Raw genomic sequence first — 72,089 nt, 5'->3', positions numbered from 1 at the left:
GGCTACCGATATCTCTATGGAAAAGCCATTCGTAGCAATTTTGCAACAAAATTTTTAACGAAAATCATTTCCGTTGTAATTTTGCTACATAATTAAACATCATGGTTAATCTGCAACAAAATTTTTCAACGGAATAAAATTTCATAGCTGCTTTGCTATGGAAGTAACATTCATAGCTATTTACCTATGAAATTATGCTACGGAATTTTATTTCCGTTGTTTGTTTTGCTATGAAAAAAAAGTCTAACTAAGCTGTTACGAATTTTGTTACCAAATAAAATTCCAAAGAAATTTTGCTAAGGAGTTCAGATTCATAACTATTTAGCTATGAAAATTTGCAACGACAATAAAACTCGTGGAAGTTGACTACGGAGCCAATATCCGTTGCAACTTTTGTTACAGATTTTGTTGGGAATTAATTTTTTGTAGCTATTTAGCAACATATATTAGCTACGAAAACCAATTTCGTAGATGATTTACTATGGAGTAAATATCCATTGTTATTGGGCTTTATTGGCACTTTTCGGTAGTATCACTGCAGTTTTATTGGACTTTAGTGGTACTTTTCTACTATGTCCCTATAACACTTATGGTTTTAGTGGTACTATTTTCATGTGCCTATTTAACTACAAAAATAAATATTATTTTTATGCTTTGATTGACACATTTTTTAACACACAAAAAAATTATATTAACAAATTAAGTCTGATTTTTTTCATTTAAAATGGAATATAAAATAATAATAAGACAATTAAGATAACAAATGGAAAACACAATATCGTAATTTAAATTGAAACTTGTTTAACAACAATACTCTCAATATTTAAAACACAAATGTGATGCAGGCCTGCTCCATGAGCACACACAATAACATACACATCTTGAGTGGCTCTGACTTGCTCTTTCCTAGACATATGTGCAAATAATCCATTAATTGCATTCACTTTACACTCCGTATGACTCAGAGACCAAATCTCTATCGCATTAAACATCTGTTATTCGTTACTAAGTCTAGACTAAACCTTGCCAGCATGTCGAGGATGATCCAAATAATCCTCACAACTTAGAAAAAGAACATTAGGATTTCTTGAGCTATGTTTGTGACTGTGTAAAGGAAGTGCAAAAGCAACTCTTATCAACACACCTACACGCATAAAAAATCTAAAGTTCAAAACTAACCTGGAAAACAGGAAGCCGCTATAGGGAGAAAGTGAACTTGCAGGAAGTGTTTAGGAAGTGTTTTATCTGGTAATAAGGAGTGGTTGGTGGAAAAATCATGAAATCACCAAATCGTGATTGAAGAGAACCGTACCTAGAAGGTTGTGTAAGGAAAAGAGGGAGATGGATGACTAGTTCTACCGTACCTAGAAGATTGCGTGAAGGAAAGAAGGAACAGTGAGTGAACCGTGGGCATTGTACTGGGCTTGGTGCTATAAGCAACAACCTAACATTGTTTTTTCTAATTTGAATTTTTGATTTTAGGGATAAGGCTTGAATACTATTTATTTGCTTTTTCTTCTAATTTATATTTTTAAATTTTGTGTTATCTCATTTAAATTATAAGGTTTATCATATAGTTACTAATTTTTTTTTGTTAAGTCTAAACATATTTAATAATGTTTAAAATAGAAGATAGAAAAATAAATCTAAAAAAAATGTTATTAAGATTTCTTTAAGAAACATCATTTATAGAAGAAACCAAAAATGATTTTTTTTTCCTTTTTTGGTACAATAACTACTACAAAAAGCTACATAGGGTCCGCCACATAGGACCCGGTTTCTCAAAACCGAGAAACCGGGTTATATTATGTAGAAACTGGGTTTTATGAATGGAAGAGTAATATGATACGGTTTAAAGTATGGAACCGGGTTAGATGATTAAAATAAACAAGCCGGTTCTAATGCTACAACAAGGTTTTTTTCTCCACCGAGTTATATGACCTGGTTTTATAGCTACAACTAGGTTCTATTGCTATGGGATGCCAATTGTAGAGGGTCATCTGACCCAACTTTTTTCAACAACATGGTTTTTAACATATGATAGGTATTCAAATACCTTATTTAATATTTTTTTGTCAGATCATGAAATAAAATTAAAACTTTAAGCTCAAAAGATAATTATAAAATTATTTCTGAGGATAACTAGGTAACTACCACTAATTTCTGGGATTATTTAGTTTATTGCTATTTATTCCTCCATTAACATATGATAAAGGAAGTCCGTAACATATATTGGTAGCGTTTGTGATAGAGTTGAACTCTTTATTAAATTTATAATTGGTCATCTCCTCAACAATATTGATGTAAAGAAAAGATGATGTGTATTAGGGCGTGACTTTCTTTGTTCTTGAAATATACCATCTCTTATCTTCTTATTGCTTCCCATTACAAAAAAGACAACCAAGTAATACACCTTTTCCTTCCTTCTACTTTATTATTTCCTGAAGTTGACCTTTAGCTTTTCTTATTTTCCTTTCTAAAATTCTGACAGTCAACTTGCCAAGTAACTTGCTGATTACAATAAAATGTCAACAAATTTTGATTACTTCCAAATCTTCTTTTACTGCATCCTTCTTTTGTTTCTTTTAAAGCATTATTTTTCTCTACATCAAAGTTATTCCCCAATCAGTTTTCAAGAATCAAGATATTCAACAATGTAGATTCAACAAGATCATCACAGTTTTTTAAGAATCAAAATTCCAAATCAAGATATTCAACAAAGTATTTATCAATAATCAACAAGTACTCATCAGAAATTCAAGAATCAGAATGGTTCAAGATTCATAGTTCCAAAGTATTACTCAGAAAATCAACAAAGCATATTTAAAGAAGTGGATTACAAATATTCTTCTTCCTTAAGTCTAGGTAAGTATCCTAATCCTACTCCTATTAGCTTTACCCTTTTATGTAATTCAACTCAGTTACTAACATGTAAACATTGTTTATTTATACTGGGGAAATAAAAGAAAGGAAAAAAGATTGGTTTATCATACCCTTATCGATTATCAATCCATGAGAATTTGTACTTGAAAAGTAGTCAAGTTCCATGCCAACCCCATCTCTATTACTTGCTTCACTATTATTATTAACATCATCATTAACAAATGGTATTATTGGATGTTCATCATTGTGATTAAGCTTTTTTTTTGTTGCATATTGTTGTGAAGCGAATAAGTGAAAGAAATAAATTGGCTTTTAATATAATGCAAAATCATAATATCATAATATAGAAGCATCAAGATATAGCAAACACAAATAATTTAGTAAAGAAAAAAAGGCAAGTTGGATAAGCGTTGAAAAAAACACATAATACATAACATGGCTTAGAGGATACCTTTTTTGAAATCCAAAGGTATGGAAAATAACTAAAGCCACAGATAAGGATGTAAGGAACCTGAAACAAACATTTAATGGCTAAGAACATAGACAGGGGCATTAAATCATTTACATGTAACATATTCAAAATCAAATTTAACGATTGTTTCAAACATTGAGCCTATTATTTTTTGTTTACTAAAGGAAAAATGTATTATGGTAGTAAACTAAGAAACTAAGCTGGTATTTTTAAGGTGTGCAATTGCACACCATTCTTAACATACAGGTCCACCCTTAGTACCAGATGTTTCAACCAAGAAATTAGGATGATTTAAGCTGTTAGTTTTTTTTTACTGAATTTGTTTATTGCAGGTCTGCTTTTACTTAAGCGCTAATTTAGAATCAGTAGAATATCATGGAAAATTTAGCCCTAAGTTATGCTCATTGTTTTTTTTTCTGCCATACGAACATAGAATTTTGAGATGGGAACATAAAAGGAAACACAATGACCCAAAAAATATTTGAAGATGATGAAAACGATAAAGAAGAAAATACCTTCTGATGGGTAAGGTGTGGACGAAGGGGATGAGGTCGTACAAACTGAGTGAAGAGATCGAGCACGTAGAAATTGAGAGAAAAGGTCAATTTCTGCCATACCAACATAAAATTATGAGATGGGAACATAGAAGGAAATAAAAATGACCCAAAAAATCTTTGAAGATGATGAAAACGATGTCAGAGAAGAAAATACCTTCTGATGGGTGAGTTGTGGCTGACAGCTATGAGGTGTACAAAATGAGAGAAGAGATCGAGCAACCGGTGCAGAGAACAGATCAAGTAAGCGCCGCCCAGGTGGAGGTAGGAGTTGCGGTATACCGATTGTGGTAATTGGTTTGAGATTGTGAGTTGTATGAAGCAGTGTTTGACTAAGCACAATGTTATTACACCGTAGATTATTGTGCTCTTATCTACACTGTAATAACATTTGACAAATGTTAATGTTTACAATGTCTCGTAATTAGTATATATGCCTCTGATGTCTAAATCTGAAACAGTGAAACTTCGAAAAGTTAAAAACAAAGCAAAATGAATATGGAATATAAAGTATTAAATCGCACCAATTAACTTTGGTACCAAAGAAGACCTTTATTCAAGTGTCGAATATTTTTCGTTAAGTATATATGGTTTGTAATAATATCAACATCTCTTTGGTTGACAATGGACATGAAGTTGGAAGATTGGAATGGATGCATGGTGAAGTTAATAGAATTGAAAAAACCACAAATAGATGTTAGATATTTTAGGGTTTTGGGCACTGATTTCTGAAGTGACCATTATCCTTGCAATTCCAATAGATAACATATTTCTTGTTTTCGACTAACCTCTATTTGTCAAATTGTTTTCTCTACCACCGTCTCCTCAGTTGGTTTTACTTCCTCTGTTTTTTTTTGTACTTAGGAGACTACTAAAATATTCTCCGCCACTTCTTCCACACACATCCTCACCAAAGATTAAATTGTGAATGCCTTCGAATGTCAGCTTAGCATTTTCGGCTAGACTGCTAACTGTTGCCACCGTACCGGACCAACTATCGAGCAAAGATGATAATAGTAGCAATGTTTGTACTTTATCCTCGAATTCAATGTCAAACGACATCAACCTTGAGATTACTGAAATAGGTTCATTAACATGATCAGTCACTAGTCACTGAGTCACTGTCTTATATCCTTAGATTCACCAACTGTCTTATCAAGAACATCTTATTAGCTGTTGAGAGGGCTTTTCATACATGTTGGATAACGTTCTAATCAGGCTGTATGTAGTCCTCTCTCTGACAATTTTTTTAAGATATGTTCTTTGCCAATGATAATCTTACCACGCCAAAAGTCTGTTAATCCAACAGATTTCAACCCTCCGACCAGCTTAACCACTTCTAGTTTCTTTTCATTTATGGGTTCGTGTAACTTATTTTGGTAAATACAATCTTCGATATACATTCTCCAATACCTGAAATCATGAACTTCAAATTTATCGATCTTAGCATCTCCGTCTTTAGTTGTAGCTCTGATACCAACTTTTAGGATTTAAGGTTATTTAGACAAACAATAAACAATCTCAAACATAGTAATGAATGTAAAATCAAAGAAACATAACACAGTCAATTTACATGGTTCACACGATCAAGATGATCGGCTATGTCAACAATGAACACGAGAGAGAGAGAGAGAGTATGTGTGTGTGAGTGAGTGAGAGTGAGAGTGAGACAAATCTAGTTTAAAATTTTTAAAAAGATCATTTTTGGTGAGTCAGTGTCTTATTTTGGGTCACATTATGACAAAGAAAGGAATCGAGGAAGATAAGGCTAAAATTGATTCAAAGCCGACCTTACTAGAATTGTGTTTGGGAAGTTCGTTCTTTTTAGGCCATGCTGGTTTCTACCAAAGATTCTTCAAAGACTTTTCCAAGATAACAAGACCAATGCTCCAACTCTTGCAAAATGACATCGATTTTGAGTTCAATGAGGCGTATAAAGATGCATTTGAAAAGTTCAAAGAGTTGCTTACATCCGCTACTATATATAAGCACCAAATATGGATCTCCCTTTTAAGATCATGTGTGATGCAAGAAACTATGCAATAGACACCATTTTTGGGTCAAAAGAATGGTAGAGCCTCCCATGTGATCTACTATTCCTCAAGGACACTATACAATGCTCAAAGAAACAACTCTACCATAGAGAAGGAGCTATTGTCCATAGTGTTCAATTTGGAAAAGTTTAGATAACAACTCCTTGGCACCAAAGTCATTATATATTCGGATCACCCGACTATCAAGTACTAGATGAATAAGAAAGATGCAAAACCAAGACTCATCCGGTGAATCCTACTACTACAAGAATTTGATTTGAATATCTGGGACAAGAGTGGATGTGAAAATCTTTTTACTGGCAATCTAAGCCAGATCATGTCAAATAATACTCATTCTCCCTTATAGGACGAGTTTCCAAATGAGCATCTTATTTCCCTAACACAATCTATTCATTGGTATGCCGATATCGTTAACTTTTTGTTCACAAAAATGTGTCCCAACACATTGTTAAATGTGTCATTAACGTCTAAACAAATAAAAATCACTCCTTGGTTGCACTAATGGGTAGCACGGGGAATCAGGGTCGAATCCACAAGGGAACAACCTAAAATTCAATGTCTCTTTGCACAATTCACATACTAGTTGTTGAAACAAGAAATTGACCCTCTGCAGCTAAGATGGACCCGAATACCCCAATGCCTTTGTTACCCAAAGAGGAGTATCTTTCAAAGATTGTTTGTCATCTTATGGAGCCCAAAGACGAGATGAAGACCCGAAGACATCTGAGAACATGAAGATTGTTACAAGTTATCTTTACTAACTTAGCGTCTAAACTTAGTATTATCTGGTGTACACTTCAGTGTCACCGAAGTCAGTCACTTTTGTAATTGTTTATTATTTTCTTGTAGCTTTTGGACCTCTATAAATAGAGAGTTCCACTTCATGTTTACTTACCAATTTCAGAGCTTATCAATATAAGATCTCTTTATCTCCATACTATCAAAGTTATCTTATCGATACTCTACTCGAGTCCCTCTTCACTTTAGTTGTTCATCACTTACTAACATGGTTTGAGTGCAAACCATGTTACGATTCAACTAAGTCTTTACTTGATATAACTTGTTGGTATTTACATTCCTTACATTTCCGCAATCTAACTTATCCAACTTTTATTGTTGAGCTAACAAAGATCCATTGAGATTAACTTATTATTCCACAACTTATTATCTCGTTACTAATGTTTATCAAGTTCTTCTCTCAACAATTGGTATCAGAGCCAAAGTGGTTGCCTTTTAACTCCTTTCAGAAAATCGAAACTCTTTTTCAACCAAACTCTGATTTAAACGGCCTTCTATACCACTAAACCTCATTAAAACAAGGAAAAATGGCACAAGATTATTCATTAAACATTTCAAACAGTGTTGGAGGTTCTAACAGAGCTCCAATACTTGTTGCAAGTGAATATCATCATTGGTCCCAAAGAATGGAAATATATTTAAAGAGAATCAGAAGAGATGTTTGGAGATCTATAGAAGAAGGACATTATGTCCCTATTCTCACTCCCATTGTAGCTGATGGTGCCCAGGAAAGACTTGGAGGTGCTCAGGCGGCCATAAACAGACCCACCAAAGATGACCTCGAGAAGATGGAGAAAGACGCAATTGCTTTCTATGAAATTTCATGTGGCATTGCTCCAGACAACTTTGACATCATCATCAATTGTAAATAAGAAAAAAAGATCTAGGATGTACTCAAAAATATCTACCAAGGTTCTGAACAAGCTCAAGACAAGAAGTTCACTACTGCTCTCAATGAGTTCACCAACTTCAAAGCTCTACCTAGTGAAAGTCTTGATGAATCCTTCAAAAGATTCAACCTCATAATCACTAAACTCTCAAACGCTGGTACCGTCAGAAGCAACCATGAAACCAACCTGCAGTTCCTGAATGGGTTAGGAAGATACTGAACGACTGCAAAGATGATCGTTCAAGGAGATAGGAAGATCCATACGCTCTCACTGTTCAAACTCTAGGGTGAACTTCAGGCTCAAGAATCCATGGTGTTAAAAGAATGTGCAGATCTGGGTGGACCACTTGCTTTAATGGCTCAAACTCCTCAGTATGTCATCAAAGTACCTCAGTATCCTTATCCCGGAGAGTCATCATACCAACATGCATATGAAAACTCACTGCGGTCATATGAAGCAGATGTCTAACTAGACGATAAGGAAGAGTTCCAAAATTCCATAGCCTTCGTCATTCAATAGTTCAATTGACTCCCACCACCCACTTTTCGCAAAAACCAACGATTCACTAAACCACCTTTCAACCAAAACTTCAACCCGCAGAACAATCATCAACGATATCCCAGAAACCCTCATCCTCAGCCTCAGGATGCTCCTCAGATAAAAGAAACTCCGTAGACTAACAAGTCAACAGACTCCGGTACTACTACCGAAAACAAAAAAGATGGAGTTCTCATCTGTCACAAATGTCACAAGGAAAATCACTTTGTAAGAGACTGTAAAGCAAATATGGTGAAAGACAAGCATTCTATCTTAGAATGGCTCAGGAGATGGAAGATATGGAGAAAGCAAAGGTGAAATCATGTGTGGCTCAAGTTTGTAGGGAACATCAGGTTTGGCCTTCAGGTGATGAAGATGGGGAGCCTGACAACAAAAGGAAGAGAGGAAAAATATGCATGGTGGCAACCAGTGAGGAAGACGAATCAAAAAACTTGCAAAGGAATTATTGCTACATGGCAAAAGATGGAACTCTCAGCATCTTCGAGCAGGTAAAAATTATGATTCATTCTAATGATTATAGCATGCATGATTGTGAACCTTATTTAGAAAGACTTAATGACACATGTGTTGCCGTCCTTATAGCCTACAACAAAGCCCTAGATGAAAAGAACATAGCGACCCAAGAGCTGTACCACTTGAGAGGAATACTAGAATATAAGAAGCTTAAGGCCACTACGTTAGAAACAAATTTGTTGTTAGAGAAGGTTACTTAGTGAGACTCAGTTAGAAATTGCTTTCAATCAACGGGATCTAGCCCGAAAAGAAATTGTATGTTTGAATATTTTAATTGAAAAGTTGTTTAATGAAAGTGAGGCCATCAAAAACTTAGTTAATAATGGGACTGTTGATAACACATATAATTGGGGATGGTCCAATGGGTACTCTACCGAAGAGAGCTCTCCTCCTCGGTTTGATGTCGAACGTCCTTATATCCCACCAGGTCGGGCCTTTCATTATCCAGTCAATGACAAGACCTTTACCGAAGACATTCGATGCCACTTTGGTAGACTTCATGATCTCAGTAACAATTGTGTCATCGAGAAAATTCATCCTAAATCCTCGGGGAACTTGGAAAGTTTCTTGCTTGTTATCGGCACAATTAGCCTCAGTTCTTAGTCTAGTTCTGTAGTGGACGAAGAAATAGTTATGGAAGAACCTGAAACCAAGACAAGTCCTAACAAAGATTTACCTTTAACCTATTATGCGGTACTCCAGTCCTCATTACCGTAGACCCCAGTCAAGTTCACATCTACTCTTCAGCCTATTTCACATGAACTTCCCATTGATAATTTTTAGTTTGGACAGTGCTCCTAGAACCATGAACTATCTAGTTCTGATGATTCAACTCCTAGGTCAATACCTAGATCAAAGAATTTCAAAAAACCTCAATTAAATGCCTCTGATGTTTGATTCTATTCCATTGTGTTCTATAAGTTGCATGGATAGTTTAGTTAGATATTGTGTTTTGAGTCATAGATCAGAATTGTTTTTTGTTTCCGCTTCCCAATGGTTGATCTTTTAAAGGCTCGAAACCCATCATTATAGTCTTTCCTTTTATACCTTAACCTCGATTACTGAGGACGGTGCTTGTTCTTAAGCTTGCAGTGGGGTAATTCCTTTTTCATTTTTCATGCATTAATAATTAGGTTACATTTAGCTTAATTTTCATTCATTTTTTAAAGTCAAAAAGATTTTGTCACAACCCGAAACTTTTATTCTGTACACTTGGTCAACTTTATCAACATTGAACTTGATTTCCGTTACCTTTTAACGTCGTTTAAGGGTTAGTTTAAGTGTTTTAAGCTTGAGTACGGCCAGGAATGAGATTAGAAATGAGTCAACGAGTCGTATAGAGACAAAACCGGGCCATACACCCTCTTGAGAGGTGTGTACGGCCGCATACATGGGTGTGCGGCCGCACACCCACCCTCCAGCCGCACACTCACCCTTATATATATAAGGTGACCCCCTTCACTCATTCCTTTCATTTGGCTGCACTTTACTTTCTCTCTCTAAAAACTTCATCCAAGAACACTCTAAAGGCCTAAAAAGCGTGAACTACTTCATCATTCATCTTGTTATATTGGTAAAAACAATTGAATCCAAGCCTAAAACTCATAGTGTTCTTCGTTTTCTTCATCCCTTGAAGGTGTACGGCCGTACAACTTCATGAGGTGGCCGTACACACCTTAAGACTCTCCAAAGTGAAGAGGTTGGCCTCCATTTGCTAGTTGGACTTGGTATTAGCACTAGAACACCTCAAAATCGACATTTCGGGCACAAATGAGGAGTGTACGGTCGCACACCCCTGTGTACGGCCGCACACGCCCCCTGTACGGCCGCACACTCCTGTGTGCAACCGCACACACAGGCTGACCGCACACACACTCCTTTGGCCGTACACCTCCCTTGTATGATCATATATGGTCCCGACAAGCATTTCCAAGTCGTTAGGGTGGTTTCCCGTCATGTTTAGTCGTGAAACACCCTAATTCTAACACACATATGCGTTATCACATGTTAATAGGATCCACTTGCGTACGAAACACCGGTTGACACTCAGCATTCGTAACCGATCATACACCCAGATCCTACATCCAACAGTGAGTTCATACCCCTACGCTTTTTCCGAGTTTTTCATGTTTTCAGGGGGGGAATACAAGCAAAAGTACACAGAAACTTGTGCTCAAGTATATTATTTTGTTTAAAATAATTATATGTTCAGTATGCTTTTAACTTAGAAAACCGTTTTACCAATCGATTAAGAAATCAACTCGTAGAAACAGTTTTCAAAACTAAAGCAAGGAACTTGTAAATCTTATCATAAAAGGTGATATTTTATAAAGGATTTATACAAACCATAAACAGGATTTTCGGTACTATTACTTGTAAGTTTGTTATTTTAGGATTGGAGACACGTCCTTGGTAACACTCCACCGGATTTTGTGAGTGTAGGACTAACTCTTATAACCAGAATCTCTTGTAGGGAGAGCGTGACTATTGTGTATAGATCTATACGGGACTGACTATCCCGCACCTAAACTGCTAGCTACAGTTAGGCAGCCATGCCTGGGGTGACAAAGTCATAAAAGATACTGGCCCCGTTACGTGCCATATCCAGTTTAATGTATGGTTATAAAACTCGCAACCTAGATAACAGAGATTTACTTTGGTAATAATGAATCAAGTGAACTAACCTCAAAGTAATAACCGATTTGATTACTAGAGGGTATTGATAATACCCTTAGGATCTAGTTCACTACCTACTTCTTTATTAGTTTTATTTATGTAATAAGGCTAATACATCTCACTGAGAGTAAACAAGGTTTTTCAAGGAAACTACATCTAACGATACAAGTATGGTAGATACTTGTACACCTCATTTTCAGAATCGATAACCAACTATCAAATTTTAAGGAAAATATAGGATTTTCCTGGGATAACTTAACCTTTCGTAATCATGCTGTTTAACATATAAATAATGGATAACCAAACCTCTTTCATAAGAAAATATAGGATTTTCTTGGGAAACACCTTTCAAAGGATCAAAGAAACATTTCTTTCACAAGAACTAAACGCTTATGAACTCACAAGCTTTATGCTCACAAAATTGGCACAAGTGTGTGAAAATAAGAGTGGGCCGATTTTAGTGTGCATACATATTCTCTCAAGTTCTTCCAAGGTGTTTTGGTGATTTGTGATTCCATTTGAGGCTTCGACACTATTGGGGCTAAGCTCTTAAAGCTTGAAGACATCAAGCTACATCAAAAGATATGTCATCTAACTAGAACTTTGTAGTATAGGTGCTTCATAATATGCTAGTTAGGATGAAACCTTGGAATAGTTAATATTTGCATGTATAATAGAGAAAACATAGATCCAAGGTTTATAGGGTTGCATGTACACCATAGGAGTGTTAGAATGCTCAAAACCCAACAGTGGTATCAGAGCCATGGGTTGTTTTCTGTTATATTGATGCAAATGTTTTATTTTCAAGTTGTAAAAAAAAGAAAAAAAAAACATGACGTTTGTCAAATTTTAAGATAATTACTTGTTTTGTGAAAAACGAATTATTTGTAAAATTTGAATCATTTGTTATATGAGTTGAATTAGGTCAAATTTAGTAAAAGATAAAATGATATGATTATTTTATTAGTTTTAAAAGTTTGATCAAAATGTTTTAAGGAGTTACAAATTTTGTCATAAAATTTTGGAGCTCAAAAGTTTTTTTAAAGTTGTGATCTTAAGGGTTTTTGAAACTTCCATAAGTTATGGATATGAAAGTTTTTTTTTAAAAAAAAATTGATTCAAAGTTTTTATGGAGTTACAAAATTTGGTGTTAATGTTTTAAAGAATTCCATAACTTGTTCTTAAGTTATGGAACATGGAAAGTTTCATCATAAAACACCATTAATTCCATAAGTTATGGAATCCAAAGGTTTTCAAGAATTACAAAACTTGCCCTCAAGTTTTGGAATTTGAGAAAAGTTTTTTATGAAAAAAAGAATTGAATTCTAAAACTCTTGGGTTCATAACTTAAACAATTAATTAAATGGTTTTAATTTTGAATTTAATAATTGGAATTATGATGTTTTGTTGAATAGTTCAAATTAACTCTTATGGACTTTATTAATAGTTAATTAAAACGTTTAATTAAAAGAGTATTATTAAATCCATAAATATATGGTTTGAGTTTAATAAAATTAAAAGTCTAGTTTAATTAATAGATTACACCATCAAGTATTTTAAATGTCTAAAATACACCCTTATACTATTATAATATTAAAAGTTTAAAATATTATATGTATAAGAGCAAGTCGTCTTACCATTAGTAGGCCTCATTCACGAAGCCGGTCTATAAGGGGGTATAAGGTTGTTGCCTATAAAATGGCAGCTTAATGGGTGTCCACTCTCACCCACCGCTTCCTTGACTGGTGGAGGGTCGTTAGCCGAACAGGTAGGACAAGGACTATAATTCTCCCTTCATTAAAAGTATTAATGATAAATACTAAGTAACTAAACCTTTTATTAATTCTCAATCTTAGTTACTTAGGAAAATGTGAATAAGGTGCTAATCCATGAAATTACACTTTGCACTTTGTTTAAACCGTTAGTGAAGCGTGTGTGGTTAACCGGCACACTAACCTGTATTTAACAAAGTAGGCAAAGGGTAACTTAATATTTATCATAGTATCGGTGGAGCTCGTGTGGTTAACCGGCACATCGATTGAGGGGTAAATATTAAGGGTACCAAGTATATTTGCATGGTTACTTCACACCTTGTTTTGTGATCCTCGGCATCCCAGTCACAAAACCTGAAGGGCACACTCGAGATTGAAACATGTCATTGAAAAGTTCAATGAATCTCAAAAGATCTAGGAGTTTCAAATCCAAGTAAAAAACCTAATCAAATTATTTCGTTTTTCATGGTGGAAATTGGTAAATCGTCATTTACCTACCTTCAACTATTTTATAACTCGGATTACGGCATCCCTCTTCCAGTTATAAATAGGTTGTTGGATCCCAGCCTTAATATTTCATATTGGGTGTTATATTAAGGACTTTAGATCAACTATCTTGAATATCTCCCAAAAGATGTCGAGTTCAGACATCTATTATCTTCCCAAATCTCTTGGAACTTTACTTCCTCCACCTCCTCCAATTATTATCCCTAACCCACAAGTTCAAGGTCACTCAAGCCCTAATGGCAAGCAAGGTCTATGTGTGATCACATCTTAGAGATGAAGTCACATATTGACAAGCCGGGAGAGTTGGGTTTCAAAGTCTTGAGAAAGTTGGATGTTCAATCACTTTCTAAGTCACATAGTGAGTTCCTTTGGGACTACTATGATACAGACTATGACATGAACCTTAATGATCATATCTTTTTGCTTGGTGCTGCTGAATCAACAATGATTTGGAACGATAGTGAAGCAAATTTTATTAGAAGATCAACTTCCCAAAAACTTTATGGACAGTGACAATGGTGACACTGGAAATCCAGAAAAAACATTCTCTTCCCAATGGAAAGGGATTGGCCATAGTCAACCCGGTTGACCAAATGGTAAAGAGAAAGGCTAAGTCTGAGATAGTCCCATTACCAAAGGGTCCATATGTTTATTTTGCCAAAGGAAGGGGCGTTGATTGCAAAGCTGCCAAAGTTACCTAAGGATGTTAAAGTCAATAAGTTTGACTCTACATCAGGTAGAGCCCATTATCTAACTCTGTTAAGTTCTATTCTGAGATCCTCATTACATGATGTGACTGGGTCACATGTTGATGTTTTAAGAATCAAAGAATAGAGAGAATCTTAAAGGAAGTATATGCTGATTCTGATCGCGAAGGTGGATTTCGATCGCATCAGAATTTTGAGCAGTTGCTTAAGAAGTTATGATATATTGCTAAGGAATAGATAACAACAATTTTCCATGTGGATTGTAAGGATAAGTTTTTCCGCAAAGTTTTAAAATAAAAGAAAATTGTTTAATTTTATTTATTTGATGTATCCTTACAATGGCATTTGTGGAAAATTGTTGCTTATATGATTCCACTGACAGCAATATTGGAAAATGGATTTGATTCTTTCATTTATGATTCCTCATCACCCCAGTTTCAATTGGACCGAAACTTGGAATCATGCAAGTTGAATAGTATGATGAATGAGAACTTTCAAGCATTGGAAAATCAAGACTAATTACTTGTTCACATGGATGTGTGAGTCAAGTGAAGGACTAAAGGGATCGAGTACACATTCTTGTGCACTGGTCATGTCCACCACAAAGCTCGTTAAGACTATTTGATTTACTAAAGTTTAGTAAATATGGTTATACTTACAAGTTTAAGTATAATTCTGAAACATTGGAAAAGTCTCAATGTATGGCAGAACGAATGGGAGGAATCAAATTAGGTAGAAAGATAAAAGTTTATCAAATCTGAAAAGATGGGAGAGTAATTTAGTATCATGTTTGTGATCATCTTAATGATTTAGAAATCATATCACAATTAGTCCTCTAAAGGTCATCTTAGTGCATTCTTATGACTAAGAAGAGGAGTCATGAATTGTTGAAATGGTTAGATCAGGAAGATGAGTCATACTTCATTCCAAAACAATTCTTAGAGTCATACTCCAAGTTTGTAACTTGAGTGACATATCTTAAAGAAAGGTTTAAAACACTTGTCAAATGTAAGAGTAAAAGTGTCCTACTCTTGTACATTTGAAATTGGTAAGTTGTAATATTTTGGATAAAACAAAGACCAACTAAGGCCAATTGTGTGAAGTGTTTGTCTTGATAAAGAATCCGCACTATCTCTTGAATATTTGGCAAGATAGTCTTATATGTCAAGAGGATAGTGGGAGTCTTAAAGATCCTAAAAAGAATTTCAAGAACTAATCAAGAATAAAACCTGAGGTTCTTCACTAGCACACGACTTGAGGTTTATAACCTATCGTGTTGACATATTCTGTGCCCATTCCAGTTAAAGTTGGCTTTGCATAGGAGTTCTAAAAGTTCTCAATTGGTTGCATAACAACTTGGAAGCAATGGCAGGCCCTGTACTGCCAGGTGGCAAGAAGTTAAGATTGCATAAGTTCAGTCCATATGAGTTTGGATTTGTCATTATCCTTGTCTTGTAACTATGGTTTTGACGATTCACATGGATAAGAACACATACACCATAAAATCTAAGGGTCATAAGGTTTCTCTCCGATTCATGAAAATGATGGTCAGGAAACACTTCCACCAAGTAGATTTGAAGCAGATAGCAAAAGGTCTAAACAATTGAGACTATAAATACGGCATCCCTTTTCATAGTTCTGAAATTGTTTAGACACACATACATGCTATCTAAGGAAAGGTGTATGATTTTGATAAAGTTTTATCAAAGCATCTCGTATCAGAAATCTGAACTTTGGTAAGAAAGTCAATAAAGTATTGATTTCTAGAAGTCCAGCTGATTTCTGAGTACATGTCAAAGCTAGTGGGAGCATAAGTGTTATGCTAATAATCATCATGTTAGTGGGAGCATGATAATTATTGTTAGTGTTGCAAGTTAGCAATGTTAATTATAGAAAACAAAAGTTTCAATTCGTGAGGCTGCAGGGATTGAAAAAGTTGTTTTGCTATAATTAAGGGAGAGGATATACTTCATTTCAGTTCTAAAGGCTTAGATTGAGACCTTAATCATCTTTAGTCAAGAATATATATATGAATTTCATGTTGGATTGGTTCAACTTAAGAAAATATATATTGCGTTCTCAAAATTTGATTATGAGTACAACATCCCTCTTCATAGTCAAATTTTGAAAACATGGCAAATAAAAATATTGTAGCAAAAGACTGGTCTAGAATCATGTCTTTATGTGAGACATCATGAATCGTGTACCATTTGCTTTGGGTACAGGATCGATTGCATGTGCTATAATATTTGTCATTTCTAAATTTTTCCAAATTCCCAGAGGCATTAAGAAGGGAAAAGGTCTAGAATTGGACATGACTAAAATGATTAAGCAATTGTCGAGGACAATCTGAGGTTTACCAAAGATTGGTTGCTCAGGGACAGTTGGAAGTATAGTGCTAATTTTGGAAAGACCATATTGACATATTCTGAAAAGAGGCATCTCTTATTCAGAAGTGATAGTCAAAATGAGAATATGGAGTTGTCTCCATAGGTGGAAGTTATCTGTGTAAGATTAGAAAACTTAATGCAAGAAGCATGTCCAAAGCAATGTACTTTGAATATGAGACTTAGTTTCCATGGAGTTGATCTCCATTGGAATACCTTATAATGACTGTTGACAAGTCTTTGTGACTTTGTACATATTCATTACAGGAGGGTCAGTGCATATAAGTTTAAAATCTAAACAGATTTCGATAAATGATAGGAATTTGAAATTCTCACATTTTTCGATAAGGATTTGGGAGTGTGAAATTAGAATCATTGAAATTATGTTCAATTGGTTTATTTCACAAAGTAAGGATCATAGACAAACATAGAGTGCATACTTGGTGTATGGCAAAGCTATTGTTTAAGAAAAACATAGTGTACATGCTTGGAGCATGGGACAACTAGTGTTTTTAATTCAAGTATAAAGTTGATAAAACCGAAACAATGAATAATGAGTAATCAGTATGGTGATAAATAAAAGTGTTTATTTATATTCATAGGGTTTGATACCATATTTGATTCATTTATTCTTGTGTTTCACTTTGCATGTTTTGACTTCCAGAATAACTAAGTCGCTCTTCCTGAATGATTAAGTTATTCAAACCATCCACAGTCGGTCATATGTTGGAAGTAGATATGAATCAAGACTGTCATGGGTTGGTTTGTAGAGGTCCAAGTTGGTGGACAAAGTGGTGCTACAACACTCATGAGTGCTCATAAGTTCTGAGTATTGGATTCAACCCGCGCTCATTTGAATCACTTCATGGATTTTATCACGAGTGATCATGAGACGATAATATCTTATATTCTTCAAACCTAGAGATATGAGTTGTTACTATGAGTTGGTTATACATTGATTGCACGAAAACGCATTTGGTAACTCGATGTTATAAAACGTGCCTTTGTGTATGATTCAACAAGTAGTAGAACAAGCCATATGAGTCCAAGTTTATCCATTCCTTTTACCTTCGGGATAAAAGCGATATATGTGGGCCCCTCGATGATTTAGCGATGACATATGTGAGTGCTTGGCCAAGCCAGGACTGATTTGATTTGTTCAACCAGTCAGTCATCATAAATCGAAAATCGGGAAACAACAACATGGACAGAGAGAATGATTATAATCCATGTCTCAGTCCATATGATATCTAGAATGGAGGAATATATGATCCCTTATCTAATGGACAAGTCATTGACAAGGTCAGAGTTCGACAGCGGCTTTAAGAGCTACGATTGCCAGTTAGGTTTTGAAGTCATACTCAATAATAGTTTTAGACTTATCCAAGTGGGAGACTGTTGGATTAATGTCTAAGTCCATAACTATATTTGGTATGTACTTGACCCGACCCGACATGGTCCATTTGGGTTGCACTTCACCGGCACAATTTATATGGATAGTCTTTTGAGAATAGTATATTTATGATTTATATTAATATATTATAAGTTCTAATATATTAATATGGAATCATATTATTTAATTAGTATTGATCAAGAATTAATTTAGAATTAATTAAGTGATCAAAAAGAACTAATTAAATATGGACTCTTATATATATGGAATGGGCCAAGTTCATTTAGGTTGGGCTACGCTTTCATGGATGGTCCATGGAGCTTTTAACCCATGGATCCTATGTAAATGAAAGGTCATGGGTATTAGGGTTTACATGGATGTAACCCTAATCCTCCATAATATATAAAGGGGTCCTTGGCTCACAAAATTGGCGCAAGTGTGTGAAAATAAGAGTGGGCCGATTTTAGTGTGCATACATATTCTCTCAAGTTCTTCCAAGGTGTTTTGGTGATTTGTGATTCCATTTGAGGCTTCCACACTATTGGGGCTAAGCTCTTAAAGCTTGAAGACATCAAGCTACATCAAAAGGTATGTCATCTAACTAGAACTTTGTAGTATAGGTGCTTCATAATATGCTAGTTAGGATGAAACCTTGGAATAGTTAATATTTGCATGTATAATAGAGAAAACATAGATCCAAGGTTTATAGGGTTGCATGTACACCATAGGAGTGTTAGAATGCTCAAAACCCAACAAATGTAATGGTTGTGTTTACTTCGCTTACTATGATACAACTGTTGTGATACTACACATGACGTCCTCCGCCCCGTAACGTTTCCGCCATCGGTTTCGGGTATGACAGATTGGTATCAGAGCTATTGTTTATAGTGAACTAAGTATACCGAACCTTACATTGTATACAACTATAAACACTAAGGGACTGAAGTGCTCTGAACTAAAAGTATACTTTTAAAATACAAGTATTTTCTCAAAAAGTATACAAGTATACCTACGTACCAGAATCAGTATCATAAGTAGAACAAAACAAAAGTATTTTGGATGTTGAACACTGCAGTTAAACCTGGGCAGTTATGTAATCATGTCTAGGGTCAATATAGCCTGATCAACTATATTTATTCGAGACATGACCAACATGTGCTTGGGAGTGACTTTGGTGTTGCAACAGGCCTAAAACTTACCCAGTATCAATCCAACTTAAAATACTATAGGAGTATTTTAGTCAGAGTCGAATACATTGTAGAAATTCATTCCTAGTGTTGCTACCTATTCGTTTCTTAGCGATAACTTACTTGCATTAGTAACTTTCCTTTGCTTATCGCTTGGTAGAACACTTCATTATCAGGATAGGATATATTTTGTTTCATATATCTTGAGGCCTTACCATCCTCTTCTTCCTGATTGTTTCTAGAACAAGATGCCTCCTCGAAAAAGACCTATCAGAAGGAATGGCGACGCTTCACCACCACCACCGCCCCTCAGTTCGATCTCGTTATGTTCCAAGCAGCTGTTACTACTGTTGTGGCTGCCGCGATGTCACAGATGAATCCTGGCGAATCTGGTGGATAGGGAGGTGGTACGCATCCCCAAAATCATGAAGGTGGTCAGGGACACCAGAAGGAGTGTTCCTATAAGGACTTCATGAGCGCAAAACCCACATCTTTCGACGGCAAAGGAGGTGTCATTGCCCTGACTCAATGGTTCGAAAAGATCGAGTCCATTTTCGAAATCTGTTCCTGTTCTGAAAACAACAAAGTAAAATTCACCGCTTGCAGCTTCGCCAACAGGGCACTGACCTGGTGGAATAGTCGGGTCAAATCCCTAACCCTACCAGTGGCAAATGCTATGGGTTGGGAAAGCTTAAAGGAACTCATGATAGTTGAGTACTGCCCACGAGGCGAGATGCAGAAACTAGAGCACGAACTCTGGAACCTAAGGATGAAGGAATCCGACATTGCTGCCTACACTTCTAGGTTTGAAGACCTAGCACTTCTTTGCCCGGGAATGGTCACCCCGGAAAGCAAGAAGATAGAAAGATACATTTGGGGACTGACACAACCCACCAAAGGAAATGTCTTGGCTGCTAGGCCAAACACCTTTGATAGCGCTAAGTGTCTGGCGCAAACTCTCATAGATCACGGAGTTGATCTTGATAAAGTGGCAACCGCTCCTGAGCCAGCTAAAGGGAGTGGTGAGAAAAGAAAGTTTTGGAAGCAGCGGAAGGGCCAGTCTTCACAGGAGCTCTCGAATAAACAGCAAACGATGGCAGTCCACGCTGCTACTACTCCTGCCGCTGCTCCTGCCACTCAAGCACCTACCAGTGGATATACTGATACCCTCCCTTGGTGCAGTAAATGCAACTATCATCATCGCATCCCCGGCCCATGCCGTGAAACGCTCTGCAGCAAATGTGGCAAGAAGGGTCACATGACTCAAAGTTGCAGAACTCCAGTCCAACCAACCGATCAGGCCTCTGGAGCAGGTGTCGGTAAAGCCTGTTATGGCTGTGGGGAAGTCGGGCATTTCAAGAGAAACTGCCCCAATACAACAACAGCAGGTGACACAGGGAGAGTACTAACGATGGGGCAAGAAGAGGCAGTCGCTGATCCCACCGTTGTTTCGGGTACGTTCCTCCTCGACAACTCTTATGCATGCATTCTTTTCGATTTTGGTGCGGAGAGAAGTTTTGTTAGCCATGCATTCAAGCATCTTCTTAGGCATAAACCTCAACCACTAACTGAAACATTTACCGTCGAGATGGCTAACGGTGAGAAAGAGAGCACTAATGATATATATGTAGGTTGTACTCTTACCCTAAACGATCATTCTTTTCCCATCGACCTTATGCCAGTCTCCATAAAAAGCTTCGATGTCATCATCGGCATGGATTGGTTGAGCCTCAATCATGCTGATATCCTTTGTTACGAAAAAGCTATCCGCCTCAATCTCTCCTCTGATGAAACTCTCATGATTTACGGCGATAAACTCAGTTCGAACCTCCATATTATTTCATGCATCCAAGCCCAGAAACTCCTGCAATCCCAGAAACTCCTGCGAAAGGAGTGTTATGCATTCCTAGCCCACGTCATTAGCGAGAAGCAGGAAGTTAAAGACCTCGAGAGCATCCCCGAAGTCTGCAACTTTCCCGATGTTTTTCCTGAAGATCTCCCGGGAATCCCTCCCGAACGCCAAGTCGAGTTTCGTATCGACTTAGTCCCCGGAGCTACCCCCGTAGCTAAATCCCCATACCGATTAGCGCCGGCAGAAATGCAGGAGTTATCCAGTCAGCTCAATGAGCTGCTCAGCAAAGGATTCATCAGACCGAGTTCCTCACCCTGCGGAGCCCCGATCTTATTTGTGAAAAAGAAGGATGGATCCTTTCGGATGTGTATTGACTACCGAGAGCTGAACAAGCTCACAGTCAAAAACCGTTACCATCTTCCTCGAATCGACGACCTCTTCGATCAACTTCAAGGAGCCAGCTACTTTTCCAAAATAGACCTAAGATCAGGGTACCATCAGCTGCGAGTCCATGAGAGTGATGTTCCTAAGACAGCATTTCGGACTCGGTATGGTCACTACGAATTTGTAGTAATGCCCTTTGGTCTAACCAACGCACCGGCAGTATTCATGGACCTGATGAATCGGGTGTGCCGTTCTTTCCTGGACAAGTTCGTAATCGTGTTCATCGACGATATACTTGTCTATTCTAGAAGTGAGGAAGATCATCGACAGCACTTGAGATCGGTGCTGGAAACCCTAAGGACGGAGAAGATGTACGCGAAATTCTCCAAGTGCGAATTCTGGATTCGAAAAGTAACCTTCCTAGGTCACGTGGTAAGCGAGGAAGGCATACACGTGGACCCCTCCAAAATCAAGGCGATGGAGAACTGGTCAGCACCGAAGACGCCCACATAAATCCGTCAATTCTTGGGTCTCGCTGGCTATCGCAGATTTATCCAGAATTTCTCCAGAATTGCCAAACCCTTAACCACTCTGACTCAGAAAGGCATACCCTTTTGTTGGAGTGAAAAGCAAGACACTACGTTCCAAACATTGATGCAGGCCTTGTGCAACGCACCTATCTTGTCCCTACCCGAAGGGACGGAGGACTTCGTTGTCTACTGCGATGCATCTAATCAGGGCCTAGGCTGTGTGCTCATGCAACGGGGAAAAGTCATTGCTTATGCCTCAAGACAGCTGAAAGCACACGAAGTCAACTACACAACACACGATCTGGAATTGGGAGCAGTAGTCTTTGCACTGAAGATATGGAGAAATTATCTCTACGGAACCAAGTGCACTATTTTCACTGACCATAAAAGCCTGCAACATATCTTCGACCAGAAGGAGCTGAACATGAGACAACGGCGATGGGTTGAGCTACTCAGCGATTACGAGTGCAAAATCCGCTACCATCCCGGCAAGGCCAATGTGGTGGCAGATGCCCTCAGCCGGAAGGAATACTCAGGTCGTAGAATGAAGGCACTGACCATGACTATCCATTCCCATTTATCCGCGCAAATCAAGGAGGCTCAGTTGGAAGCCTTAAAACTAGAGAACATGTCGGGTGAAGCCTTGAGAGGAATGGAAAAGAACCTAGAGATAAAGGGAGACGGAGTCTATTATTTCATGGATCGGATCTGGACCCCAAAGTTTGGTGGTTACAGAGAGGTTGTAATGAACGAAGCTCACAAGACTAAATACTCCATTCACCCAGGTTCGGGCAAGATGTACCTCGATCTCAAGAAACGGTATTGGTGGCCGAACATAAAAGCAGAGATCGCTACCTTCGTGAGCAAGTGACTGACTTGCGCCAAGGTGAATGTCGAATATCAGAAACCCTCAGGTCTACTCCACCAGCCGGAGATACCTGAGTGGAAGTGGGAGAAAATTTCTATGGATTTTATCACCAAACTACCCAAGTCTCCGAGTGGGCACGACGCCATCTGGGTAATTGTCGATCGGTTGACGAAGTCCACCCACTTCCTGCCAATCAAAGAAACTTTCAAAATGGAGAGACTCACACGAATCTACATCCAAGATATAGTCCGACTGCACGGTGTGCCTGTGTCCATTATCTCCGATCGAGATAGCAGGTTCACTTTGAGATTCTGGCAGTCACTACAGAAAGCTCTTAGAACTAAGCTGGATATGAGCACAGCTTACCATCCTCAGACTGATGGACAGAGTGAGAGAACAATTCAGACATTGGAAGATTTGTTGAGAGCTTGCGTCATCGATTTCGGCGCGTCATGGGACACTCATCTTCCTTTGGTTGAATTTTCCTACAACAACAGTTACCATACCAGCATTAAGGTTGCGCCTTTCGAAGCCCTCTATGGTCGCAAGTGCAGATCCCCTCTGTGCTGGGCTGAGGTGGGCGACACGCAGCTAGCCAAGGGGCAAGTCCCTGACAATACTCTCACTGGTCCAGAAATCATCCGCGAAACCACCGAAAAGATCGTACAAATCCGAGAACGACTTAAGGCCTCACAAGATAAACAAAAGAGCTACGCCGATAAACGACGAAAACCCTTGGAGTTCCAGGTTGGAGACCATGTTCTGCTGAAGGTCTGGCCCTGGAAAGGCATGATACGCTTCGGAAAGCGTGGAAAGCTAAATCCAAGATACATAGAACCCTTCGAGATCCTCGCTAGGATCGGTCCCGTAGCCTACAAACTTCGTTTACCGCAAGAACTTAGCAACATTCATCCTGTATTCCACATTTCGAATCTTAAGAAATGCGTATCCGACGAAACCTTTACGATTCCTCTGGACGAGATTGAAATCAACGAGAATCTGAACTTCGTAGAAGAACCAGTCGAAATCATGGATAGAGAGATCAAACGAACGAAACAAAGTCGCATCCCGATAGTGAAGGTTCGCTGGAATGCCAAGCGGGGACCTGAATTCACTTGGGAGCGCAAAGATCAGATGAAACAGAAGCATCCACATCTCTTTTCTATACCATGATTTGTATTCTATGTTTAAATTTCGGGACGAAATTTCCTCTAACGGGGGGATAATGTGACAACCCGAAACTTTATTATGTACACTTGGTCAACTTTATCAACATTGAACTTGATTTCCGTTACCTTTTAACGCCGTTTAAGGGTTAGTTTAAGTGTTTTAAGCTTGAGTACGGCCAGGAATGAGATTAGAAATGAGTCAACGAGTCGTATAGAGACAAAACCGGGCCATACACCCTCTTGAGAGGTGTGTACGGCCGCACACCCACCCTCCAGCCGCACACTCACCCTTATATATATAAGGTGACCCCCTTCACTCATTCCTTTTATTTGGCTGCACTTTACTTTCTCTCTCTACTTTCTCTCTCTAAAAACTTCATCCAAGAACACTCTAAAGGCCTAAAAAACGTGAACTACTTCATCATTCAGCTTGTTATATTGGTAAAACACTTGAATCTAAGCCTAAAACTCATAGTGTTCTTCGTGTTATTCATCCCTTGAAGGTGTACGGCCGCACACCTTCATGAGGTGGCCGCACACACCTTAAGACTCTCCAAAGTGAAGAGTTTGGTCTCCATTTGCTAGTTGGACTTGGTATTAGCACTAGAACACCTCAAAATTGACATTTCGGGCACAAATGAGGAGTGTACGGTCGCACACCCCTGTGTACGGCCGCACACGCTCCCTGTACGGCCGCACACTCCTGTGTGCAACCGCACACACAGGCTGACCGCACACCCTGGCCGCACACACACTCCTTTGGCCGTACACCTCCCTTGTATGAACATATAGGGTCCCGACAAGCATTTCCAAGTCTTTAGGGTGGTTTCCCGTCATGTTTAGTCATGAAACACCCTAATTCTAACACACATATACGTTATCACATGTTAATAGGATCCACTTGCGTACGAAACACCGGTTGACACTCAGCATTCGTAACCGATCATACACCCAGATCCTACATCCAACAGTGAGTTCATACCCCTACGCTTTTTCCGAGTTTTTCATGTTTTCAGGGGGGAATACAAGCAAAAGTACACGGAAACTTGTGCTCAAGTATATTATTTTGTTTAAAATAATTATATGTTCAGTATGCTTTTAACTTAGAAAACCGTTTTACCAATCGATTAAGAAATCAACTCGTAGAAACAGTTTTCAAAACTAAAGCAAGGAACTTGTAAATCTTATCATAAAAGGTGATATTTTATAAAGGATTTATACAAACCATAAACAGGATTTTCGATACTATTACTTGTAAGTTTGTTATTTTAGGATTGGAGACACGTCCTTGGTAACACTCCACCGGATTTCGTGAGTGTAGGACTAACTCTTATAACCAGAATCTCTTGTAGGGAGAGCGTGACTATTGTGTATAGATCTATACGAGACTGACTATCCCGCACCTAAACTGCTAGCTACAGTTAGGCAGCCATGCCTGGGGTGACAAAGTCATAAAAGATACTGGCCCCGTTACGTGCCATATCCAGTTTAATGTATGGTTATAAAACTCGCAACCTAGATAACAGAGATTTACTTTGGTAATAATGAATCAAGTCAACTAACCTCAAAGTAATAACCGATTTGATTACTAGAGGGTATTGATAATACCCTTAGGATCTAGTTCACTACCTACTTCTTTATTAGTTTTATTTATGTAATAAGGCTAATACATCTCACTGAGAGTAAACAGGGTTTTTCAAGGAAACTACATCTAACGATACAAGTATGGTAGATACTTGTACACCTCATTTTCAGAATCGATAACCAACTATCAAATTTTAAGGAAAATATAGGATTTTCCTGGGATAACTTAACCTTTCGTAATCATGCTGTTTAACATATAAATAATGGATAACCAAACCTCTTTCATAAGAAAATATAGGATTTTCATGGGAAACATTTTTCAAAGGATCAAAGAAACATTTCTTTCACCATAACTAAACGCTTATGAACTCACCAGCTTTATGCTGATAGTTTAAAACTGCTTGTATTCTCAGGGCATCAATAGACAGGTACTCCTGCCAACTTTTGGAGAAGACGGAACATTCTGAAGTCACGTCTTTTATTTTTGCTATATATACTGTTATGTATAAATCATGTTTTTGAACAATGTAAATACTCATATTATAATGTAATGGTTGTGTTTACTTCGCTTACTATGATACAACTGTTGTGATACTACACATGACGTCCTCTGCCCCGTAACGTTTCCGCTATCGGTTTCGGGGTATGACAGATTTTACTTTCTTCTTTTTCATTTTTATTTAACATAACATGTAGTTTAGGATTAGTTGATCATGCATTTTTGTTCTCTGTTTATTCTCACCTCTAGCATGCCATGGAACCGAGTCATAACTGTTGAATCATAATTGGTCTTGGATTTTGTTTGATATTCCATACTTTATATAAGTTGGACTAGTAGTATACAATCTAAACTTCATGCTTGGGATCAACTATAGGTGCTCAAAAGGGTAGGTGATCATTGTTAGGGTTGTTTTTCATGAAGAGTTATGCATATGAGACTAACAACTTTAGGATTCCACAAAGAAGGATCACAATTCATCATGTTTGAATCGATTAGGATGAAGCATTGGTGACTACCCCTAGTAGTAATCTATATCTAGTCTTCTAACTGTTTTTAGTGGGTAATTTTACTCGTCATTTTTCTGAGATTTTTTGTTAGTTTTTTCATAAAATCTTTGGGAATATTTTTTAGGTATTCATCACATATTTCACTTAGATGTAATGAATAGGAGCATACAACTTTGTTCTCCATATTATGGTCATGTTCATAATATCTTTAGGTTTCGTACACATGTTTTTGGAACCAAGTTTTTGAGTCAAATTTTGGTAGATGTCTTGTTATGTATTCATTTGAAAATCTATTATTCAATAAATAAAATAAAATAAAATAAAATAAATAATAAAAAAAATGTATCAAATAAGAAACTCTAAAATTAAAATATTCTAGATTGGTGACCAGTCCAATTATTGGACAAGTTTCGTTATATTTTTGTCACTCGACGGATGTTATAGATGGTAGGTAGGTTTATTGTATATAGATCAAGTTGTATTTTTCCTTTTTTTCCGTAATATTGGTGAGGTTATAAAAAGCTATGAAGTCAGATTTCTACATGAGTTTTGGGTCAAAATTAAGTGAGTTGATTCCTACACTGATGCCAGATCGATGAAACCCGATTACATCTTGAAAGCGGCTTTCAAACAAGAGATCACACATCTTTTGTGATAAAGAGTGAGCACCAAAACATCATACAAAGTATCTAGAATGCAAGACATCCTATATACTTATTCCATAGTAGGGTATTAACATTTCTAGCACATATATCATACACAAACATGGGATCACACTATATATCAACCTAGAATCAACTGCTTCGTCCTAAGATATGAGAATTCCACAATAAAGTACTAGAATTGCAACAACGATTGACTCGCCTCCAATCTAAGTGTAGGGAGCTAGGAACAGAGGAAAAAACTACTCCGGCAAAAAACCAGACTCCCAAAACCAAAACATAGCAACCTAATATGCAAAAGGACACAAAACATTGAAATGGAACAACACAAATCAGTATATTTGTCATGTGTATAAGGAGATGCACCGCACCAAGTCAACGTACATGTTTTTGGTCAACGATGAAAACTCGTCGTTGGGCCACGCTTACCGTTACAACTCAAATTTTGGGATTTTCGACCTTCAACATTCCATACCAAATCCAATCCCACTTTAGGGTGATCTCAACCTCTGAAAACTACATTAGTACGTCTGGACTGATTATAGATAAGGGAAATACATTGATCAAGAATCATCACTAAATGATATGTTTAATTTATTTACTTCTTTTTATAGTTTATTTTAGCATATTTCATTCCAATTTTAGTTAATCATCATGCATATTTTCCTTTTGCTTTCTTTTTGTCTATATCTGTGAGTATAATTTTAGAGTTTTAGAAGACTGGGTAAATTTCGGGATTTTGCTTATGGTTGCTATATGAGGAAGGTTGGTGGGTTACTTTTGGCCATTCTTTGAGTCCAAGTTTGGGGTAAAATTCTCTACACTTTTGAAGGTTTTGAAGGCTTGAAGATCTTGAAGAACACTCCATTTTATCATTTGATTCTTGTGAAATGTTTGGTACATCTAAACTTTATTATTTTCTTGATTTTAGCTATGCTAGACTAAACTAATCTTAGTTGATATTGGAAGTAATCTTTGGATATTTGATATTGCAAGACTCCTATATACTTATTCCACAGTAGGGTATTAACATTTCTAGCATATATATCATACACAAATGGGGGCACACACTATATATCAACCAAGAATCAAATGACTCATCCTAATATATGAGAATTCCCCAATAAAGTACTAGAATTGCAACAATAATTGACTCGCCTCCATTCTAAGTGTATGGAGCTAGGAATAGAGGAAAACAACACTCTAACAACAAATCAGACTCCCAAAACAAATACTAGCAACCTAATCAGAAAAACAACACAAAACAGCAAAATGGAACAACACAAATCAACATACGCGTCACGCGTATAAGGAGACGCACCACACCAAGTGAGCGTATGTGTTTTTGGTCAATGATGAAAACTCGTCATTACGTCACGCCTACCGTTACAACTCTAATCTCGGGATTTTCAACCTTCAACGTTCCATACCAAATCCAATCCCAATTTAGGGTGATATCAACCTCTGAACACTACATTAGCACGTTTGGACTGATTACGCATAAGGGAAATACATTGATCAGGAATCATCACTAAATGATAGGTCCAATTTATTTACTTCTTTTTATAGTTTATTTTAGTATATTTCATTCAAGTTTTAGCTAATCATCATGCATATTTTCCTTTTTCTTATTTTTTTCTATATTAGAAACTTTCTAGTCTTTGAGTATAGTTTCAGATTTTTAGAAGATTGATTACATGCCCCGCGTGCTCTCTGTTGGGGGTAATTTCAGGATTTTGCTTATGGCTGCTATGTGAGGAAGGTTGGTGGGGTTCTTTTGGCCATTCTTTGAGTCTGAGTTTGGGGTAAAATTATTTACACTTTTGAAGGTCTTGAAGGCTTGAAGATCCTGAAGAACACTCCCGTTTATCATTTTATTCTTGTGAAATGTTTGGTACATCTAAACTTTATTTTCTTTCCTTGAGTTTAGCTATGATAGGCTAAACTGATCTTGATTGATATTAGAAGTAATCTTTGGATATTTAGTTTATTTTGAATATCTATAAGAACTTGTGTTTGAATCTTTATGAAAGTATTTTCCATTTAAACATCTTATCTATCCATATGTATTTATTCATGAGTTTAGATGTATGTTTAGTGATTAGTTGGCTAATTTCTTGATTAAGTAATGGATCTTCAAATAAGCAAGCAACAAATGGTTTTCGTGTTTGTTTTCCTTTCACACACTTATGAAAGTATTTTCTCCAACATGGTAGTGAAAGCATTTTGACTCCTCTTGGATTTGGTGAATTTTAAAACTTAATGCTAGTTCATTTTCATTAATTACATGTTTCATGGAAATTGTGACTTTAACAAAGAAAATGTGTTATGAGCTTCTCTAACGATTGTATTAACTAAGAAAAGTCTAGGTAATTTCAATCTTCTTGGATTGCTATAGCCAAATTAGAGATCCATTACAAATATTGCACCTTGAGTTCTAATGATCTATTTACTAAATGTTCAAATGATGAAATTCCAATGTCAACCATTTCCTCCATATTTATTTGCACCAACTCTTACTAGTTTAATTTGTGTTTCATTTGTTCTAGTTAAAATTAGATTTACAACAAAAACTAAAATCCCCATTTTTACTTGTATTGTTGTGTTACAAGTATTTTTATAAAGAGATTTCCATTGAGTAACAAATTGAACCAATCCCTATCGATTCGATACCCTTGCCATATACACTATCTTGCATGCAATTTCTAGGGTTATTTATTTGTTGGTCTTGAAAACCACCTCTAAACATCTTATTTTGTGCTTTAATAACCCAAAACACCTTCATACCAACTCCTATGACTTCTTAATATAGAAAAGAGGGTAGAAAAGAATTATTAACCGTTGGAATTCATGGACATCACTAGGTGGGTAACACCCGGTTTCCAAGTATCGTTATTTGAAGTTCTCTTATATTTAATTTTTGATTTTTTGGGATTCTTGTCTTTCTGTCGTGTGGTGATTTGGTTGCCACGGCGAGGTGGTGACAGGTCACCACATCACGGTAATTAAATGAGACCGTGACATGGCGTCATAATGCGTACAAAACCCTAAGTTTTGCGCTTTGGGCCTTATATAAAGGATATGGGGCTAGGGTTTCAACCACCTTCAGCCTCCATCACCTCAGAAAAACTCTCATCCAAACACTAACTCATTTCCTCGCCATCGTGAGCTCTGTTTGGTGGTTTTTGATCTTTGAAGGAAGAAGGGGGGATTTGTGGAGCAAGAGATCAGTAATCAAGAATCACCTCAACCTCTTGTGCACTCTTTGGACATCTATAAGTTTTGTAAATCAGATCTTGGTGGTTATTTGTTGGATTAGATGTCTAAGCCCATAACTATTATTGGTATGTACTTGACCCGAGAGTAGCATGGTCCATTTGGGTTGCATATCATCAGGACAATTTGTTAGGATGGACTTTTGAGAGAAGGTTATTTATGGTTTATTAATATATTATAAGTTATAATATATTAATATGAAATCATATGTTTTAATTAGTATCGATCAAGAATTAATTTGGAATTAATTTAGTGATCAAAAGAGACTAATTAAATCTATGGGGACTAATTATGATAATTAGTTATATTTATATGTGTTGGGCTTATGATCCATGTTGGACCAAGTTTATGTATGGATACAAACCATGGATCATAAAACCCATGGGTATGGATTATGGGTTATACCCATGACCCTTGGAATCATATATATAAATAGGTTACTCCATAGCCAAAATCACTACTTCTTTTCTTAGAGAAATATGGAGGTGTTTTGGTGCATGGAATTCTCTCTCAAGAGCCACCTTTGTCCTAGGTGTGTTGTGATTCCATTTGAGGCATTTCATACTATTGGTGATAAGCTCTTAAGGCCAAATACATCAAGACTTCAAGCCACATAAAATGTATGTTTCCCTAACTAGTATATTATATGGTTTATGTCAAATGCATGCTAGTTATAGGTTTAATGCCTTGGAAACCATTTGCATGTATAATAGAGAAAACATAGATCCAAGGTATTTAGGGTTGTATGTGCACCATAGGATGTTGTAGTATACTAAAACCCATCAGTGGTATCAGAGCCATGGGTTGTTTTCTATTATATTTGATGCAAATGTATTTTTTTTTCAAGTTTAAGGAAAAAAGAAAAGAAAAAAAAACATGAAGTTTGTTAAATTTTATGATAATTACTTGATGTTATGAAAAACTAATTATTTATAAAATTTGAGTCACTTTACTACAAGAGTTGAATTAGGTCAATTTATTAAAAGATAGAATGATATGATTATTTTATTTGTTTTAAAAGTTTGATCTAAATGGTTTTAAGGAGTTACAAATTTTGTCATAAAATTTTGGAACTCAAAAGTTTTTTTTAAAGTTATGATCTTAAGAGTTTTGAAACTTCCATAAGTTATGGATGTGAAATGTCTCATTTATTAACTCTTTAGGTTATGAATTCCAAGCGTCTTCAAAGGATAATTGTCAAAGTTTCAAGATTTGTATTAGTTTATATGATTATCTAATTTCTTGAAAATTGTTGATATGAATTATCTTTACTTATGAGTTTAATCTAGATCATAGAAAAATTATTTGATTATTGTGTTAATTGGAATATTTGATCTTAATGGTTTTTATGAACTCCATAACTTGTCCTCAAGTTATGGAAAGTGAAGAGTTTTTCTTTTTAAAGTGTCATTAAGTCTCATAGGTTATGAAAATAGAAGAGTCACTATTTTTAATGTCATCATTAAATGATTTAATGTCTTCCATAACTTGTCCTCAAGTTATGGAACTTGAATTTTTTTTTTTCATTAAACCTTAATTAATCTCATAAGTTATGAAAAATCCAAGAGTTTTGAAAGGTTTCAAAACTTGTCCTCAAGTTTTGAAATTTGTAAAGTTACCCCTCATGTATACTTTAATTCCAAACTAGACCTTAGAATTTTAAAAGTTTAAAATTCAACCCTTATACTATTATTATAATTTTAATTATATAGATATGTATAAGATAAAGTCGTCTTACCATTAGTAGGCCTCATTCACGAAGCCGGTCTATAAGGGGGGTATAAGGTTACTGCCTATAAAATGGCAGTTTAATGGGTGTCCACTCTCACTCACCGCTTCCTTGACCGGTGGAGGGTCGTTAGCCGAACAGGTAGGACAAGGACTATAATTCTCCCTTCATTATAAGTATAATGATAAATACTAAGTAACTAAACACTTATAAATTTCCAATCTTAGTTATTTAGGAAAATGTGAATAAGGTGCTAATCCATGAAATTACACTTTGCACTTTGTTTAAGCTGCTAGTGGAGCGTGTGTGGTTAACCGGCACACTAACCTGGACTTAACAAGGTAGGCAAAGGGTAACTTAATGTTTATCATAGTATCGTTGGAGCGTGTGTGGTTAACTGGAACATCGATTGAGGGGTAAATATTAAGGGTACTAAGTATATTTGCATGGTTACTTCACACCTTGTTTTGTGATCCTCGGCATCCCAGTCACAAAACCTGAAGGGCACACTCGAGATTGAAACATGCCATTGAAAAGTTCAATGAATCTCAAAATAATCTAGGAGTTTCAAAACCAATTAAAACCTAATATTACATTTCGTTTATCTTGGTGGAAATTGGTGAATTGTCATTCACCTACCTTCAAATATTTTATAGCTTGGATTACGACATCCCTCTTCCAAGTTATAAAATAGTTTGTTGGGTCCTAGCCTTAATATATCATATTGGGTGTTATATTAAGGACTTAAATCAACTTTACGTGAATTTCTCCCATTGTTGATGTCTGGTTTAGACAACAATGATCTTCCCAAACCAAGCTTTCCTAATGAATATGACTTCCCGAGTTTGGCTCATGGAAGTCATACTTCTCTTCCTCCACCTCCTCCAATTATTCTCCCTAACCCACAAGTTCAAGGTCACCCAAGCCCTAATGGCAAGCAAGGTCTATGTGTGATCACATCTTAGAGATGAAGTCACATATTCACAAGTCGGGAGAGTTGGGTGTCAAAGTCTTGAGAAAGTTGGATGTTCAATCACTTTCTAAGTCACATAGTGAGTTCCTTTGGGACTACTATGAAACAGACTATGACATGAACCTTAATGATCATATCTATTTGCTTGGTGCTGCTGAATCAGCAATGATTTGGAACGATAGTAAAGCAAATTTGATTAGAAGATCAACTTCCAAAAAAAATTTATGGACAGTGACAATGGTGACACTGGAAATCCAGAAAAAGCATTCTCTTCCCAATGGAAAGGGATTGGCCATAGTCAACCCGGTTGACCAAATGGTAAAGAGAAAGGCTAAGTCTGAGATAGTCCCATTACCAAAGGGTCCATATGTTTATTTTGCCAAAGGAAGTGGCGTTGATTGCAAAGCTGCCAAATTTACCTAAGGATGTTAAAGTCAATAAGTTTGACTCTACATCAGGTAGAGCTCATTATCTAACTCTGTTAAGTTCTATTCTGAGATCCTCATTACATGATGTGACTGGGTCACATGTTGATCTTTTAAGAATCAAAGAATAGAGAGAAATCTTAAAGGAAGTATATGCTGATTCTGATCGCGAAGGTGGATTTCGATCGCATCATAATTTTGAGCAGTTGCTTAAGAAGTTATGATATATTGCTAAGGAATAGATAACAACAATTTACCATGTGGATTGTAAGGATAAGTTTTTCCGCAAAGTTTTAAAATAAAAGAAAATTGTTTAATTTTATTTATTTGAAGTATCCTTACAATAGCATTTGTAGAAAATTGTTGCTTATATGATTCCACTGACAGCAATATTGGAAAATGGATTTGATTCTTTCATTTGTGGTAGTGTCTAAATTTACCAAATCAGGAAAGTTCCTCATCACCCAAGTTTCAATTGGACCGAAACTTGGAATCATGCAAGTTGAATAGTATGATGAATGAGAACTTTCAAGCATTGGAAAATCAAGACTAATTACTTGTTCACATGGATGTGTGAGTCAAGTGAAGGACTAAAGGGATCGAGTACACATTCTTGTGCACTGGTCATGTCCACCACAAAGCTCGTTAAGACTATTTGATTTACTAAAGTTTAGTAAATATGGTTATACTTACAAGTTTAAGTATAATTCTGAAACATTGGAAAAGTCTCAATGTATGGCAGAACGAATGGGAAGAATCAAATTAGGCAGAAAGATAAAAGTTTCTCAAATCTGAAAAGATGGGAGAGTACTTTAGTATCATGTTTGTGATCATCATAATGATTTAGAAATCATATCACAATTAGTCCTCTAAAGGTCATCTTAGTGCATTCTTATGACTAAGAAGAGGAGTCATGAATTATTGAAATGGTTAGATCAGGAAGATGAGTCATACTTCGTTCCAAAACAATTCTTAGAGTCATACTCCAAGATTGTAACTTGAGTGACATATCTTAAAGAAAGGTTTAAAACACTTGTCAAATGTAAGAGTAAAAGTGTCCTACTCTTGTACATTTGAAATTGGTAAGTTGTGATGTTTTGGATAAAACAAAGACCAACTAAGGCGAATTGTGTGAAGTGTTGTCTTGATAAACAATCCGCACTATCTCTTGAATATTGGGTAAGATAGTCTTATATGTCAAGAGGATAGTGGGAGTCTTAAAGATCCTAAAAAGAATTTCAAGAACTAATCAAGAATAAAACCTGAGGTTCTTCACTATCACACGACTTGAGGTTTATAACCTATCGTGTTGACATATTCTGTGCCCATTCCAGTTAAAGTTGGCTTTGCATAGGAGTTCTGAAAGTTCTCAATTGGTTGCATAACAACTTGGAAGCAATGGCAGGCTCTGTACTGCCAGGTGGCAAGAAGTTAAGATTGCATAAGTTCAGTCCATATGAGTTTGGATTTGTCATTATCCTTGTCTTATGACTATGGTTTTGACGATTCACATGGATAAGAACACATACACCATAAAATCTAAGGGTCATAAGGTTTCTCTCCGATTCATGAAAATGATGGTCAGGAAACACTTCCACCAAGTAGATTTGAAGCAGATGGCAAAAGGTCTAAACAATTGAGACTATAAATACGGCATCCCTTTTCATAGTTCTGAAATTGTTTAGACACACATACATGCTATCTAAGGAAAGGTGTATGATTTTGATAAAGTTTTATCAAAGCCCCTCGATGATTTAACGATGACACATGTGAGTGCTTGGCCAAGCCAGGACTGATTTGATTTGTTCAATCAGTCAGTCATCATAAATCGAAAATCGGGAAACAACAAATGGACAGAGAGAATGATTATAATCCATGTCTCAGTCCATATGATATCTAGAATGGAGGAATATATGATCCCTTATCTAATGGACGCGTCATTGATTTGTTCAGAGTTCGACAGCGGCTTTAAGAGCTATGATTGCTAGTCGGGTTATGAAGTCGTACTTGCAATAATAGTTTTAGACTTATCCAAGTGGGAGACTGTTGGATTAGATGTCTAAGCCCATAACTACTATTGGTATGTACTTGACCCGAGAGTAGCATGGTCCATTTGGGTTGCATATCATCAGGACAATTTGTTAGGATGGACTTTTGAGAGAAGATTATTTATGGTTTATTAATATATTATAAGTTATAATATATTAATATGAAATCATATGTTTTAATTAGTATCGATCAAGAATTAATTTGGAATTAATTTAGTGATCAAAATAGACTAATTAAATATATGGGGACTAATTATGATAATTAGTTATATTTATATGTGTTGGGCTTATGATCCATGTTGGACCAAGTTTATGTATGGATACATAAAGAGTTGGGCCACATAAACCATGGATCATAAAACCCATGGGTATGGATTATGGGTTATACCCATGACCCTTGGAATCCTACATATAAATAGGTTACTCCATAGCCAAAATCACTACTTCTTTTCTTAGAGAAATATGGAGGTGTTTTGGTGCATGGAATTCTCTCTCAAGAGCCACCTTTGTCCTAGGTGTGTTGTGATTCCATTTGAGGCATTTCATACTATTGGTGCTAAGCTCTTAAGGCCAAATACATCAAGACTTCAAGCCACATAAAAGGTATGTTTCCCTAACTAGTATATTATATGGTTTATGTCAAATGCATGCTAGTTATAGGTTTAATGCCTTGGAAACCATTTGCATGTATAATAGAGAAAACATAGATCCAAGGTATTTAGGGTTGTATGTGCACCATAGGATGTTGTAGTATACTAAAACCCATCATTATTTTCCTTGTAGATCTAGGTTTAGGGGCTAGTTCTTCTTGTTGGGAAGTTTTGAGTTCTTGTTCTTGATAAAGTTAGGAACTTTATTGATATTTGAGGCCCTAATAGTCTTATATAATTAAGATATGGATTTCCTTTGTGGTTTTGGTGCCATGCTTGAAGTCTTCGCCCATTTTTCATCATTTTAACCTAATTGGTGTATGCCATGAATTGGACATGCATGTCTATAATGTTTGGACTTTTATGGACGATTAGGGTGCCATTAATCCTTTTGGAAAGTTGGAATATTGGAATTAGTGTATTAAGGATTTAATGAGAGTATGGATCTTCCACGTCTCCATGGCGTGGTCGGGTGCTAACCACAACGCGATGGATAGATCCATCGTGTTTTCTGGATTGGTCGGGAACATGGCGTGGCAAAAGACTTGCCACGGTGCGTTGGTCTGTTGAGTTGACCTTGACTGTTGACCGTTGACTTTTGACCAAGTTGAATTTTAGTCAACTAAGTAGTTTTAGATGGTAGACTAAGGTTTGACCTTCGAATTAAAGTCTAGGTGGTGTGTAGGACCAGCCTTTTACATCTTGCATGTTATAGTGTTAGTTTACTTCGACTGTGAGGTGAGTCTTCTCACTACACTATGTAGAATGCTAGACTGTCTTGTGATTCTTGCATGTGTGTTGGGCGGGGCCCGTTATGTATGTTGGGCTTGGCCCGTTACATATGTTGGGCGGGGCCCGTTAAATATGTTGGGTGGGGCTCGTTATGAATGTTGGACGGGTCCATATTGGTATATGGTACCTTGGAAAACTCACTAAGCTTCGCATTTACAGTTGAAAGTTATTTGTTTCAGGTACTTCTAGTAGAAAGGGTAAAGAGCCGACTTTGATTACACTGCATCCACAGATGGTTTCCATACTATGTGATTTTGAGATTAGTCTGATGTTTTTATGAAAATTGTGAACTCATGTTTTGGATTATTTGACCTTATGAACTGTATGGTATGGTTTAATTACTTTCAAAATGAAAACTTTTCCTAGTATTTTTGGAGTGTTTCAAGGTGCAAGATGAAGAGGGGAATCAACACCAAATCTGTTGGATTTGGTGTCTAAGCCCATAACTATAACGGGTATGAACTTGACCCGATTGTAGCATGGTCCTTTTGGTTTGCCTTCACCAGTGCAATTTGATAGGATGAATTTTGAGAATAAGGTTATTTATGGTTTATTGATATATTATAAGTATAGTATATTAATACAGAATTATTTAATTAGTATTGATCAATAATTAATTTATTAATTTTGTGATCAAAAGAGACTAATTAAATATATAGGGGATTGATTATGTAAATCAATCATTTTGTAGTGTGGGCTAATGATCCATGATCATGGGCTAAACTAATCCATGGATAGTCCATGGAGGTTAAACCCATGGAGCATGAGAATGTGGAAAGTCATGGGTTATTAGGGTTTACCAAGTGCAACCCTAGCATGTCCAACACTATAAATAAAACCCTCCATAGACCAAAATCGGTTGCACCATCTCATTGAGCTAAATAGATTATTCTCTTAAATCATCCTCTTGCATATGGTGTTTGTGAACCATTAGAGGCATCACACTTGAGGTGCTCAATCTTTCAAAGGTCAAGAACTACAAGTCCTTCTAAGAGGTAAGTCATCTAACTAGTTGTAGTGTTCATTTGACAATTTGTATGCTAGTTAGGACAATCCTTTGGAAAAATGATAATGCATGTATAATTAGAGAAAACATAGATCCAAAGCATTTAGGGTTGCATGTGCACTTAGGAAGTGTTACAGTGCTCAAAACCCAACAGTGGTATCAGAGCCAAGGGTTGTTTTCCATTATATTTAATGCTTACTAGTTTTTCAAAGTTGGAAAAGTCAAAATTTTTGCCTCAAACTGGTGAAAATGCTGAGTACATGAACAGACTCGACGAGTCCACTCAGTAAACAAGGCAACTCGACGAGTCAGTTCTTGCACTCGACGAGTTGAAGGCCCTGTTTGCAGAATTTTGAGTTTCTTGGCCTGTTTTGGATTAGGAACATTACCACAAACTGTTTTTGGTTCATAAAATTGTTTTTTAATGATATGGTAATGTTAATCCCCATCCGATAACATGATATTTGTCAAATTCTAAGATAACTACTTGTTTTATGAAATACTAGTTATTTGTACAGTTTGAAGTCATCATGAAATATGAATCAAATTAGGTCTAATTGGTAAATGATCATCCTATCATAATTGGATTAGTTAATTTTATTTTTAATTGTTTCTTGAATAGTTCCATAACTTGTCCTCAAGTTATGGAATGTGAAAAATCACACCATTCATGAAACATTAATTTTCATAAGTTATGAAATACCAAGAGTCATGAAAAGTTCATAACCTGTCCTCAAGTTATGGAATTGGAAAGGCCTCATTTATGCAACTTTAAAATCCATGAGTTATGAATTTCAAAAGTCTTGACAAGTTACAAAACTTGCCCTCAAGTTTTGGAACTTGAAAAGTTACATTAATGAAACTTTAATGCCAAAACCTAGAGTTTTAAAAGTTAAAATTCAATCATTATACTATTATAATATTAAAAGTTAATACTTATATATATATATATATATATATATATATATATATATATATATATATATATATATATTAGGTGAATGCCCGCGCGTTGCACAGAAACACCTATATAGTTGAAGTCTTTACAAATGTATGTTTTTTTAAATATAGCAATAACGTTGTTGTTAAATTTGATATATGTGATAATATATACATCTATTATAACTGCATAATCTCAATCGCTTGAATGACTTCTACATGTAAGTTACACATGAATAAAATTAAATATAATATATGGTTTAATGTTATTTATAGTTGTTGTTATTGTTAATTATATTTTTTAAAATTTATTTGCATAGTGTTTTAATTTCTATCATTATAATTATTTAAAACATCAAACATTGTTTTTTGATTTTAAAGGTGACAATTTAATCATTTATATAAAGTTATTTTTAACTATTATTATTGTAAGTTATTTTAAGCTACTTATTTGAAAACTTTTAATGACTATAAAAATATCGTTAGAAAATATTTTAGTTAAATTGAGGTTACAATTTAGTTTTTGCATTTATCACTACAGATTATCACTTTTAACTATTTACAAAATATTTTTTGGTTTTTTAAGTGGAACTGAAATTTATATTTAATTTGACATTGTAATGTTATATTTAAATTAACAATTTAAGTAGTTTGTCCAAACTGTTCAAAAGTTGTAGCTTTAAACTGATAATGGTTTATATAGAACAACATATTAAATCTAATAAATTAAGTATAATATGTTAAAAGTTAAAGACATAACTTTATAAGTAGAAGTAAAGATATTTAAAATTGAAATTTAGTATATTTTTATGATTACACTTTAGGTTTGATATTTCTTAACCTTATTAACCAACTTATAATCATTATTAGAAAGACACTACAATTAATCACTTTTAACTATTTACAAAATATTATTTGGGTTGTTTAAGTTAAACTAAAATTTATATTTAAGTTGACTCTGTAATGTTATATTCAAATTAATAATTTAAGTATTTTATACGAATTGTTCCAAAATTGTATCTTTAAAATGATAATGGTTTACATCCAACAATATATTAAAACTAATAAATTAAGTATAATATTTTAAAAGTTAAAAAACATAACTTTATAAGTAGAAGTAAATATATTATTTTAATATTGAAATTTAGTTTATATATGATTACACTTTAGGTTTGATATTTATTTAACCTTATTAACCAACTTATAATTATTATTAGAAGGAAATTAAAAAGTCATTAGAGTTTCAAATGAATGTGGTGAAAGGAAAAATGCATGGGGGTTTCAAATAAATGTGGTGAAAGGAAAAATGTTCCCTTTATAATATAGTATGATATATATATATATATATATATATATATATATATATATATATATATATATATATATATATGACAAGTCGGCCTTACCGTTAGTAGGCCTCATTCACGAAGCCGGTCTATAAGGGGGTATAAGGTTACTGCCTATAAAATGGCAGTTTAATCGGTGTCCACTCTCACCCACCGCTTCCTTGACTGGTGGAGGGTCGTTAGTCGAACGGGTAGGATAGGACTTAATTCTCCCTCATTAAAAGTATAATGATAAAAATATAAAGTAACTAAACTTTTATTAAAAATCCCAATCTTAGTTACTTTAGGAAAATATGAAATGGTGCTAATCCATGAAATTACACTTTGCACCTTGTTAAGTCGTTAGTGAAGCGTGTGTGGTTAACCAGCACACTAATCTGGGACTGACAATGTGTAGCAAAGGGTAACTTGGTGTTAATCATAGATCAATGGAGCGTGTGTGGTTAACCGGCACATTGATTAGGTGATTTGTAACATTGGGTGTACCAAGCTAATTTGCACGGTTATTCACTCCTTGTTTGTGATCCTCGACATCCCAATCACAAACTTGAAGGGCACAATTGAGATTTAAACATGTAATTGAAAAGTTCAATGAATCTCAAAGATCTAGGAATTTCAAGCCAATTAAAACTTAATAATTTATTTCGTTTTTCATGGTGGAAATTGGTAAATCGTCATTTACCTACCTTCAAATATTTTACAATTTGATTACGGCATCCCTCTTCACAATTGTGGAATATTGTGTTGGGTCCTAGCCTTAATATTTCAATTTTGGGTGTTATATTAAGGACTTAAATCAACTAACTTGAATTTCTCCCTTGTAGATGTCTAGTTTAGACAACTATGGTCTTCCTGAATCTGTTGGAAAAAGCTTTCCACATGAAGATGATATTCCACAATATCATACTTCACTTCCTCCACCTCCTCCAATTATTCTCCCTAACCCACAAGTTCAAAGACTTGAAAAGTTCAAGGTCACTCAAGCCCTACTTGCAATGAAACATCAAGATGGAAGGTCTGTGTGTACTCACGTCTTGGAGATGAAGTCACATATTGACAGGCTGAGAGTATTGGGTGTCGTTGTCTCGAGGAAGTTGGTTGTAGACTGGGTTCTTCAATCACTTCCTGAGTCATATAGTGAGTTCATTATAGATTACTATATGATAGACCGCAACATTACCCTTATCGATCTTACATATTTGCTAATTGCGGCTGAATCAGCAATGATTTGGTGCAATAGTAAAGCAAACTTGATTGGAAGATCTACTCCCCAAACTTCCATGGACATTAACAATGGTAACATTGGAAGTCAAGAAAAGCTTTCTCTTCCCAATGGAAAGGGATCGGCCATGGTCAAGTCAATTGACCAAAAGGTAAAGAGAAAGGCTAAGTCTGAGATAGTCCCGTGTACTATTCCCAAAGAGTCCATATGTTTCTATTGCCAAGACAAGGGGCATTGGTTGCGAAGCTACCGTAACTACCTGAAAGATCTGAGAGAAGGTAGAATCAAAAAGTTTGACTCTGCTTCAGGTAAGTTCACTATATAACCCTATTAAGTTCCTATTGATAAGATTCTTAATACATAATGTGATAAGATTACATTTTGATGTTTTGTAGGATCGAAGAAAAGAAATGATGCTTAAAGGAAAAGCAAGTTGAACCTGATCGTGAAGAGATGGATTTCAATTGCATGGTTCGATAATCGGATTTTTGAGCTGCTGCTTAGGAGTTATGATAGATTGCTTAGAAATTTGTAATAGCATAGTTTTCATTTGTAATTGCATTGTAAGAAAAAGTTTTCCGCACCTTTTTATAAATTAATAAAGTTTTGAATTTTTATCTTATTTTATATTTCCTTGCAATGGCATATGTGAAAATTGATGTTTGTATTTTTAGCAATATGGATTTGATTCTTTCATTTGTTGTAGTGTCAAAATTTACCAAATAAGGAAAGATTCTCATCACCAAGTTTCAAATGGACAGAAACTTGGAATCATGCAACTTGCATTGTATGATGAATGAGAACCTTCATCTTTGGGAAATTAAGACTAATTCCTTGTTCACATGTATATGTGTGTCAAGTGAAGGACTAAGGGATCAGGTACACTCGGTTGTACACTGGTCCAGGTCCACCACAAAGAACGATAAGACTATTCGTTATGATTTACTAAAGTTAGTAAATATGGTTATGCTTACAAGATTAAGTATAATTCTGAGTCGTTGAAAAGTCTCAATGTATAACAGAACGAATAAGAAGAATCAAAGTCGGCAGAAAGATAAAAGTTTCTCCAATCTGAAAAGATAGGAGAGTACTAGAATACCGTGTTTTATGATCATCTTAATGACTATGAAAACCACATCACAATTTGATCCTCTAAGGACGCCTTAGTGCATTTGTTTGGCTAAGAAGAGGAATCACGAATTGTTGAAATGGTTAAATCAATTAAGATGAATCATACTTTGTTCCAAAATCAAATCTTAGAGTCATACTCCAAGATTGTATATTGAGTGACATATCAGCAAATGTAGAGTAAAATGTTTTCTACTCTTGTACATTTGAAATTGGTAAGCTATAATGTTTTGGATAAAACAAAGACCAACTAAGACCAATTGTGAGAAGTGTTTCTCTTGATAAAAAACCGCACTAACTCTTGAATATCTGTTTGTCAAGTAATGTTTCTTGACAAAGAGAGTCGTATATGTTAAGAGGTCAGTGGGAGTCTTAAAGATCTTGAAAAGTTTCAAGAACTAATCAAGAATAAAGCCTATCGTTAATCACTAGCACACGAATTGAGGTTTGTAACCTATCGTGTTGACATATTCTTGTTTCAGTGCTCATTCCAGTTAAAGTTGATTGTGCATGTGAGTTCTATGAGTTCTTAATTGTTTGCATAACAACTTGGAAGCAATGGTAGGCCCTTGAGCTGCCAGGTGGCAAAAAATTAAGATTGAACAAGTTCAGTCCATATGAGTTTGGATTTGTCACTAGCCTGTCTTATGATTATGGTTATGACAAATTCACGTGGATAGGAACATATACTCCATAAAATCTAAGTGTCATAAGGTTTCTTTCCAATTCATGAAAATGATTGTGAGGAAACGCTTTCACTAAGTAGATTTTAAAGAGTTAGTAATTGTGATATTTGCATTCTCAAATTCAATTATGACTACGACATCCCTCTTCATAGTTCGAATTGTGAGAAATGGCAAAAGGTCTAAAACATTCGGAACTTATTGCTGTAAGTTCTGAAATAGTTTAGACACACATGTGAGCTATCTAATGAAAGGTGTACGAATTTGAGAAGCTTAGATAAAGAATAATCGAAGCATCTCGTATAAGAAATCTGAACTTTGGTAAGAAAGTCAATTAGTATTGATTTCTAGAAGTCCGGCTGATTTTGGATACATGTCAAAGCTAGTGGGAGCATAAGTGTTATGCCAGTAAGATAATAATTATTATGCTAGTGGGAGCATAATTATTATGGTAAGTGTTGCAACTTAGCAATGTTAATTATAGAAAACAAAGTTTTCAATTCGCAAAGTTGCAGGGTTTGAACAAGTTGTTTTGCTATAATTAAGGGAGAGGAACTTATACTTCATTTTTCAACTCTAAAATCTTAGATTGAGATTTTTAATCAAATTTAGTCAAAGACATATATGAATGTTATGTTGAAAAGATTCGACATAAGGAAATTCTATATGGAAATATTAATTGCATTCTCAAAATTCGATTATGATTACGGCATCCCTCTTCATAGTTTGAATTGTGAGAACATGGCAAATAGAAATATTATAGCAAAAGACTGATCAAGTATCATGTCTTTATGTAAGACATTATGAATCGTGTCCTATATGCTTCGGATATAGGGTCGACTACATATGCTATAATATTCAGGTGTTCTAATTTTTCCAAATGCCTATGGCATTAAGAGGGAAAAGGACTAGAACTAAATATGAGTAAAGTGGTTAAACAACTGTCAAGGACAATCTAAGGTTCGCTAAGGATTGGTTGCTTATGTGTAACGCCCACAGATTCGGGCTAGTCAATTTAGAGACAATGAGCGTCAAAAATGACTTTTTATGTAAGATTATTTAGAAGGATTAATCTTAACCAAGTTATATTATATGTCACAAGGGTTCCGTACATATAAATAACGCCGAAATCCGAGTTATAACGAAGAAGTTATGACTCGTCGAAGTTTTACGGCAAAACCGACACGACACCGGGAATCGTAAAAATATGACTTCGTATGAGGAGTTTTACGGCAAAGTCATAGTATATGTTAAACCGAGAGTGTGCATAAAAATAACCCCCAAATATGACTTCGTATGAGGAGTTATGATTTTTCTAAGATTTAGCATAATAGTACACAGCCCGAAATTCGAATTTTAGATCGGTCGATTTTTAACCAAAACAGTCTAAACGAGAATTGAAGATCTCATTAATAGGAGCTCAACGATAAAAAGACAGTAAAAAACAGAGCTCGTATGCGAAAGATATGGATGAAACTTAGTCCCTACTCTTCAAGCGCGGCGAATTCGATACAGTTTTGTAAATCTGAGATAGAGTGAGAATTAGCTGACGGGATCTAAATGAAAGTTGTAGTAGTCGTAAATATCAATGCGTGGATATAAAGAACGTCGATAATAGAGCTCGTATGCGAAAGATATGGACGAAACTTAGTCCCTACTCTTCGAGCGCGATAAATTCGATATAGTTTTGCAAATCGCAGATAGAATGAGAATTAGCTGACGAGGTCTAAATGAAAGTTGTATTACTCGTAAATACCAACGTGTGGATATAAAGAACGTAGAAAACGGAGCTCGTACGCAGAAGATACGGACGAAACTTAGGGCCTACTCTACGATAAAACCCCTATAAATAAGAGATGAACTCTTCATATTTTCTTCACACCATATGCCTTTCTTTCTCTCTCTAACTTCTCTCTAGACTCCCAAAACCCCTCTAAATCCCTAGTAACCTCAAGTTGCTAGAGGAAAGACCCGGAGCGCCCGAAGGCTCCGAGAAAAAGAGCTTTTCGGCTCAAAAGCTCTGTGCCAGCGGAACCCGGTTTTTAGCAAAACCCGCTGTAAGTGAGATATGCCTACCCTACTTTAAATACAGATTATATTTAAATATAATATTGTGATTATGAACCTATAAATAATATTTATCAGTGATTCAAAGTCGTTATACTGATTGATCTACTTACGGGGATGATGTATAGGTTGTGATTTAGTGAGGTGTTTAAAGTGGGATTTCCAAACAGTATACTTCGTATACCAAACGGACACTACCTCCGATATAATCCTACCTGGTTGTTCCTTACTTGATAGATCATGAAGTAGACTATAAGTTAATGACGAATCTAAACTAATAATTAGTCGCAATAAATATTAGACTAAAATCTAGTGGTAATAATACTAGGTTTCATCGAAGGAAATTATATTGTTAAGAAGTGAAGCGTTGTCCGAGTTTGGAATCATCACTTTAACAAGTGAGTACATAGTTACTTTCATCTTACACATAGATATGAAGTATTTTATATAAATTACGTGCTATGTGGGCATATTATCTGTATACTTGCTATCTATGCTGGATGAACGATTTTATACATGTTTTAAATGATTTAAACTGTATATGTATTTTATATCTACAAAATATGTTGGGTAAAACATGGGTAGATTAGAGATGAGATAAATGATGAGCGATGAAAGATGAGATGAATGATGAGCGATGATATATGAGTGGTAAATTATGGTGAGAAGCGATGACCTAAGTGATGAGCCAAGCGATGACCTAAGCGATGACCTAAGCGATGAGCCAAGCGATGACCTAAGCGATGACCCAAGCGATGGCCCCGTCATCTAGCAGAGTATGGATGACAACCACAGATTATTCTAGACAGTCCAGTGGAACACTAGTAGGCTCGCAACCTGTAGGTGTTGTGAACGATGTGTTCACCCGGTGTACTCTAAACCCTGGCGACTATGCGGCTTAGTGCATGTTGTATAAACCCTGGCGACTATGAGACTTAGTGCCTAAACCCTGGCGACTATGCGAGTTAGTGTCTGTCGAGTAAACCCTGGCAACGATGGATTTCGTGCCGATTCCTTATGATGATCCTTAGGAATGAATGAATGAGGAAAAGCTAATTCTTAGGGTAGATCCTTAAGAGTAAAGAAGATAATGGGGATGGGTAATTGGGTTGATTATTTAATGTTTAAACATAATAATTATATTATTGTGGGTTGAAAACCCTATGTACACACCAGGTTTCCCAACCTGACCCACTCAAGCTTATTTATATCACAGGTGTTGATATGAAGTCACATTACACTGAGAGATTAGGGAGATATAAATCACTAGTGATAATGAATGTAAGTTATGTTTATGCTTATGTTTCTGTATTGACGATGACATCCCAAATGTTTTAAAAGGAATAAAAATACTTTTTCTTCGGAAATGCCTTGATAACGTATTTATCATGTTTTACTGGGAACAAATTTCGCAACATTTTTATTAAAAGAGGTACTCTGATTTTATAAAGCATAAACAAAATCGGTCTTTTCTGGCCGTGAAAATGGGGACGTCACAGTTGGTATCATAGCAATTACTTTAAGCGAACTAGGAATAATGCTTTATTTCTAGACTTAAACTTAGAATGCTAAACGATGATCGTGAGGAGTGTGTCTAATATATTTTAGGAAGTACGCCTGAATAGACACAAGCACTAGCTTAATTAGGGAAGATGCCTAAGATGCTTTTATACGCTAAATATTTTTTGATGTTTTATGCTATCGTTTGATCGGATCTATGGTTTGTTGCCGACCGGATCTGGAAATTTTATGTGTTCAGATTTCTAAACGTTTAGTTACGATATTAGAACTGGCATATAATTTTTCGAAGTAATAAGGAGGAATACGCATCTAAACCTTCCTCTATCTATATTCTCGTATCAATACACCAAACGACTACTTTGGTGTGCAGAACATCATGGTGAAGACTCGTAGTGAATTGAGTAAATTGAGTAAATTGAGGAAATGAGAAGGATTACGATACTGAATAGTACCTATCGGAAGATATTGTAAGAGTGATATCTTGCCTTTAGAATGCGTCTAATAAATAATACGTGTAGTACGGGAGAAGTACACTTTCGATTAGCAGAAAGAAAGATTTTTGGTATAATCCATGAAGTTATCCCATCGTCTGACATTTCCATCACCAACCGAGTTGAAGCAGAATTGATGATCGAAGATACGCATGGAAGAAGTCCTAGTAGGGTCTAGAGAAAATTATATGATTGTTTGGACACATTTTTATATGTTAAAATTGTTTTTGTGATAATAACTTGGAGAACTACGAGACAATACTTGGGACGAGTATGAGTAGGTGTGAATGGTAGTAGAGGCCTATACTACCGGAAGCACAGGACTCACACTTGGATCAGGGAAAGTCACAAGGTTACCAAGAAGCTAGACAAGATTCACATTATGGATAGTTGGAAGTATAGTAATGGATGGACCATACTGACATTATTATGAATAGACAGGATTCTATTAACAATGAGTTGTCATATGGCAAATATGGAAATGTTTCCATAATGGGAGTTGGATATTAAGAATTTATGAGTAAGTTAGAAACTTTTATGCAAAGAAGGATGTTCAAAGGAATGTACTTTGAATTTGAGACTACATCTCCATGGAATTGTCTTGTAACAATCTCCAAAGGAATATTTGCATAATAGTTTAGAACTAACACATTCTAATAGTGGCAAGAATTTGATATTCTTACACTTAAAGATTTGGAATTGTGAAATGAGTTTATTTGGAAATCAAATGGAAGACCATAGGTAAACATAGTGTGCATGCTTGGAGCATGGGATAACTATTGTTTTAATTCAAGTATTAAGTTGATTAATCGAAACATTATACAATGAATAATGAGTAATCAATATGGTGATTAAATAAAAGGTGTTTTATTTACGCTCACAAGTTTTGGGGCCATATAGGATTAGTATTATTCTTGTGTTTCACTTTGCATGTTTTGACTTCCCGAATAATAAGATTATTCAAACCATCCACAGTCGATCATACGTTGGAAGTAAGTATGAAATAAGACTGTCATGAGTTGGCTTGTAAGATTGTCTAAGGAGTTAGGCATAGCAACAGGTTTGCTACACCATTCATGAGTGCTCCTGAAATAAGATTTGAGTATTGGATTCAACCCGCGCTCACTTGAATCACTTCATGGAATTTATCACAAGTGATCGTGAGACGATAATATCATATAAATCTTCAAACCTAGATATAAGAGTTGTTGACTATGAGTTGGTTGTACATTGATAGTACGAAAACGCATCGGTAACTCGATGTTATAAAACGTGTTGTTGTGTATAATTCAATGAATAGTTAGTACAAGCATATGAGTCGAAGTTTATCTGTTCCCTTTTATCCTAAGAGGATTAAAAGCGATATCTTGGGCCCCTCGATGATTATGTTTTGACTTATGTGTCGGGCCCGATCAGAACTAAATTGATGTGTTCAGTTATGTTCTATGTCAAACAAATCGGAAATCGGGAAACAAACTGCTGGACAATAAGTATGACATTGTTCCATGTATTTGTCCAGCTGATATCTTGAGAACAGAGGATTATATGATCACTTATCTGAAGGACGTGTCACTGACTAGGTCAGAGTTCGACAACTGCTTTTGAAAGCTTACAATTGCTAAGTCAGATCCTGAAGTACATTAGCAGTAATAGTTATTAGACTTATTCAAGTGGGAGACTGTTGGATTTGGTGTCTAAGCCCATAACTATAACTGGTATGTACTTGACCCGATTGTAGCATGGTCCTTTTGGGTTGCCTTCACCAGTGCAATTTGATAGGATGAATTTTGAGAATAAGGTTATTTATGGTTTATTGATATATTATAAGTATAATATATTAATATGGAATTATTTAATTAGTATTGATCAAGAGTTAATTTATTAATTTTGTGATCAAAAGAGACTAATGAAATATATGGGGGATTGATTATGTAAATCAATCATTCTTGTAGTGTGGGCTAATGATCCATGATCATGGGCTAAACTAATCCATGGATAGTGCATGGAGGTTAAACCTATGGAGCATGAGAATGTGGAAAGTCATGGGTTATTAGGGTTTACCAAGTGTAACCCTAGCATGTGCAACACTATAAATAGAACCCTCCATAGACCAAAATCGGTTGCACCATCTCATTGAGCTAAATAGATTATTCTCTTAAATCATCCTCTTGCATATGGTGTTTGTGAACCATTAGAGGCATCACTTTGAGGTGCTCAAGCTTTCAAAGGTCAAGAACTACAAGTCCTTCTAAGAGGTAAGTCATCTAACTAGTTGTATTGTTCATTTGACAATTTGTATGCTAGTTAGGACAATGCTTTGGAAAAATGATAATGCATCTATAATTAGAGAAAAACATAGATCGAAAGCATTTAGGGTTGCATGTGCACTTAAGAAGTGTTATAGTGCTCAAAACCCAACAAAATCCCCATCTTAATTCTTCAAAAACTCACTCCTTCTTCACTTGAACCACCCACTCCTTTCACAATTAGCAACTTCAATTTGGAACTCTCTCAAGGTGGCTTGTTGGCTACAAATAGAGTTACTAACACCAATTCTAGGGTTATGCCACCTTAAATAGTCCACAACTTTCTCATTTAGCCCTCAAAGTATCATGAAATGCCTCCTAGACCTATATACATGATCAATGTTCATTTTATTGCACTTTGGCTCTCCAAACATAACTTTAAACAAAGGAAAAGGTTATTTAAGAATAAAAATCAACGGAACACTAACCTCAATGATGGATGGAAATAAGGTTTGTTTCCTTCCCCTCCTTAAGAGGATACCAACACGAATAGTTGATGATAACGAGCCTTCATATCTTCTTTAACCTCCCAGATCATTTCTAACCGGTGTTTATTCCTCCATTGAACCTTATCACGCTTGACTCATTTCTTCTGTAACGGTTTGGTCTCACGATCCAAAATAGTTGTCGACTCTTCTATCAAGTGCCTCGAATCATCCACTCGAGGCTCCTCCAAAGGTAAAATGTTTGGCTCCTCCGTTAGACACTTCTGAAGATAGCAGACATGGAACACATTGTATATCTCATATAACTCCGGTGGCAACTCCAATAGGTATGTATGATCTATAATACACTACTGAAAATTGACCAATAAATCATGGCCACAACTTCCCTTGCTTCCTAAATTAAATCTGATGACAAGTGATGGAAACTCACAACCCTATTATCGCCTTTCTCCTCCAACAGTCCAGATATGATGCAAAATCATAACCATACCACCACTAATAACCCAAATCTGATAAGAAACAATGAATATGATGAAACCATGCTTTCTTTTAGTGGTCGGTAGTGGTTCCATTGTTGCTATCTCTCTGATTTTTTTTTGCTAGTGGTAGATCTAGATATTGAAGTTTCGATACAAGATGCACACAAGGTGTCTAATGAAATGTCTCATGAGTTATGTATGTTTTTAAGTTGTAGATGTATGATGAAATGTTCTCTGATGAAAGATCTATAAGTTTTAATTGTGAATGATGTATAAAATTTTCTCTGGTGGTAGATTTGTTCTTTGATGGTATATTTTGAGATTTGTTCTCTCATGCATTCAATGTCGTATGAATTATATGTGATGCTTATTGATCTGATGTGTGGTGCATAGAAAGTGCAATGAAATGTCTCAATGAAACAATGTATGTTTTAAGTTGTGAATGTAGCTTTTTCTATATTAAGTAGTGAATATTAAATTTAAATTTTGAATGTAGCTATGAATATATATTTTTATGTATTAAGTTGTATTTGTATAATTTTTATGATGAAATATATGAATGTTTTTGGCATAAGTTGTGAATACTCTAAATAATGAATGGATTAACTTGTGAATGACTTGTGAATATACTATATTAAACTGTGAATTTTATGTATTAAATTGTTAATAGAATGTCTAAAGTTGTGAATTATGAATAAGTTGTGAATGTGTAAGTTGTGAATGTGTTGTATTCAACTGTGAATTTTGTATGAATTTTATGTTGAATTATGAATGAGTGAATTAATATGTTTATTAAATAATGAATATAGTATTTAGAATATTTCTTGGTTGAAGCTTGAAAATTACACTCTGTCATTGTTCACTAAAACTTTAAAAAAAAATGAGATTTTAATAATGGTATCAAATTCATCCAATTTAAAAAAATAATAATAATAAAAGGCTAAGATTAATGGGTAGCAATTTTTCAAAAGGTTTAAATGACAAAAGCAAATTTAATAATAAAACTAAAAATATAATTCCTAAAGTTTCTAACTATTTTTTGTTCTTATTTGAAGGACTCCCAATATAATCTATAACAATTACTTGAGAAATACCAATATTTGGAACGGAAGAGAAACCTAAGGGTGCGCTTAGTTGCGGAAAAATTGGCCGTTTTCCGGAAAATTTTTCCAAGAAAAATGAGAATTTTGAAAACGCGTTTAGTTCGTCTGTTTTTCTAAATTTTTCACGGAAAATGAAAATTTTCCGTTTTCTAAAATTACAAAGAAGTTGGAAATTTTTGGAAAACCAATAATCATTGTTTTCCACATTTTTCTAATTCTAAAATATAAACACCAACTCCCACCCCATCCATCTCTACATACCCTCACCTTAACACCCCCAACCTACCACACCCCTACCTACCTACATTCACTCTCAAGCCCACCCCTACAAACACACATACACACCCCCCCTACACACACACACACACCCACAAACACACACACACATACACCAACCCCCACAAACACACACACACACACACACACACACACCAACCCCTACAAACACACACACCCACAAACACACACACACACCAACCCCCACAAACACACACACCCACAAACACACACACACACCAACCCCCACAAACACACACACCCACACACACACACAAACACACACACCCACAAACATACACACACACACCCACAAACATACACACACACACCAACCCCCACAAACACACACACACACCCACAAACACACACACCAACCCCTACAAACACACACCCACACCCACACCCACCCCACCCCACCCCCACAAACACACACACATACACACCAACCCCCACAAACACACACACCCACACCCACCCCACCCCAACAAACATACACTCACCCCCACCCACACACCCACAAACACACACGCACACACACCAACCCCCACAAACACACACACACACACACACCCACACCCACCCACACCCCCACAAACACACACCACCCCCACCCACACGCCCACAAACACACACACACACACACACCAACCCCCACAAACACACACACACACACACACAAACTCACACCCACCCCCACCCCACACTCACACACACACACACACACACACCCAACACCACTACCACAATCACCGACCTATCATCACCATCACCATCACCACCACCACTACCCCATCACCATCACCACCACCGCCGCCATCACCACAATTGCCGCCGCCACCACCAGCGCTTGTCATCACCACCACCGCAGCCACCCAGCTGCCACCGCCACCACCACCACGACCACGCTGCCACCACTGCCCCCCGCCGCTGCCCCCACCACCACCACCATCCCCACGCCCTCCTTACCACCGCTACCGTTTTCTAAAAATGAAAGCCGATAGAAAAATACACATCTAAACACGTTTTCTATTTTTTTAAAACTGAAAATGAAAAATGAATAAGTTTTAACAAAACACGTTTTTTAAATTTTCCAATGAAAACCGAAAACGGAAAACGAAAACTGAAAAGGGAAAACGAAAAACGGAAAATGAAAACTATTTTTCCGTAACTAAACGCAACCTAAGAGTCCAAAGCACTGCATTTTATAATATATCCCGTGACAAGAAATTGGACATTGGTTTGTCAATTTCAATATACGGTCACAAAGATCAACATCTTTTAAGTTTGACGGTTGTACTTTCAGTTTTTCAAGATTGGCTACCCTCTTTAGCTCTCCCTTAAAAGAAACAAATCAATGCATGAATGGTAAATCTTAGTTTTTTTTCTTTTAAGGATCAAACCATACCAAAAAAGTTGAGTTGTGACTTCATTTGCATTCTAAAAAACACCATTTGGCATGAGTCTTTGTTTTACGTGTTTATATATAATATAATAATTCATAACTTATAAGTGTCGTCGCTTTTACAGATTTATTATAGGCCATATAGTGACGTGTTCCAATCACTCGAGTTTTGGTTTTTTCGGTTTTTACAACAATTAAAAGAATTTATGAAAATGTTAATAACTAAAGTATTAAGGAAAAAACTTTAGTGTCAAAATTTGAACTTTAGAAACTTCAGGGGCGAAATTAAACTTACGCACACGCACATCAGTGATCAGTTTCAGTCAACAATGGAGGGTGACATCTAAACCTTCATATATAAAAAATACACCATACGTTTATAAATTCACATGCATACGATACAACTTTAATCTCCCTTCTAATCGCTCTCAATCTCCTTATCATTAGATTAATTTGAATTGATAATGGGAGCTCAAGCAGAGAAATGGGTGTTGATGGTGACTGCGAGAACGCCGACGAACATAGCTGTGATCAAGTACTGGGGGAAGAGGGACGAGAAGTTGATTTTACCGATTAATGATAGTATCAGTGTTACTCTCGATCCGAATCACCTCTGTACAACCACCACCGTTTCTGTGAGCCCTAGCTTCGTTGAAGATCGCATGTGGCTCAACGGCAAGGTACACACCTGAACCTAATTTCTCTCTGTTTATCCATCGATCAACTCAAAATTAAGCAATCAGAGATGCGGATATTGAATTCTGTGATCGGATTGAGTCCTCTTAAAATCCGAAGTTCACTTCGATTCAGATGAAGTCGACGTACCTGTAACTCGCTCAATTTAAATATCTTCAAACACACAAAAATCGCAACAATAATGATTGATATGCGTTGATTAGTGTGAAATGAGCAAGTTAAGAATCGTCAATCATTCAGTTTCGCTGATTCGTGGCATTTTTCCTTGTTTTGCTGGTTATTGTAGGAGATATCACTTCAAGGAGGTAGATTCCAAAGTTGTTTAAGAGAAATCCGAGCTCGTGCTAATGATGTAGAAGATGAGAAGAAAGGTATTAAAATCAACAAGGAACATTGGCAAAAACTTCACCTGCACATTGCTTCATATAACAACTTCCCAACTGCAGCTGGTCTTGCTTCCTCAGCTGCTGGTCTTGCTTGTTTAGGTACTCATTTCATGCTTCATTGTTGTTGCACCAATATGCATTTTCAGAAATCTTTCAATTTTATATAAGAAATTTATTAATCTTTTTGTGCAGTATTTTCCCTTGCCAAATTGATGAACCTGAAAGAAGATAACAGTCAACTTTCTGCTATTGCCAGGTACCTAATACATACATACATCATTAGATTAAAATAAGCAAATGCTAATAGCATTAGCAACAATTCATTAATATATAAAGTTTATGCACAGGCAAGGTTCAGGTAGTGCTTGTCGCAGTTTATACGGTGGATTTGTGAAGTGGATCATGGGAAAAGTAGGTTTTTCTGTGATTTAAACTTTTTTTTTTCTAATTAAAAATATATAATCTTGGCACCAAATAATCAACTTTTCTCTTGTTTATAGGAGGAAAATGGAAGCGATAGTATTGCTGTTCAACTTGCAGATGAGAAACATTGGGACGAACTCGTAATTATCATTGCTGTGGTATTTTTCTTGTTTCCTTTTTTTAATATTTGTTAGTTACCACATACTATTTACATATTACAAACATCTTGTGTTAAAATTTGTCATTAATGGTGCTTATGGTGTTTACAGGTAAGTGCACGACAAAAAGAAACAAGTAGCACATCCGGAATGCGTGATACCGTTGAAACAAGTGCACTTATACAACATAGAGCAAAGGTACACCTCTATGAGAAGGACATTTACGTCTTTTTGCAAGTACATGTCCCAAATTGTTCCGTATTTTTGGATGGGACAAAAAGTTTCTACTTTTGTCCATCGACATAAGTCTCAGTGCCAGTCCCTTCAAATGAAACACACAACACAGTACAGCCTAGCCTGTTCTGTTCTGCCATGTCCTGTTTAACAGTCTAAATTTTGTTTACTGTAAATGGCACAGGAAGTTGTACCAAAGCGCATAATTGAAATGGAAAACGCGATACAAAACCGTGATTTTGCATCTTTTACTCGTTTAGCGTGTACAGACAGTAATCAATTTCATGCTGTTTGTTTGGACACGTATCCCCCTATATTCTACATGAACGACACATCCCGCAGGTAAGTTTCTCCTGTTACATACCATTTTTATGTGAGAATTAAAAAAAAGGAAAATTACATACTCTTTTCACCAATAATATCAATATACTTACAACTATTTACCAATAATAGCAATATGCTACTCATAAAAAATATCAGTTATAACTTGTTATAAATGTTACAGAATAATCGGTTGTGTTGAGAAATGGAATCGTGCAGAAGAGACACCTCAGGTTTGGAGTTTTGACATTTATGGGAACTGGTGGATTGAAAATTTATTAAAATTTGGGATGTTGAGTAATTTGATTTGAAATTGATGGACAGGTGGCATACACGTTTGATGCGGGGCCAAATGCGGTTATGATAGCACGTGACAGGAAAACTGCTGCCCCTTTACTACAAAGGCTGCTTTATAACTTCCCTCCACAACCCGACACCGATTTAGACAGGTATGCATATTAATTACATAACTCATCGATGGAATTGGAATTTGAGATTCCATTCCATGGGTTGTTTGGTTGCAAGATGGATGGAATTCAAAGATACACTTGTTTGATGATGGTTTATGTTGTTTTGAATAGCTATGTGATCGGGGACAAGTCGATACTAAAAGATGCAGGAATTAAGGATATGAAGGATGTAGAAGCATTGGTGGGTCCCCCCGAAACAAAAGGTAACATTGTGGGAGAGAAATCAAAGGGAGATGTTAGCTACTTTATCTGTACAAGACCGGGAGGTGGTCCCGTTGTGCTTTCTGATGAAACTCAAGCCCTACTGGACCCACTCACCGGCTTGCCAAAGTGAAAAACACCAATTTGAATTTTTTTTAGATTTGTGAATCAAAAGGATAGTGTAATGACACCTTTTGTGTGTGTATTTTAGTGTTCCATTGATGTACCCATACATGATAGATTAATTTCACATTTATAAATCTGTAATTTTTCGAGAGGAACTTGCAATGTTTCTACCACTATGGATTGATCAACTTTAACCTAAAGAATCTCTTAAAAGTCAGCAAAATCTATTCAAATGTTTATAACATACTTATTTTGCCTTCTAAACAATAATAATAATAATTCACTATGACTACAAAAAGAACATAATGGAAACCATGGAAATGACTTTCTGTGTTTCACATTGATCAAAGGTTATATAATCTCATATATGACTTTTCCTAATCAGTTGACATTTAAATACAGAAATATAAGCAACAAGAACATGATGAAGACAAGATACCAGAATAAATACTTGCATTCATTAATCACAAAACCTGGACTTAACAACAGCTAACAACTACAACCACTATCAAGAAAATCAAAAAACTATGATGAAGCAGATGATATCAATATCAAAATACAACTAGCAAGGAAAAAAGCATATAGATCAAGAAGCAAGCGTACGCAATGAGACCACGGTGTTCGTCTCCACAAGAAGCCAGCTCCACCAACAAACCGGTGCAAACCCTCGTCGCCCACATCACGAAAACCCCCGTCATCACGAAGATCAACACCCCACCTTGGGGAACAAACAGAGAAAGTGCAGATAGTATCACGATCGGAAGCATACAGTAACCGATCAAACTTAAGCACCGGTACAAATCGAGATTCCCGTTTCGTCCGGCGAGCATATTGAACACGACGTACAAAAACAGAGACGCGACGGTTGTCCACCCGAAAATAATCCCGAAATGTAACTTCCCGGCGAGCAATTGAAACAATCCGAATGCCATGATGAACAAAATAGGACCGGATAGATCTGCGTCTTCGTGAAGATCGGCTTTGACTCTAAACGGATTCAAAATTGATACGGTTTTGTTCCAAATTTGTTTCGTGTTTATACCTAGCTCTTCCAGGAGAGGTGGCTCGTCGTCAAAATTCGTACTGCCGCCGCTGATGGTGCTGCCGAATTGGGGAGTAGAGAAGGATGTGGATGCCGGAGACGATCCGATGTCGAATGACATGAAAGGGATACCGGCGTTTGCAGATCTCGCAGGCTGAAACGGTGCTGTTGGGAGACGACGTTGTTGTGGGCCGGTGTTGGGGTTTCCACCGGAGGGGAAAACCACAGGCGGAACGTTGAATTCCTTCGACATATTGACGGAAACTGAAAGATTGGGTGTGAAATCGATAAAGAAATCGACTTGCACACCAGAATTTTGACGCAAATAAGAAGATTTAGGCGATGATTGATGAAAATTAGGGTTGAATATCTTAAATTGGATTATTGGAAACCATGGACAAGTGTGATGAAGTGGCGGTGAAGTAAATGGCTAAAGAAAATACACATGAATATTGCTTTTGTGTCATTAAAATTCTTACATTACCAATTATATTTTTATTTAAAATTGACTTATTTACTTATAAAAAATTAGTTAAAGAATATGTTTTGGCAAATTAAAAAGTTTTAACTCCATTCATAAATAAGTTTTTTTAAAAAAAAAAACAAGACATTCCTGACTTTTCAGAACTGTGTTTGGTTTTTTATATTAAAATACCACAAATACACTCATTAACCGAAACACATTGCGTACGTATAAGCTAAACATATATTTTTTGGTCATTTTATATGTATAAGCTAAGCCAAACATATTTTTATAACACAACTTATTGACTTGTTGGTTTTTGTCACCATAAAAGTTAATCCAAACACTTTTAAAAAAAAAAACTTATTTTGTCACCCCATAAGTTAATAAACATTTTTGCCCTAAAATATTTTTCAAGTTCAAAATGCAATCTCAAACACCCGTTATAACATTCTTTTAAGCAACCCATCATTACATAAGCAAATATTAAAAATAAAAGTCTTAGTATTTCATTTTACTTTATTTTCCAATCATACATAAAAACATCTCATCATATTTTTAAAAATATTCATAAACAGTCTTTATCGTTTTTCAGAATATAAAGTTTAATCCCTAACTTTTTCAGTCTCATGGAAGGTTCATGTGATTCTGGTTTCTATCAGTTGGGCCCACCACCCCAACTCTCTCTCATCTAACCTTATACTTCATCATTCTCTCTCGAACATCGACCCCTCCAGCGTTTCCTTCTCTTCCACTGCCTACCACCACAGATCGTAGCCACCTAAAATCTTCAGATAATCACCCTTACAACCCCCTATCAGCCATGTATAATACCAGCATATGCACTTACCACACCGTTGAACATCTGCAAAAACCCATGTCTCAAATATATTTCTTGCTCCTTATATGTTTTTTAGTTGTAATTACAGACACAATTCTAAGAATCTGATTTTGTGCCATCGCTGAAATCGACTTAGTTGCCTGATCCATCTTCCTCGTTATTGACCCCATCATCATCTCATGATCTTCCACACACACACACACACACACACACACACACACACACACACACACACACACACACCTGAAAACCAGACATTACCTATCAACCACCACCACCAAAAAAAAAAAAATAAGCCACCACAAACCACGGCCACACAAAATAACATTGTAACACCCACTTCCAAGGTATGAGTAACTATCAAGTTATTTTGTATTATATTTGAGGAAAATGGTTTTTGCCGAATCGTGACACAATCCTTAACTGACGCGGCGCAAGCCATGATGATAAGTAACGACGCGATCAAGAGATGGTCGCGACGTGATGTCAGTTTAACACATAACCCTAGTTTTGGGATTTGGGCCCTATATAAAGGAACTAACACTCAAGGGTTCTCTCTATCACCAACCTCAATCCTCTGAATACGAAATCTAGCCCCTTGTGCCCCCTTAAAGAGATTTTGGTGTATTTGTGAGATCCTTGGTGAAGAAGAAAGCTTGTAGTGCTTAGAGAAGCTGTTTTTAGTTGAATATTTCACTTTCTAGTCCCTTCTCAAGCATTGCAAGTCCTATGATGTTAATGATGGTACATGTCAGATTGAAGGTGGTAATGATGAATAGGGGTAAAGCCAACAAATGTTTTTAGGGAGTTCCTTATAAATTATTAAACATCTGCAAAATGCAAACATATATAAATTATCAAACATCCACAAACTGCAAACATATATATATTACAAATTCACTAAGGTCGTCCACATGTTTTCATTTTATCAAACATATCTCTGATATCTTGATTATGAATATCCTCAAAAACCTCTTCTTCGATATAAGCAACCAAGTTGTCATTCATCCATTGATCTCCCATTTTATTACGCATCTCATTCTTCACAATCTTCATAGCGGAAAACGATCTCTCAGCTATTGTTGTTGAAACCGATAACGTCAATGCTAATTTGACGAGCAAGTAAGTTAAAGAGAACACTTTATCTCTTTTTGTGTCAAACATCTTCTATTCAAGATAACCAATCCTATTTAGATTCAAAAAAACCTGACGTATTCAACATATCAAGAATATAAGCTTCAACTTGACCATCAAGTATCTCCAATTCTATATCTGAAAAATCATCCGGATATAAACGAGCTAGCTAAATCAATTTTTTTTTATCAAAAGTTGCAAAATAGTTATTTGGACTGAGACACACCATGAAAAGACGCCATTTGGTGCCGGTCTCACTAAAACGGCTCTCTAGTTTTCTGCGTTGCAAATCAATGACATCATAGAATAACTCAGCATGATAGTAGTGTAAGTTTTTTCGACGTAACCGTCCAGGAAGTAAGAACATTTCATCCATGTTGCAAATATCAATCTCATGTTTTTCACAAAACAATATAGTCTGAGTAAGCATAGAATCCCATCCGCTATCCCTCAAAATTTGCAATTGCAGCTTGAAAATTCTACCAAGTTCATTGCATTTACAATATCCTGATCTTTCCTTTACAATGCTTGGGACAACTCATTAGTAATACCCAATAATTTTTTTCATGAAGTGCAGAGAAAATATGAAATCAAAGGTCTGGAAGGAGTTAATTAGCATATCAGCTACACATTTTTGTTCTGGGGTTGTGCCATCTTCTGCAATAATCTCAAGCACATCTAACACAGATGGAAACAATGTAAGCATACTTATCAAAGTACCATAATGCGATCCCCAATGTGTATCCCTCGGTTTGATAAGAGATTTTTTTTATTGAGGCCTCGACCGCTTATGATTTCACCTAAACCAAGTGCTTCAATAAATTTGGAAGCTTGTTGTTCTCGAAGACAGTCAAGACACTTGCAAGAACCTCCAACAACATTTACAACATTGGTTAGCAACACAAATAAAGAAACTATTTTCGTATAATTTTGCCACATCTACAAGAGTAAGTTGAAGCTGTTGAGAGAAAAAATGAACATAATATTCACTCGCACTTTCATTCATAATAAGAGTTGTAAGACCACCAAGTTCACCTTTCATATTACTGGCCACATCATAAACTTGTCCGTGCAAATTGGTGATGCTCAACCGATGTCTTGAAAACAAATTGTCAAGTGTCTCTTTAAGTGTAATAGTTGTAGTATTTGGGATATGCTTAATTCCTAGAAAGCATTCAATTACACGACCTTCCATATCTACATACTACAACTCAACACTGATTTGTTCTTTAATTGAAATATCACGAGATTCATCGACAAGGAGAGAGAAAAAAGATTCACCAATAATATCATTTATAATGAGATATATTTTTTCAATTACGGATACATGAACAATGTCTTTTTGGATATGTGGTGAAGTCAACTTCATATTCAAAGGAGCATTATTGAAAGTAACAATTTCAATGATTTGACTATGATCAACTATAAATTACAACAACTCTATAAAGTTCCCTCTGTTATTTCAAGTTTCACTTTCATCATGGCATCTAAATGCAAGACCTTGTCTTAATAGTTGTAGTACTTTGTGTTGAATGCTTTGCAAACGCAACATCAACGCGTTGTTTGTCATTCAATAAATTCTTGCACTTAGCCCAAGCTTGGTTGTGAACACTGTTGAAACCTCCAACATGATGATTCAACTTTTCTTTATGTCCATAATTTCTAAATCCCACACCAACGACAGTTTCATCGCCTTCTTGTGCTCCAACATATGGTTTGAACAAATAAAAATATAAGCAACATGAAACATTTTGATTTACACTATATTCTAGCCATGTAGAATATTCATTAACATTAAACCATGCAACATTGAATCTTCGTGGTTTTTTCCAAAAAGAATGTAAGGAAACTTGTCGCATTTAGGTTGGCAAGGACCTTCTAAGAGGTATGCTCTTCGAACCTTGTCTGGAACATTAGGATCATAATCTAAAATCATAGTCCTCATTCCAGGGTCTGAGGGAAGATATGATAAAATTATTTCCATACGACTATGTTTAGAAAAATCAGCATCACTTACCTTTGATGAATCCAAAACTTTTCTATTTGTTAAATATTTATCTATTCATGTTGAATGATAAGTAATTAATAAATAATATGCATTTATTCTTATTATAAATACAATAACTAAACAAAATGTAACATTAGATTGTTGTATATTGGCCCTTTGCTATGTTACCTTAAACAGAAAAACAAAAGGATAAGATGGGTTTGTGCTTGGTGTTTTCGTATGCTTGTAGAGAGTGAGAAGAAAAATATAAGAACTATACATATTCAAAGGGAAAATGGTTTTCATTTTCTCCTTTCATTTAATGTAACAAAACAAACAAAAGGGTGGTGTTACATCTTTTCCCTACAATCTAAACAATGTTAAATGTAACACCCATTTTCCATATTGGATTAGTATAGGGCATAAAGGAGTCAAAGGCATGGTTTTTGGGAAAAATCATGTGTTACGATGTGAACATAGGGAGGTCACGACGTGACGAGCCAATATGGAACACATACATCTTATGAGTACCACGACGTAGCAGTAAGGTGGCCACGACGTGGTAGCTGTTATGGCCCAAGCCCATGATTTTAGGGTTTCTCTCATATTTAAGCTTCTTATCCTAAGGATTAGGGCATCCTTCTTAGCCTCCATCACCCTTAAACCTCAGAAACCCTAACCATAACCCCCCTTGGTGATTTTTGGCTCATTTTAGTGCTTTTGGTAGCTTGAAGAAGAAGAAAAAGTGGTCCAGTGTGTTGATCTAGAAAGGGAACCTCATCATCATTCTTGTGTGCATATTTTGGACCTTAGTAAGTCCTCAAGCTTCCATATTTTAACATTTTCCTCTTTAGATCTAGGTTTTATGACATGTTTTGGTCCCTTTGATGTGGTTTGTATGGTTTGAAGAGATAAAGTTTGCAACTTTATGATTTCTCTAAGTCCCTTGAGCATAATATCTTATAGATCTAAGAATTGGTCGTGGTTTGAAGACTTTGCATGAATTTTAGGTCATATTTCATCTTTTGGCCTAGATTTGGGAAAGGACATGCATGTGGCATACATGTTCATAAAGTTTTCATTTTTAGGGATCATTAGGGTCCGTAAAACCCTTCTGGAAGTTTTGAACTTGAGATCTTATGGATTAAGTGCTTAATAATTGGCTTTATGCCTTAAGTTGCCATTAAGGACCTAGGTTTAAGGATCTTGGCTTATTAGGATGTATTAATGGATGAAGTTGGAAACTTTATCCATCATGACCTTGGAGAGAATCAAATCTGAGCTTTGGAGCTCTTAAGGATGAAGGAAAACAGCTTAACCCAATAAGTTGTTCTGACCCAGTTTCCACGACATGGTGACTGGGGATCAGCCCGACTATTTTGGCGTTTTGTGATCACGACGTGGCCACAAGGAGGTCACGACGTGGAGGCTTAGTGATGATAATTATTGACCTTGACTTTGACTTTGACTTTCAGCATGGTTTAACTTTTGGTGAAATTTCTATCTTTTAGAAGGAAGACTTAGGGTTTTCCATGTGTGGTTATTAGGAGGTGTTTAGGATGATGCTATGCTTAGTGATCTGTAAGATATGTCTGGTTGTTATTGGTTGATTAGCTGTGTGACTATCTTTTATATATGTGTCGACACGGTGTATGTGTGGTTCGGTTGAGGCGGTCCTGCTTTGTGCTGAAGGCCAACAGACTCAGGGCGTCCAAGATAGATTGAAGACCAGTGGGGCGTACCAGTCAGGCCAAAGGCCCGGAGAACGGTCCAGATAGGCTGAAGGCCTGGTGTGGCGTACCAGTCATGTTGAAGGTTTTGTGAGCGTACCAGGTAGACTGTAGGTCGGTGGGGCGTTCCAGTCAGACTGAAGGCTCTGTATACATGCGGTTTATTGTTATTATGTTGTTTTGTATTGGGTTGGTACTTTGGGGGAAACTCACTAAGCTTTGGGCTTATAGTTTTGGGTTATGTTTCAGGTACCTCAGATGATCACGGGAAGGCGAAGGCTTGATCGTGCACCTCCTTATGTTTTGTTTATGATTTTGGGAAAACTCTAATAATAGTCATGTTTTGGAAAACTATTTTTGTAACAAAATGACGATTTGGATTGTTTAAAAAGTCTAAATTTTTCGTGAAATTTTTAGATGTTACAATATGATTCTTGAGCATACAGGATCCTTCAGTTCCAAAAACCGAAATTAACTACCTAATTAACTTCCAATCAGTTAATTAACAATTAATAGATTTTGTAATTAATAAATCAATTTTGGAATTTGTATATATAAAAATTAATTAATTAGTCAAGAAGAGCCAAGAGCCCCAAGGCCCAATGCCATCTTTTGATCATTAATTAATTTAACGACAAGCCTAATCCAAGACTAATTTGATAGCCCAATGCCATAATTATAGCCCAAATGTCTTTTTGTCTTGCTTTATCCATTTAAGAATATGTGGAGACAAAGGGTTATAAGCAAAGTTCCAATAAAAACTATATATATATATATATATATATATATATATATATATATATATATATATATATATATATGAACATGCATGTTTGGCTCTCGAAATAATCATTTCTTGGAAGTGGTCTTTGTATGAAAGTCTACATCCCATATGAGTGACTTTGTTTGAATAGGGTATTGTTGTCGTATTATAGTAAGGCTGAAGGGGTGGTATCATATCTACCCTAATGTTTTTTTTTCCACCTAAACGCCATATCAGTTTTGCCATACTTTTTTTTTCCATTTAAAGGGAATGGTTTGCCATTTTGCCACTCTTTTTTTCTTTTAAATTAATTTATTTTAACAATTAGATTTAGATAAAAAAAATTATAATTTTGTTAACTTTAAGTAAACAAGTACATAAAAACAAAAACAAGACAAAAATGCAAAATGTGTCCAAGTGGTTTGCAAAAAACTATGGACAGACTCCAAAAAGTTATTAATTTGTATAGAAAGTCCAAAATCAAAAAATTATAGTGGTTTTGATCCCTAAAAAAGTTGAAGACTTTTTTGCCCTTTTAATTTCTTTTTTGCATTTTTAAATTATTTACTTAATAAGTTAATGTTCAAATAATTAAAAATAAGAGAGAATTGGCCCACCCGGTCTCTCTCTCTCTCTCTCTCTCTCTCTCTCTCTCTCTCTCTCTCTCTCTCTCTCTCTCTCTCTCTCTCCATTTTGATTTTTAGTTTACATCTCTTTTTCTATTTGGGTTTCAACCATGGTTGTCAAAATCACGATCTTGATCGTAGAATCGTATGATCGTACGATCCTAGGTATAAAAAACGATCCGGATCGTAAAAATATCGTATTTAGGGTAGGATCGCAGGTAGGATCGTAAGATCGTAAGTAGGATCGTAGGATCGAGATCCGATCTGATCCTACCTCCCTTGATTTTTTTTTTTTTTTTGCAAATGAGTTTTTTTTACCACTTTATGTCTTTACCCTTACCAATTTAGCATTTATCATTTTGTGTTGCGACTTATGACTAATATTTTGAAGTTTTTATAACTTTTGAACGAAAAATTGAATGTTTGAACTATTTTTCATGATTAACAATTATAAATTAAAATTATATTTTATTTTGTGGGATCTTAGGATCCCGATCCCGATCGTGCAAACCCAAAAACGATCCTACGTAGGATCCCGATCGTGCAAACCCAAAAACGATCCTACGTAGGATCCCGATCTTGACAACCTTGGTTTCAACTGCATCAATAAAGATTGATGGTTTTGATTTTGAGAACAAATTGATTGTTTTCAAATCTATTTCTTGAAGAATCTGCATTCCAAATCGATGGTAGAAGGAGATGGAGGATTCCAGTTTTGTTTTCGATAGATAAGGGAGATGTGCGGTTCCAGATCTGCATCCTACCGTTCTTGCAGAAAAGAAAATGTTAACAACCTCCAGAAAATCAAGAGACCATTCCCTCTTTGAAATTAATCAGGGAGAGTAAGAAAACAAAAATGTGAACAATAGCTCTAGTTGTTGAAAGTGGGTAAGGAAAAAACATTGAAGAATTTATGAACATGGGTTGCTGGATGCTATTTCACACACGTCTCTAACACGTTGTTCTTGAGTTTTGAGTTTTTTTAATGAATGGAAGGGGATGAAAGGAGAGGGAGGAGAATGGAATGAAAGGAAATGGAAGGACAAGACGAATGATTAACCGATTCTTAAGTTGGAGGGGAATGGAATGGAAGGGTGGGATTTAAGCCTTTTTTTGTCTTCCCCTCCTAACCCTCCCAAAAGTGGGAGGGTAAAAAATACACATGTTGCTTCCCCTCCCCTCCGATTCCATTCCCTTTCATCTCTTAAAAAAACTCAAGAACACATTTTCCCTCTAAATTACTTTCTTTCCTTTCCATTCCACTCCCTAAATAAACTCAAGAACAAGGTGTAATAAAAAACAAATAACAACTTGTTGAAAAATAAAATCATAACCTTGTGAGTTTGATCTAGTTCACCCACTTCTCCACGAGTCGTTTTCCTCAATGGCGATCCTTCAAATTTTATTTGTAAGTGGTTTTCTTCCTGTATTGTTACATGTGTCAATTAGGGTACTGAGTTTGTTATTTTAATTGTAAATAACTAAATATGTTTACAACATATGATGATTATTTATATTTCAGATTAATTCTTCATTTGTTCATTTCAGTGATTATTGGCTACCAGATGCAAGAATCCACTCATTAACATTAAATTTGATACGTGAATGGATTATTTTAATAAAGATGATTAACAAATATGAATGAATTTATTAATTTATATTTCTTTTTAATATCTATAATTATATATGAATATAGCCATAATCATACATGAATATAGCTATAATCATACATGAATAGAGCTATAACCACAAGGGTATTTGTTTATGAATTAGTGAAGATGCATACATAAATATGTGAATTGTGTTTTTTAATATCTTTGAACTCGATTTTGTAGGTGTAAATCCGAGAATAACAATGATCAAAGGTGCCCCACCTTGTTTTTGTGTGTGAAGGTAGCAACAAGACTAATAACGACGGGTGCAAAATCGTTTTAGTGATTATAAATGCAATGGATTTATTTTTATCTTCTTAATTCATTCATTCGTGATTACAACCAAAATGTAAATTTCTTTTATCTTTATATTGTCATTTATTCACTTATGACTACAAATGTGAAATGTATTTGAATATTTTATCTTTATAATGTGCTTTATTCGTTTATGATTAGAATTGTATGATTTTTTTATCTTTGTATTGTTCTTTATTAATTATAGTTTTTATTACTTATAATCATTTATGATTAATATGATTAGGTCAAATAACATTATGAAAATTTCGTAAACAAAGTTAATGTACACTTATAATCATTAATGAATAACATGAAAGTTATTTTTAATATCTATAAAAATGACCTTAAAAAAAATTAATCATTAAAATTATAAAAATAATTGCTTTCTATTCATTTATGAAGGAAATCGTTTTGTCACACCTCCGAACCAGACGGCGGAAACATCCGGGGGCTTGATGTGACTTTCAACATTGTAGTATCATTACAGAGTATATAATTGAAACATAACATCATCATCATCACACATGTAATATAACAACGCTCATTGTTTACATCGAGTATTGTATTTGAATATTACATGCCAAAATAGTCAGAGTATGATGAAACAAAATATAACAAAATATCCATTAGTTTGTTTCGCTCATCCTGCTTCAACGGTTTCCTGAGAATACAAGTTATTTTGAAAACGGTCAACATAAAAATGTTGGTGAGTTCATAAGCATGTTTGTGAAAATGATTTGTATAACTTTGAAACCACTAGAAAATCCTATATTTTCTTAAAACTGTTTAGTATGTTTGTGTCAGATCTTGTATTAATGCATGTATGTTATTGTTTCTTTGAATAAAAGGCTAAAGAGAATGTAGAGAGAATGTAAAGGGAGTATAAAAAGAATGTCTCCAGACAACCCGATGTTGCCTGTACAAGAGAATGCTGCCATACCAATCCCCGAGGTTGAGTACCAGTAAAAGTATGTTTCCAAGTAATCCAAGAGAAAAGAGAATGGTCTTCCGTAAACTTCATAACGTTAATTCTTCTAAGTGAGTCATCATGACCATACTAAATAATGACAATTTCGCCTGTCTTGGCGTTGTTGGACGCCGATTTTGATTATAAGGTTTTCGTCACCCTAGACTGAGTTAGTCTAACTGTAGCGAACAGCTCAGGTGTGGGGTGTCATCCCCGTATAGATCTATACATAAATCCCCGCTCTCCCTCCAAGAGACTCTGATTATAATGACAGGCTACGATCGTACACTTAATAGGTGCCAACCGACAAAACTCACTAGATCCTTAATCGAATTTACGCGAAGAAAGTATAAACTCATTCCAGGCCCAATGAACCACGTAAGTGAACCACTAAGGCATCGCCTAACATGTAAATCACTTCAAGGCCCAATTGGAATCAGATTATATAACATGGGCCGGAAATATATATGAAAGGATAACTAAGGCCCATTTCACATGTAAGGTATTTACATGCCCAAATAGCACACAAATAGTATCCAAGGTCCGTCGCACATGTTAATGGGTCAATGAGGCCCAATAAACATATAAATAGTATACAGGACCTAGGGCTGGCAAATATGTACCATGGAGAACCAACCAACATGTTACCAACCGAACCAATAAAATCGGTAGCCAAGTTGTTTGGTAGCCAATATGTTTGGTTGGTAATACAATGCCAATTAAGAAGTCTTGGTACGGTAACGGTATGAAAATTTAAATACCACGGTTGTACCGTACCAACCTATATATATATATATATATATATATATATATATATATATATATATATATATACACACACACACACAAAGAAGTATGAGTTCTCATATCTTCATGTTTTAATTTGAATAACAACTAACAAGTCTTAGAATTACTAAACTAACACATTGACCGACAAATTTCTTGATACTTATTTTTTGATGTGCACGATATCGGTATTACAAAAGCACATGACACTAAAACTTAAAAAGGAATACTAACTTCTCATTCCTTGTATCGTTTACATTTGATTCCTCTAGCATCTTGCTAGGGGTAAACCTCTTTTAATCATTTTAGTGGTTTCCAAAAAAAATACTAACACAAGCGAGTGAAGCAACGACCAAATGTCTACAAATTCAACTTATATTCATGTATAGTACATATTAGTTAAATAGTACATATTAGTTAAAAATTTTGGTATATACCAAATACCAATATTTACCAACCAAATTTGTTGGTAGCCAAATTATTTGGTACCAAGTACACTTGGTAGTCATTTTAAAGGTAGAAACCTGAACTTTTTGCATGTAAAACAGTTTTGAAAAATATTATCATTTAGGTGGTCAAAACAGTTCGAGATTGGGCCAAAACTTTCCTGTGAAAGGCTGATTTTTGAGTTTAGTTTATAGATCTTGGAACACAACACTCATTTTTACTATTTTAAGTGTATAATCCCAGATCTACTAGTTCACATGTATTATATGTGATAACACATACTTTTCTCAAGGTTTTCATGTAGATCCAAGTGATAAACTTAATATTCTTAACATATTTTTAGATTTATTAAGTAAATAACACATAACCACCAAATAAATCATGAAAAACACACATATTCATGCATACACACATAGATCTACACAACACAACTTGTATTCTCCCCCAAAACAAAGTAAAAATCGAAAATAGGGGGTATGAACTCACTTTGGGTTGTTGTTCTTGGTTTGATGAAGAGATGGAAGAAGATGATGTGGTTTTCGGCCTTGAGTGCTTCTTTAGAAGGAGTTTCGAAACTTTGATGGTCCTAGGAAGCTAGATCACGAAATAGTGTGTTTATGAGTGAGAATCCTTGAATGAAATGGAAACAAATCATTTGATGGTGATAACAACTTACCTAGAGGTGATCTTGTTGAAGAGTTTCTTGAGTACTCATTCATGCACACACACGATTTTTGAAGAATGTAGGAGGGAACTTCTTATGCTAAAGAAAATGCTTGAAGAAGTTTGAATGAGAAAAGATGGTGATGATGTTGGGCCGAGGATTTTTAAGGAGGAAGGGAAGAGGATAAGTTGGGCATTACATGGGGGTTTAAGGAATTTAACCTAGATGCATGGGCTTGGATGCTTGGATTACCTCTAGACAATAAGGAGGTGGCAACTCACAAATCATCCTTTGTTATATTGTCTCTTTTTTTTTATTGTTGTTGGGCCGAGGGAGAGAAAGAAGAGAAGAAAGGAGAAGTAGTTTAGGCCTTTCATGCTTGATTTCGATATTATGAGGCCCAAATGGATGGTTCTCGGCCCATTGGGCCCTTATGAGGGTTCACGGCCCAATAAGATGAAAGAGTTTGGGTTTATGGCCCATTAGGGCTAATAAAATTAGTTATGGCCCAACATGGCCCAAAATGTTTTATTTTCATGAATGTGGGCTCAATTATAGCCCAAATAGAGTTCCTTAGCCCAAAATAGTTAAATTGAAAGTTTATTGGTCCATTAGGCCCAATAAGAGGATCCTAGTCCATATTAGCTTGAGCTGGGATTTCTACGGTTTTCAACACATAATTGACTATAAGAGATGTATTGAGTGAACATAGAGCATGATATTCATTTAGAGTACATGTCATTACACTAGATGAATGTTTTCATGAGAATAGAATTTCCTAGCAAAATGCTAATTGTGACATCATCCCCCCGTTAGAGGGAATTTCGTCCCGAAATTCTTTCGAAAGGTAGGATCATGAATGAGGGAATAGGTGAGGGTACTTCTGCTTCATGTGGGCTTCGCGTTCCCATGTGAATTCCGGTCCATGCTTTGCGTTCCATCGAACCTTCACAATTGGAATACGACTTTGCTTCGTACGCTTCACTTCCCTATCCATTATCTCGACTGGTTCTTCGACGAACAGGAGATTCTAGTTTACTTTGATTTATTCTAAAGGAATGACAAGGGTTTCATCTGTTAAGCACTTTTTCAAATTTGAAACGTGGGACACAGGGTGTATATTGCTGAGCTCTGAAGGTAGCTGCAGCTTATAGGCTACCGGACCAATTCGAGCAAGAATCTCGAACGGTCCGACGTATCGCGGTTTCAGTTTTCCCCGTTTCCCAAAGCGAATCATTTCTTTCCAGGGAGAGACCTTCAATATCACTCGGTCTCTGACTTGGACTTCCAGAGGTTTTCGTCGCTTGTTAGCATAATTCTTTTGTCGGTCGCGCGACGCTTGGAGTCGGGCTTTGATTTGGATTATCTTCTCTGTAGTCTCTAGAATGATTCCTGGTCATGTAAGTGTGCTGCTCGGTGATTGCCCTTTTTTCCAGCTGGGTATCACCCACCTCAGCCCAACATAAAGGCGATCTGCATTTGCGACCATATAAGGCCTCAAATGGAGCAACCTTGATACTTGTGTGACAGCTGTTATTGTATGAGAATTCGATCAAGGGTATTTGGGCATCCCATGACTTGCCGAAATCAATCACACAATTCCGGAGCATGTCTTCGAGTGTTTTGGATGGTTCGTTCGCTTTGGCCATCAGTTTGAGGGTGGTAAGCAGTGCTCATGACTAGCTGTGTTTCCCTGGCCTTCTGGAGTGACTGCCAAAGAATCATGGGGTAAATATACTATCCCGATCCAAGATTATAGATGCTGGTACTCCCTGGAGTCTCACGGTCTCTTTGGTATAGATCCGTGTTAATCTTGTTGGGTTTTGAGCATTCTAACACTCCTATGGTGTACATGCAACCCTATAAACCTTGGATCTATGTTTTCTCTATTATACATGCAAATATTAAATATTCCAAGGTTTCATCCTAACTAGCATATTATGAAGCACCTATACT

General features: G+C 35.9%; 3 protein-coding genes across 4 annotated transcripts; 1 reads left to right on the top strand and 2 right to left on the bottom strand.

Moving 5' to 3' along the window:
- Positions 1–54,056: 54,056 nt before the first annotated feature.
- LOC145140909 (uncharacterized) lies at positions 54,057–58,217 on the bottom strand. Of its 2 annotated transcripts, XM_079074294.1 has the most exons (2): positions 57,338–58,217; positions 54,057–55,019 (listed from the first exon to the last, which is right to left on the bottom strand). In XM_079074294.1, the coding sequence occupies exons 1-2, from the start codon at positions 58,027–58,029 to the stop codon at positions 54,977–54,979; spliced, it is 735 nt and encodes a 244-aa protein (XP_078930420.1). In that variant the 5' UTR covers positions 58,030–58,217; the 3' UTR covers positions 54,057–54,976. The 2 variants fall into 2 exon arrangements, with proteins under 2 accessions (XP_078930420.1, XP_078930419.1); XM_079074293.1 differs by lacking the exon at positions 54,057–55,019 and having other exon boundaries at positions 57,171–58,216.
- On the top strand, positions 54,184–56,889 carry LOC145140908 (diphosphomevalonate decarboxylase 2-like). The gene is made up of 10 exons (XM_079074292.1): positions 54,184–54,399; positions 54,702–54,900; positions 54,994–55,057; positions 55,149–55,212; positions 55,302–55,382; positions 55,494–55,580; positions 55,801–55,958; positions 56,122–56,170; positions 56,262–56,386; positions 56,519–56,889. Exons 1-10 carry the CDS (start codon positions 54,184–54,186, stop codon positions 56,739–56,741), a joined length of 1,266 nt encoding a protein of 421 aa, XP_078930418.1. The 3' UTR covers positions 56,742–56,889.
- A 1,675-nt stretch (positions 58,218–59,892) lies between the features above and the next one.
- Positions 59,893–62,073, bottom strand: LOC145139287 (uncharacterized). The gene is made up of 8 exons (XM_079073167.1): positions 61,737–62,073; positions 61,536–61,636; positions 61,100–61,418; positions 60,843–60,892; positions 60,441–60,731; positions 60,287–60,383; positions 60,053–60,186; positions 59,893–59,910 (listed from the first exon to the last, which is right to left on the bottom strand). Exons 1-8 carry the CDS (start codon positions 62,071–62,073, stop codon positions 59,893–59,895), a joined length of 1,347 nt encoding a protein of 448 aa, XP_078929293.1.
- Between the last annotated feature and the right edge of the window lie 10,016 nt (positions 62,074–72,089).

Source organism: Lactuca virosa, chromosome 9 (assembly GCF_052849685.1).
Source record: "Lactuca virosa cultivar CGN04683 chromosome 9, Lactuca_virosa_CGN04683_v6, whole genome shotgun sequence".
In the NCBI taxonomy this organism is placed as follows: domain Eukaryota; kingdom Viridiplantae; phylum Streptophyta; class Magnoliopsida; order Asterales; family Asteraceae; genus Lactuca; species Lactuca virosa.
The sequence above is the reverse complement of the archived record's forward strand: the minus strand, read 5'-3'. Positions and strand labels throughout refer to the sequence as shown.

Coding starts and splice junctions, on each gene's coding strand:
- LOC145140908 (XM_079074292.1), top strand. CDS start 54,184: ATGGGAGCTCAAGCAGAGAAATGGGTGTTGATGGTGACTGCGAGAACG. Junction 55,058..55,148: donor CAACTTTCTGCTATTGCCAG/GTACCTAATACA, acceptor GTTTATGCACAG/GCAAGGTTCAGGTAGTGCTT. Junction 56,387..56,518: donor CCCGACACCGATTTAGACAG/GTATGCATATTA, acceptor TGTTTTGAATAG/CTATGTGATCGGGGACAAGT.
- LOC145140909 (XM_079074293.1), bottom strand. CDS start 58,029: ATGTCGAAGGAATTCAACGTTCCGCCTGTGGTTTTCCCCTCCGGTGGA.
- LOC145139287 (XM_079073167.1), bottom strand. CDS start 62,073: ATGCGACAAGTTTCCTTACATTCTTTTTGGAAAAAACCACGAAGATTC. Junction 61,637..61,736: donor TGCAAAGCATTCAACACAAA/GTACTACAACTA, acceptor TGTAATTTATAG/TTGATCATAGTCAAATCATT. Junction 60,732..60,842: donor CAACCCCAGAACAAAAATGT/GTAGCTGATATG, acceptor AGCATTGTAAAG/GAAAGATCAGGATATTGTAA.